Here is a 61,740-nt window from a genome sequence, read left to right on the forward strand (position 1 = left end):
AGCCTGGCGAGACATTTACTAGTTATATAGAGGACGTGGTGGATCTTTGCAAGCGCGTGAACAGCGATATGACCGAGGCTGATAAGATCCAAAATATCATGAAGGGTATCGATGAAGATGCGTTCCAAATGCTTCTAGCCAAGCAGCCCGCCACCGTGGCCCCCGTCATCAGCTTGTGCCAGAGCTACGAGGAGCTCCGCAAGCAACGCGTCCTCACTCGTCGCACCGTACAGCCTGCCGACGTCCTCTCCGCTGATGTCGAGACCGCAGGAGGGCAGCAGCTCAGGCATGACATTCAGAAGTTCATTCGACAGGAGATCGCACGCCAACTAGCGCTCATCTCTGGAGTTCGGAACCACCCGCCAGCGCTGTCTCCCACCCTTCAGCAGACGATCCGAGCCCAAGTCGCGGAGGCCCTGCCACCCCTGCCCCAGCAACCTGTGGCTGCCCCTCTTACGTACGCCGCCGTTCTTGCCAGACCACCATCCCATCCCTTGAGCCCTTTTCAAGACGCCACTCAAGCGCCGCCATCTTCGACGCCCCCGCCTGATTTCTCGTATCGGGCTCAGGTGGCACAACCGTCGCCTCGCTTCACGCTGGCAGTCTCGCACTACGGTCGTTTGTGGCGTACTCGCGACAATAGGCCTATTTGCTTTGCCTGAGGCTTCGCCGGCCATGTAGCCCGCTACTGCCGCAGACGTCCTTCTTCGCCTGCGGACGTCCTGCCACCATCTGCGTATGGGTCTTACATACAGCCGCCCCGCGTGCAAGCGGACCCATTGCCTCCTGCCTTCTCCACCAACCGCCAGGCTGCCACCTCTCATCGTTCCTCTTCTCCGCGGCGCCGTTCCTTATCTCCTATGCGCCGTCGGGCCAGCCCTTCCGCTGCGGAGAACTAATGAGCGCAGTTCCCGAGGCAAGAGCTGCGTCCCCTGAGAACTCTACAAGGCCTCTGCTCTCACCAACAAACGTTATTGATGTTTTTGTCGAAGGTGTTGCAACCTGTGCTCTCGTGGACACCGGAGCTGCTGTCTCAATTATGGACGAGAAATTTTGTCGAAAACTGAAGAAAGCCATGACGCCATTTTAGGGAGTTTCTCTTCGCACTGCTACCGCCGAACAGGTCGAGCCGCTCGCAACCTGCACCGCGCGAGTCGTTATTCAAGACGTCTTGTACATCATTCCATTCCTGATCCTCTCCTCTTGCTCCCATGACGTAATTCTAGGATGGGACTTTCTTTCTGAGCACTCCGCCGTCGTCGATTGTGCCCGCGCCGAAGTTACTTTCTCTGCCCTGCCCAACGCCTACCCGGCCGCACCGTCTCCTGAATATCCGGCCAAAGTACACCTGTCTCAAAATGTCGAGCTCCCGGCAAATTCCTCTGTCCTTGTATCCCTCTCGTGCGCCTCACCACGCAACCAACCTGCTGTAACTGTACTCTTTACCCCCTCCGAGTTATTTCTTCGCCGCAAGAACATGCCGCTACCCTTCGCTGTCCTCACGGTGACCTCCAGAACGACAGCCATGCTCGTCAGCAACCCTCTCTCATCTCCAGTGACCCTGATTCATGGTGAATGCCTTGGGTGCGTCGAACCGGCTGAACTTCTGCAACTTGACGACGACCGAGAAACTGCTCTCCCGCCATCGCTGGACTCTCTTACTCCTGTTCCCCTGTTACCCCCACCGCCCTCTGACATTCTATATAGCGCCATCGATCAAGATCTCACTTCTCCCTACCGTGACCAGCTGTTCCACCTGTTACACCAATTTCGTTCATCGTTTGACGCGTGCCAGTCTCCCCTCGGGCGTTCTTCACATGTCCACCATACCATCGATACCGGCTCCCATCCACCTCTGCGACAGCGCCCATATCGCGTGTCAGCGACAGAGCGTCGAGTCCTCAACGAGCAAGTGGACGACATGCTCGAGAGTGGGATTATACAGCCGTCGCACAGCCCTTGGTCATCCCCGGTCGTGCTGGTTCGAAAGAAAGATGGCTCCATAAGATTCTGTGTGGATTATCGCCGCCTAAACTCAATAACTAGGAAAGACGTTTATCCTCTACCACGCATCGATGACGCCCTCGATTGTCTGCAAGGTGCGGAATTCTTTTCGTCCCTGGATCTGCGTTCTGGATACTGGCAAATCCCCATGTCCAAATGCGATCGTGAAAAAACTGCTTTCGTCACGCCCGACGGACTATACGAATTTAACGTCATGCCATTTGGTCTTTGCAATGCCCCCGCAACATTCGAACGCATGATGGATAACGTCTTGCGCGGCTTGCGCTGGAAGACGTGTCTTTGCTATCTCGACGACATCGTTGTTTTCTCGGTCGACTTCACACATCTGACTCGTCTGCGCCAAGTGTTGACCTGCCTCACTGCCGCCGGCCTGCAACTAAATTTGAAGAAATGCCACTTCGGCGCTCGCCAACTGACCGTACTCGGCCATGTCGTATCCAAAGCGGGCATCCTTCCGGATCCGGCAAAGCTTCGCGCTGTTGCCGACTTTCCAAAGCCCTCTACTCTCAAAGAACTGCGGAGTTTCATTGGCCTCTGTTCCTACTTTCGGCGCTTCATCCGAAATTTCGCTACAATAATTTCGCCTTTGACGCGGCTTCAAGCCCAGAACTCCTTGTCGCCATGGTCCTCTGAGTGCGATGAAGCTTTTGTTACCCTACGTCGACTCCTTACTTCACCTCCCATCCTTCGCCATTACGACCCTAACGTCCCGACAGAAGTACACACGGATGCTAGCGGCGTGGGCATTGGTGTGGTGCTCGCCCAGCGAATACCTGGATTTCCAGAATACGTTGTCGCCTATGCGAGCCGCACGCTGTCCAAGGCCGAGATCAATTACTCCGTCACAGAAAAAGAATGCTTGGCCATTTTGTGGGCGATAACCAAATTCCGACCATACCTCTATGGCCACCCCTTCGACGTAGTCACCGATTATCACGCTTTGTGCTGGCTGTCATCGTTGAAGGATCCATCGGGTCTCCTTGGCCGCTGGGCTCTGCGCCTCCAGGAGTACGACATTCGAGTCGTCTATCGCTCTGGCCGTAAGCACTCTGACGCTGACGCCCTCTCCCGGTCTCCGCTGCCTTCCGACACTGCGACCATCTCGAGCATTGACTCCGAGCTGTCCTCGTTGCGCCCGGTAAACATGCTTGTGGAACAGCGCAATGACCCCTGGATTACATCTCTCGTGCACCATCTGTCTGGGCCCCCTACGGCAGCTGCCTCTCGCTCACTTCGGCGACAAGCCCGCCACTTCACTCTGCATGACGGTCTCCTCTATCGTCGCAATTACATGCCCGACGGTCGAAAATGGCTCCTCGTCATCCCTCGCCAACTACGAGCTGAAGTCTGCGCCTCTGTCCATGCCGACCCCCAGACTGCTCATGCTGGTGTTTTGAAAACCTACACTCGACTTCGGCACCGGTACTACTGGCGTGGCATGTACAGCTTTTTACGCAAGTACATTCACTCATGCATTGCGTGCCAACACCGCAAGTCTCCGTCACAGCACCTTTCTGGCCCATCGCAGCCATTACCTTGCCCTGCCCGTCCCTTTGATCGCGTCGGCATCGACCCTTACGGGCCCCTGCCCTCTACCCCTTCAGGTCACCGTTGGGTTATAGTCGCCATAGACCATCTCACGCGCTATGCTGAAACGGCGGCTCTTCCGGCGGCTACAGCGCGAGACGTGGCCTTCTTCATTCTCCGCCAGCTCATTCTCTGCCACGGCACCCCTCGTGAGCTTCTGAGCGACCGCGGCCGTGTGTTTTTATCCGAGGTTGTCCAGACGCTTCTGCAAGAGTGCCGCATCGTTCACAGAACCTGCACAGCGTACCATGCTCAGACCAACGGCCTCACCGAATGGTTTAACCGGACACTCGGTGACATGCTCACCATGTATATCAGTCCCGACCATTCCAACTGGGACCTCGTTCTTCCGTTCGTCACCTACGCATATAATACCGCCGTCCAGTCCACCACAGGCTATTCTCCGTTCTTTCTTCTTTACGGCCGCGAACCTACAAGCATGCTTGACACCATTCTTCCTACCATCTTGATGCATCTGACTGCGCAACTGCTTCTGAAACTGCCAAGTATGCCGAGGAATGCCGCCAGCTCGCCCGTTCCCTCACGTCCGCTGACCAGAATCGACAAAAAGAGCGTCGGGATTCCGGTAGTCAAACTCACGTACCCCTTTCCCCCGGCTCACTTGTCTGGCTCTGGATCCCTGCTGGCTCTCCTGGCCTGTCGTCCAAATTCCAAGCCAAATATCAAGGTCCTTACCGTGTTCTTTCTCAACCTTCCCCTGTGAACTATGTCGTCGAACCACTGACACCCTCCTTTGACCTTCGCCGTCGTGGCCGTGAAACGGTGCATGTCAGTCGCCTCAAGCCTTACCATGACCCCTTGATCTGCACTACGCCTTGAGTCGCCAGGATGGCTCCTTTCATCCCCGGGGGCCATTGTAAAGACGAAGATGTGACGAGGTAGCGGCAGTGCTATCGCTGAGCGCGTGCTGCTGCCGGGCTCTAGAATAACCGCGGACGTCTAGAAGGCCTCGTTCTGCGCCTGGTTCTGCATTCCTGGTTCTGGCGGTGCCTGAGCTATTAAACCCCCTTTCAATATATATATATACATATATATACGCACACAGTAACATTTATGGTACAATGCAAACGTAGTAAAACAGGCACGCGTGCATAGTCTGCAAGCATACATTTTGTGGCCACTTCCCAAACAAAATGAACCGAAATTCCTACCGCCATGATGGCACCAGCCCTTTTTAAGGAGCAAAATTTTGGTCATTATCTAAATGCCAAGTGGTCGCTTTCATGAGTGTGACCCATCAGTGCAGCACAGTTTAGTGCATCACTCTAGTTTCCCTTTATTACACTTCTTTTTCGTACAGGATTTCACAGAATCTGAGTCGTAATACTCTAGTCCTTGTGCCCTCTGATTGTGGGGTTGAGGGAAGTTTCTGCTCCTGTGTTATCTTGCTGCATGGTTTGAGGCATGCATAGAGGTCATCCTTTAAGTTATTCATCCATTAGCTCTGTTGGAGGTGCCAGCTGTTGCCTGCTTGGTTGTGAAGGTTTGCTCATAGGGCTTTGAAAGTTTGTGAGAATAGCAGCCACAGTGCAGATTTGATCGAGCTCTGACACAAAGCTCACTAAGCCGTTTGGTGAAACACCAGTGAGGCCTTTAAAGGTATTTGAAGTCTTGTAAGCAGAGTAGGAGCTCGACTGGAGAGACAGTGAGGAGAGCACCTCACACTTTATCTCTGTTGCATCCAAAATAACCCTTGTTGTTGGATACGTGCTGAATGCTGCAGGCATTGTTGCGTCTATTACAGCTCTTGATACCCAGAGTGGTAGTTTTCAGAGTCTTAACATGAAGTTGATCCATGACACACATGTACGAAACACTGTTGACTGAGTGATCCCAAATCTGTGTGCCAGGTCATGCTCGAAGAGGCCGAGACGAAGCCTTACAAGTACGAGGAACAGTTCATTTTCTGCCGTCAGCTCCACTGGCTTTGATGCCAGCATTCCTCAAAACATTACTCCCATTCTTTACGGGGTTGATGTAAGCCATCAATGCCAGGAAGTGCTGGTATGATGGTATTCCTGTGTAAGCAAGGAAGTCCTCATTTGAGTGTTTAAAACGGTCAGTGCCGAACCTTGTTCTAATTTCTTTTTCTTCAAGGCGTGCAGTGAGGCGGCGATTTTCTTGGAGTGAAAAGTGCAACTCTTTCTTCGTCTGGAGCGGCTGCTCCTGGAGTACTTCACATTCATATTGACACCGCCAAATCATCGTCGTCGTTCTACTAGAACCACGAGAGCGCGGAATGCGCGCGCGAGCTGGCCTTAAAAAAAGGAAGCCGAAGGGTCTGTCTGCGAAGGCTCCGCTTTTGGGACTGCTACTGACGTCCGCTGCAGTCACCTACTCCAACCGAGCTGTACCACCCGTGACATCTGGTGGAGGGCGCTGGGTAACGCATTCCATGCCTCGGACTCCCCCAGCAAGCAGGGATTCAAGTGCTCGAGGGTCATCTGCCATCGAGGTGTCGCCTGTACACCACGGCAGCCGCCGGCTCCAAGGCCTTCAACCCGAGTTTGGGCTTCTAGAGTCTCGCTCAACCCAAGCGGTTCGTTCAGCGCCATCGTCGACGACCGTCCAGCCCGAAATAGGCATGCAGACGACGATTAGTTCACCTTCTGTTGTGCTGCAGCAGCCTCGGGAGCCACCGATCTTCCAAGGTTCTCCAGGCGAAGACCCGGAAGACTGGCTGGAGAAATTTGAACGCGTGGCCCGGTACAACAGATGGGCGGAAGACTCCAAGCTTCAACACGTGTTTTTTTCGCTGGAGGGCGCAGCTCGTACGTGGTTCGAGAACCGGGAGTCGTCCATAACGACGTGGAACGTATTTAAAGACCAGTTCCTGAAGGATTTCACCACGGTGATTCGAAGAGAACGGGCCGATCTGCTCCTTCAGTCCCGAACCCAGCTACCAAATGAAAACATACTGGTATACTTCGAAGAGATGGCAAAGTTATTTCGTCGAGCTGACCCGGACATGACAGAGCAGAAGAAACTCCGGTACCTTATGCGAGGTGTCAAGGAGCAAATCTTTGCCGGACTGGTTCGCAATCCACCGAGCACGGTCGCAGAGTTTCTGTCGGAGGCAACCACCATGGAAAAGACACTCGATATGCGGTTGCGGCAATACGAGCGTCAACCTTTGGCCATGACTGCGGCAACCACGGACATCAGTAACACCCACATGCTTCGCGAAACCGTACGAGCTATCGTTCGCGAGGAGCTCCAGAAGCTGTTCCCGGCTACGCCGCCTGCGCCAACTGTTACTGCTCTATCCGAGGTTATTCGGGAAGAGGTGCAACAGGCGCTTACAACACCAGCTCCCTTTCAGCCGTCCACAGCCCCACCACAAATGACATACGCCGCTGTTGCTCGTCGCGCACAACTGCCGCCGACTCGTCTTCAGGAAACCCCGGCCTCTTTTCGGCCGCCACCACCTGCTCGTCCTGCTCCATCGTATCCCCGTAAAAGTGACATCTGGCGCACTCCCAACTACCGTCCTCTCTGCTATCACTGCGGTGAGCCGGGCCACCTGTACCGCAACTGCAGGTATCGTCAGATGGGCCTGCCGGGGTTCCCTGCAGATGCACCACGTCCGCAGCCTGGGCAGCGACCCAGAGAAATCAACGATTATCTGGCCGAATCTGCCGGTGGGACCCGCAGGTCGCCATCCCCACGTCGTCGGTCTTACGGTGACTTTCCTCGGGGAAGGTCGCCAAGCCCCCGCCAGGAAAACTAAAAGCAGCAACCTTTGAGGGGGAGGTTGCTCACCGACGAAATGTAACAGACCCTCCTACGCCGCAACTAGGTGTCCACCCGATGCCACTACCGAATGCCGTCCAACACCGTGAAACGCCGACTCGACGGGAATGCCACCTGACGTATCGAAATGAACCCGCGCCGCACCGCAGCCGTGACCGAACACCGCGCCGTACCGCTCACACGCCGTCTACGACAGCAAACCTGAGCATTTCCCTCGACGGAACAGACGTCACTGCACTCGTCGACACAGGGGCGGATTACTCTATCCTCAGTGGAAATTTCGCCGCCACTTTGAAAAAGGTCACCACTCCGTGGATGGGCCCACAGATTCGTACAGCCGGGGGTCACTTAGTTACACCGACCGGGACTTGCACATCAAGAGTAGCAGTTCAAGGCGCAACCTACCTGGCAACGTTCGTTATACTCGAACATTGTTCACGTGACGTCATTCTCGGGATGGATTTCTTGACCGAGAATGGAGCGGTCATCGACCTCCAGTCAAAGGCCGTGTGTTTCTCCACAGAGAACGCAATACACAGAGATCCAGACCATCCGACCGCACTTTGCATCCTGGATGACCACGTCACCATCCCACCTCGTTCGAGTATTATGGTTTCTGTCGGCGCCAAGACTGTGCGGAATTTCGAAGGCGTCGCGGAAGGCAACCAGATCTTGCTTTTTGCCAGGAGCCTTGCTGTCGCCAGAGGAGTCGTTAATCTCGTCGACGGAGAAACAGAAGTGCTGATAACCAATTTCGGTGGTGCACACCAACATCTGAACGTGGGAACCGTTGTGGCTCACGTTGATGCCATCGCCCATGTCAGCAGCACACCCAGTATTTCCACAATGTCGTTGTCGCAAGAGCAGAGCCCAGTCACTGGTTTCACGTTCGACGTCAATCCAGCACTCTTCCCGACGCAGCAACAACAAGTTAAAGATCTTCTTCTGCGCTACGGCGACATCTTCTCGGTATCATCGCGTGTTGGACGAACTCACCTAGCGAAGCATCGTATTATTACGGACGATAACGTGCACCCTCTCCGACAGTCCCCCTACCGAGTGTCTCCCGCTGAACGCGACGCTATTGGCCGCCAAGTCAAGGAAATGCTCCGCGACGACGTAATTCGTCCTTCCCGGAGTCCCTGGGCAGCGCCAGTCGTCCTTGTGAAGAAGAAAGACGGAACATTGCGGTTCTAAGTAGACTACCGTCGCTTAAACAAAATCACCAAAAAGGATGTCTATCCTCTCCCCCGGATCGATGACACTCTGGATCGCCTTTGTAGCGCTAAATACTTTTCTTCGATGGACCTCAAGTCAGGTTACTGGCAAATTGAGGTCGATGAGCGGGACCGTGAAAAAACAGCTTTTATTACTCCAGATGGCCTGTATGAATTTACGGCCATGCCCTTTGGACTGTGCTCTGCACCGGCAACTTTCCAACGCCTCATGGATACCGTCCTTGCCGATTTAAAATGGCAGACGTGTCTCGTCTATCTTGACGATGTTGTCGTCTTCGCCCCGACTTTCCAGGAGCATCTTCACCGCCTCGAATTGGTCCTACAAGCAATAAGGTCTTCTGGACTCACGCTCAAAAATGAGAAATGCCACTTTGCGTATACAGAGCTGAAGTTCTTAAGGCACGTTGTGAATCAAGCCGGTGTTCAGCCTGATCCTGAAAAAACAACAGCTATTGCACATTTTCCGCCGCCGCAAGACCTGAAAGCTGTCCGCCGTTTTCTTGGATTGTGCGCGTATTACCGTCGCTTCGTGAAAGATTTTGCTCACATTGCCGAGCCGCTGACGCGCCTAACAAGGTCGGACACACCTTTCACATGGGAAGCAGCGCAAGAAAATGCATTCCGCAGCCTTCAAAGTTTCCTGCAGGCGCCTCCCGTTCTGGCTCACTTCGACGTAAACGCCGACACGGAGCTCCATACTGATGCCAGCAACATCGGCTTAGGTGCTGTCCTGGTCCAGATCCAAGCAGGTCAAGAACGGGTCATCGCTTACGCAAGTCGATGTTTGTCACCAGCCGAATCAAACTATTCCGCTACCGAGAAAGAATGCCTTGCCATTGTGTGGGCCACTTCGAAATTCCGACCGTACCTTTACGGCAAAAATTTTAAGGTGGTGACCGATCATCATGCCTTATGCTGGCTCGCAAGCCTTAAAGACCCGTCCGCTCGCCTCGTCCGATGGAGTCTGCGGCTCCAGGAATACGACATGACTGTCGTGTACAAATCCGGGCGCAAGCACTCTGACGCCGATTGTCTGTCCCGCGCCCCAGTAGATCCTTCTACCGACGCCTGTAATGATGACGACATCTTACTGACTGCTCTCAGCGCCTCCTGCCTCGCTGACCAACAATGCGCCGACCTCGAACTTCGAGACGTAATGGAATTTCTCAACGGCAGCAACACGACCGCCCCACGCGCTTTCAGGCGCGTGTTGCCATCTTTATGCATCCGCAATGGTCTTCTGGTCAAGAAAAATTTCGCTCCAAACAATACGCAATACCTAATCGTCGTACCGCCTAGCCTGCGCAATGAAGTCCTCCAAGCCTCCCATGACGAACCCACTTCTGGACATTTGGGCGTAGCCCGTACGCTAGCCCGAATCCAAGAGAATTACTACTGGCCTCGTCTCCGTGCTGATGTCACTCACTACGTCAGAACGTGCCGAGCCTGTCAGCGTCGCAAGGTACCGTCAACCAAACAAGCTGGGTTCTTGATGCCCATTAGACCACCCACAAGGCCCTTCCAACGAATAGGAATGGACATGCTGGGTCCGTTCCCACGTTCGAACTCTGGCAACAAATGGATAATTGTCGCGACGGACGACCTTACCCGCTATGCAGAAACGTCAGCTCTACCCAGCGGCACCGCTTTAGAAGTCGCTAAGTTCTTCGTGCATCAGATCGTACTCCGCCATGGGGCACCTGAAGTGCTGATCACTGACAGAGGCCCTGCGTTCATGGCTGAGCTGCTGCAGGAGATCTTGGTTTACAGTCATACCGACCACCGCCGAACAACGTCGTACCACCCTCAAACGAACGGGTTGACTGAAAGACTGAACCGAACCCTTTCTGACATGATTTCCATGTACGTCGATATTGAACACAAAACGTGGGACGAAGTGCTTCCTTATGTCACCTTCGCCTACAATACGGCCATGCAAGAAACAACGCAGATGTCTCCATTCCAACTCGTCTACGGCCGTGCAGTGACGACGATGCTCGACGCAATGTTACCACATCTGGACGACTCTAACCTTCACACTGATACCTACACGTTCCTGGAACGCGCCGAAGCTGCTCGCCAACTGGCCAAAGTTCGAATTCAAGACCAACAACTTCGAGATGCAGATCGCTACAATCGGCGCCGTCACGACGTCCATTATGCGCCTGGCGACCGTGTGTGGGTGTGGTTCCCCATTCGGCGACGAGGACTGAGCGAAAAACTCCTCCATCGCTACTTCGGACCATACCGCGTGGTCAGGTCATTGGGCGACCTCAACTACGAGGTCATTCCCGATGGATTTCAGAAGTCCCGACGGTCCCCGTGCCCTGAAGTGGTTCACGTGGTCCGCCTGAAGCCTTATCACGATCGGTAGCCTCGCCCACTAACCCCGTTCAGTCCTTCCGACCTCTCCACTCACTCCCAGCATCGGGACGATGCTTCTTTTTGCCGGGGAGTAATGACACCGCCAAATCATCGTCGTCGTTCTACTAGAACCACGAGAGCGCGGAATGCGCGCGCGAGCTGGCCTTAAAAAAAGGAAGCCGAAGGGTCTGTCTGCGAAGGCTCCGCTTTTGGGACTGCTACTGACGTCCGCTGCAGTCACCTACTCCAACCGAGCTGTACCACCCGTGACAATATTTATGTCTGTCTATTTCATTTGCCTGTGCGGCAACCACACCCTCGAGACGTTCCACTTCACTGATAGGCTCACCACTACCTAATAAAGGGGTTGTACCAGAAGCAGGTGAACAGGTGGCGGTGTCTCTCTGTTTCAGGTGCTTCGGACTCTAGAGCTGCTGCAGACGATCGATCAGTAGACTGGTCACCAAAAAATTCTGCTGCACTATCTTCTACAGTCAGTGCTTTAGCAACAGCTTGATCTGAAATCTGATGTGCTTGTGGACAGGCGCTCAATGTTCGCTCCTTGGGTGATTTGCGAAGCTGTTGCTTTTTGCTAAAGCTGAACACACTGGGGCAGGCTGTTGGTCGCAGTAAGTTGTTGCCGCATGATACACCTGGAATAAAGTCTGATGGCAGGAAATGCCTTGAACACACTCTTGAGCATTTTGTCACCTTCAAGTACTTCCCTTCTTCGCGCTTGATGGCGATGATCCACTTTTTGTATAATGTGGCATCTCTTGGGAAACGATGATAAGAAACTTACAAGTTTCAAGAGTTGTACATGTAGTTAAAACCTGTATCAACAAATAATTCATCAGTAACCTATATTTGCTATACTTGAATATTTTTACCAACGTGTGACATTTAAAGATAATCCGCCTGATAATAAACATAGCTGAACCGCAACGGTGCAAGTGTTTGTTACCGAGATGTTGTGGTCAATATGCATATTTGTCCAGCGGGCACTTTCGATCGCGATTTTTCGCGATGCGGATTATTAAACAAATTGCGATCGGCCGAAATCGTAGGCGATCGTGTTGTGCGCTAGAGCTCGGCAAACTCAGTGCGGTTCGGTTAGTTGGACCGCGTAAGAGCGATAATTAATCACGATCGTAAGTCCCCGTGTGCCACCGGCACGAGAATGTGCGTCCACCGCTTTATCCGCACTACCCGGCATCTCAATCGCGGCGCGAAGGTTAGCCTGTACCCGAGCAAAGCTAGGCATTAATGCACGCCCTTGTGAACACGGGCTTACATGAGCGAGCGCCATGTCCCTAATATTTACAGCCTTTGCACATTCACAGCATCTGAATTTGCTGTAACGACATGGCTGTTAGGTAAAAAAAAGTCGTGCTGCTGTACACGCAGATAACACGGGCACATCGCGGGGTTGACGCGAGAAGGAAAGGGAGCCTTTCACAACTTTCACTAACATCGGTTAAGGTACAACATGGTACTTCTCTAACCGGTAATGCCATTTGTAGTCAACTCGAGGTTATTTATCTTTTTTTTCACCGAGACGACTAATAATAAGGGGTACCGGGAACGTCCGATGTTTCCCTACCTCTCGGGGACGGATTAACACGGGTGTGAAAGTAAATACCACGCACCTTGTTACTGCCTGGATCCTTGGGTCCTTGCTGTTTACACCAGGGGACACAGCAGTGCGTCGGCATTTTCGCTATACGATGTGGGTCGATCTGCGGCTTGTGAATCCGCGCGGGCCTTGCGCATACAGTCTCCGCTTCCCATAGAGTAATGGCGGTTATGCTGCTTCCTCGCCATTACCAAGATGGCGGACCTAACTCTCAACTTGTGAACGAGATGGCGCTGCGCATTTCGCATATGGTCTATTGCTCCGCCTGAGCAACTGATTTAAATAATTGTGTCAGTACCACTCTTCTATAAGGCTAGTGCCCTCTAAAATCTTCAAGAGTGATTGTGATACTGACCGCCGCTCGCTTCAGGAACCCTCAGGGCACCCATGCGAGAGACGTCAGATGGAACGTCCAATCTCCTAGGGTGCCTCAATGCACGCGCCCCCCTCCGCGGCGGAGGGAGGCGCCCATCACTACAATCTCCTTATCGGTGGCCGAGTAATGTCTCATACTCGGCGCGAAAACGCGGGCACGCTAACACAAAATGGTTCACATCACCAACATCAGAGTTGACGCACATAGATGAGGTGGGACGGTGAGTCTTGTGCATCCATACCGGCGTATAGGCGGAGTTCGTGCAAGAGATAGCTGTGTCGCGTGGCAAGCCTCATGTAACGAAAGGGATCGGCAGAGCAGGCTGAAGTGCAAAAAAGTGATGCCTTGCAAAGTTCTCGTCCTTTGGGGCAGCCACTGAAGCTGGATAAAACGGCTTCTTGGGTAAGAAGGTCTGCCCCCATGAATTACCAGCGGCTCCAACGTGAGATGGTACGCCCTGGAAGCAAACTGTAAGCATTTGAACTGTAGGTTTTAGACCAGGGGTAAAATTTATCAGCGGAAATCCCTCGTAGCAGACCCTCTAGTGCAGACTTGGAGTCTGACAGAATGGCGACTCTCTATGGTTTGCAGAGAGACAGACGTTCAAGTGATTTTGCAATGGCCAGTTATTCAGCCGAAGTTGACGATACAACTCTGAAGGCGCCCAACCCAAGATAAGTCAAGGTCAGGCAGTACAAATGCGGCTGTCGTCGGCTTCCGAGTCATGGTCGCAACTCAGAAGTAAAGTAAGCGGAGAGCTGTATCCTAAGGCGCATCTGTGAATTGTGTTACTGTATAGCTAAATAGGATGATGTTGATTACAAAAACGATCAGCAATGAACTCGGCGATATGAACAAGTTGTATCGCGCATTCATGGCGTACATTCTGTCATCTTCCAACCGACAATGCAGGCCGGACGGTCGTTCCGTGCTCCGCTTCGCGTTCATGCGACGTGTGTAATTATATAGTTGTTAGTGACTATCTATTAATAAAATAACAATGGAAGGAAAAGATGTTGCCAGCCGCGGCATCTGCCATCGAAACCTCAAGCACCTGAGCGGCGACTAGCGGGAATAAAAGAACAGGAAGATTAAAGGAAGAGGGAAAGAAAGGGGGCAGCGATAGTGAGAAAGTATAGACCTCCTTCACCCCGCGACGTCACTTAGATGCGGTGGCGCTGATGCCAGCAGCGACTTTCTCATGGTAGGCCACGGCCGGTCTCGAGAGGTGCGCGAAGCGCGCGCTCCCCTAGAGACCCGCCGTGGGTAGGCAAAACAGGTTCCGCCTGCCCTTGCCTACCGCAGCTGCCTCAGCTACGGGCGGCTCCATCATGCCTGCGCGCTGCAGAAGCAGCACGTATTGATCAGCTGCGTCACTGTTGGATCCGCGTAGTAGCATGAAAAAAAATTTAAATTAGCCCCGATAGGCTTCTCGCGATAAATACCTCATTAGGAAACTGGCTGACAGGTAATGGGCCGCGGTACTAAAACGCGAAGTCTGGGAGTCGATCGGCACTGCCACTCAATTTACTTAATAGCATGTAAGTTACTGAGTTCATTCACCTGAACATCAGCATAGTACGCTTATAACTGCGCAAGGGATAAAAGCACATATGTAGCGGCGCACGCATTTATCACCTTGAGGCGGGGTGCACGGGGCGCCGGCAGGTTCACCCACCCCCAATGAATGCGTTCAATTGTTAATAGCACAGCCTGTTTTAATGGCACATCTTATGGCATTTGACATTTACTTGAAAGTGTTCTTTAATATGCCCGATGTAATTATTTGATACCAGTGGAAAGAAGTCTGGTAAGTTCTTGCGCGGTCACGTTGGCGTGCATAGAATAGCGTCCCTTAAGTGTGCTAAAAGCCCCATGCTTTTTCATTTCATCATGCATATGTCATGTTTCATGATGTAGTCCATGATCGCGAAGCTTGTTTGGAAAGAAGCAGCCGCAGGCGTGCTACTAACCGACACGTGGTGAGATTGAGAGGGGACGCGGCAATGAAAAAAGTTTTCGTTATTTATGCACGCGATATGTATCTAAATTTGGTGCAAATATGAAATTGCTACACTAGTTTCAGTAATGCTCTTTATTTTTCGCTATAACTGGTACAGTTTCTGGGTAATTATAATTAACACACTCGTCAAGTCACCTCAAGGTCTTAAATATGATGATGATTATGGATTTTTATGGCGCAAGGGCAGCTATGGCCAAAGAGCGCCATGTCACAAGGTATTTTTTCTTTTTCTCAAGGTGGGGTCAGAGACCCATTTCCCAAGCATTTCACCCTAAATAAGCCGAGCACCAGACCAGGGGAAAGCTTGTACCCATTGTATCACCGGTGGGTGCCCGGCGGCACTGGGGATCGAGCCCCGCTCCTCCCGCATGCGAGGCGGATGCTCAACCACTTGGCCACCGCTGCGGTCAAGGTCTTAAATAATTGAGTATAAAATACGGAATTTTTTTATGCCACCTTGTTCACAAAGCCCTGTTCTGTATGATGACGCTTTTATTTCTTTTTTTAGATAATCATGTACTTATGCATGCATAGTTACATGAAAACGTTTCTTGCAAAAATAATGAACATAATACTGCATGTGTAGGAAAAAATATCGAGAGATAAATTGCACCCCCAAATGTCTGAGGAATCTTTTGCGACAAATAGAATAAATCTATCTTCATGCGTTACGAAATTCCGAAGGTGTGAGTGATGCCAATTGCAGAAAATATGAAAGGTCAGAAAACGAACCTTAACGTTTATTCCCTCGTTTATGGCCTCCTCGCTTGCGCTTTGGTCAAAGAAATGCGGCATTGAACTCAAAGAAAGTCTCAAAGAAATGAAAGAAATTACCTCACAATTTTCGACGACCACGCATCTAGAAAGCGTAAGTTATAAATTTCTACAGAATATTTTGCTTTAACTTTTCGTCACGAAACGAAACACCCCAGGGCTAAGAAAGAAAATAATTCCAGAAGCCGAAAATTTTCACCAAATTGACGAGTTTAACAAGGGGAGAGAGAAGTCGGCCTGGCTGGTGCGTGATCCTGCGGATAAAAACAACGCTTAAGCGAGACAGAGGAGAATGGGGACACGACGCAGTCCCCACTTTTCGTACAGCGCGACACCTATGTATGTCGGCAGACGGTGAGCGCACGTTTGCTCCGGCGAAGCAACGCCAGCACTTCCCCTCACTACTCTCCCGAAGTAAAATAATTCTGGCTAGAGCAGAGGCTCAAACACTTCCTATTTTTTCAATGCCTAGACTAAAAATCAATGCCAGAAACGTGTTATGTTTACTACTGACCATATATACAATGCACAGGTGCGAACTATTTCTCTGAATACGCCGCACATGGCCAACGCGCGTTTGATTACTTCAAGAAATTACTAAGTTGAAAACAAACCATTGCTGTAATTCGCAGAAACTGAAAACGCGCCTACAAGTCGTGAAAACCCGCGCTCAACACCTCTCCGCGACGACACTCCCTGGCCTTTTGCCTACCGCGAGCCCGCTAGCGACTGCAGCGCCACCTCGTTTGTTTGCAAACATGCAGGAGGTCTATAGGGGTAGGAGGTACTATACACTATGTACAAATAAATGACATGGAAATAAATGCGGGATGCTGCGCCGCGCATGATATGAGTACTTGGTTCAGCGGCATGCGAATGCTTGGGGGGAGGGGGACGGTTGGTCGCGGCCCACGCGATGTCTTCCACGAGGGCACAGATTGGTTGCCCTGCGCCAGGCCGAACGTAGCACGCGACCATTGTCTGCGCGTGGGAGCATCGACTATCGCACCCTTGGCCGTCACGCACCGGCCCCTCAAAAATAAATATTTATATGCCGCGCTCTTGCCGTGTCCTACCATTAAAGAGAAAAATAAATATATGGCAGAAACACACGCTCAAGGCGCACTGCACAAAAAACTGGACTTCGGGCGCCCGGCTGTAAAGCGTCCGAAGGTAGCACACGCGGAGCGTTTTGTCATTGCGGGTAGTTAGCTCGCGCGGAACAGACGGGACATCAAGGCTGTCTGTTCGAAGTTACAGTATCGCACAAAGAACGGCCCTCTACCTAACACACAAACTCACCAACTAGGATGCGGCCCGCGCCGCACGGGCGGCCCTTCCTGACGCTCCCATTACAGACATCGACCAGTGGGTAGCATCACTCATGAACGATGTCTCCACACACACTCGAACCCGTGACACCACACCAGATACGCCCTCCCTCGACACTGGCCTGGCCAACATATGGGAGGCCCACCATAGCATCCTGGAGTGCTGGAAAGGGCAAAAGCTCAATCGGACCCTTAAAAGTGGCTAGCCGCACTGCAAACACAAATTACTGAGCACTCTGAGGAGCTCTGCCGATCCAACTGGAGACAGGTTTGCGATAGTATGGTTGGCAATCTCTCCTCCAAAGGCAGTCGCCAACTCTTTCGTCCCTTAGTTGACCCCACGCAATTTAAAACAGCATCACAACACCACGTCACACGCCTTATACACAGGACCGACCTTTCTTCCGACGCACTCATCAACATACTTAGGAACACACATACAACTCCCGGTACCTCAAACCCCCTGCCCCCTATGCCGGCACCCCGAATGCCTACCTCGACGCGGAGATCACGGAAGCAGAAGTCAGAGTGTCCCTCCTGACTCTCCGCTCTAAATCCACCCCAGGAGTTGACCATATCTCCAACAGCATGCTCCGCAATTTGGGCGATCAGTAGATTGCCCAGCTCATGGAGTACTTCAACACATGCTGGCAGGAGGGCACCCTTCTGCAACCCTGGTGTCACGCCAAAATCTTATTCATACCCAAGCCCCACAAACCCCTTAGGCCTGTAAATCTTCGTCCCATCTCACTAACATCTTGACTGGGCAAGCTTTTGGAGCATGTCGCACTCGCCCGACTCACCCAACACATGACGGAGCGAGACCTCTACCCGCACATCATGGTGGGCTTCCGTCCCCACCTGTCGGCACAGGACGCCATGCTCCAGCTCACGCAGGATATTTTCGGCCGCCTCATACCGGGCCACACAATAGCTGTCCTAGCCTTGAATCTCCCCAAGGCCTTTGATCGCCTAGACCATTGTGCGATCATGGCGGCGCTCTCCCCCTTGAACATAGGTGAATGTATGTATACACCTGAAGAGGCCGCCGTTGTCCTAGCCATCACGCATACGGAGGCCCGGTATATACTATCGGACTCTAAAAGTGCCATACTAAATTTTGCTCGCGTGAGAGTTTACGTCCCTGCATTTCGCATACTGAACTCCCTCGCCGCACACCCGCCCCGCCACATGGAGCTCATTGTTACGAGGTGGCAAGCGAAGGAACGGGACGACATGATGACAGATGAAAATATGATTTATTATTATTATTAGCCCATCAAATATGATTTAATAGCTGCGGGCCTAGCGCGAGCGCTCTGTCCCGCGCCACTGTCCTCTTCTTCGCCTTCGTAACACTACCCGGGTCCTTCGAGCGATAGCCCCGATCGATTGCTTGAATTCTTAATTGTGAGGTGACGATGAGCATGATCAGAAAGGTTAGAAGAAAATGAAAGGCTTGCCACCAAGATGAACGAGATGATCTGATGAACGGTAGTCCCCAGAGCTTCAGGTCCAGCGGTAGGTCGCCCACAGCCGAAGGTGAAGGTTGAAGGACTCGCCGGACAGCTTGGGCGGGGGTGCCGTCTCGGTTCGGGTCGTCGTCGGGTCATAGTGCGTCTGGTCCTGGTCGCCGTGTCTTGTGGTCGGGGCTGGGGACGGGGCGGGGGGAAACCGGCTGGTCGGTTCTGGTCAGGTCGAGCTGATGTTGAGCCGGGCGGCGGAGTCCTGGTCCCCTCGGCCGACGACGAAGGCGGGCAGAAGGCGGCGATGCTCCGGGGACTAGGATGACGATGGGGAACCCGCACCTCGCACCAAATGTTACGAGGTGGCAAGCGAAGGAACGGGACGACATGATGACAGATGAAAATATGATTTATTATTATTATTATTATTATTATTATTATTATTATTATTATTATTATTATTATTATTATTATTATTATTATTATTATTATTAGCCCATCAAATATGATATAATAGCTGCGCGCCTAACGCGAGCGCTCTGTCCCGCGCCACTGCCCTCTTCTTCGCCTTCGTAACAATATGGGTGCCTACCCACCCCGGCAATCCCGGAAACTAGGCTGCCAACGCTTCAGCCCGAGGTTCTCTCAACCGGGCACCGGCGGCCTGCGATCTGGGGTTCTCACGGGAGCGCATGCATTCATTCAGTGAACTGACGCTCTATTCCACACCCCATCGCTCCCTCGACAATTATCACCAGACACTTGGGAGGCGGCTCCAAACACGCACCTTACCCTCCCCTTATATACGCTTGCGCTATCACCAAGTCCACACAAACCCCTACTGTACCCTCTGTCACCCCCCCCCCCCCAAAGCCACTCTCGGTCGTATCCTTTTCCTCTGCTCGGTGGATCCTCCCCCGCGGGGTCTGGGGCACCTTACCACTTGGGAGGCTTGGGAGACCCTACTGCGCTCCGAGGACCCGGCCAAGCAAACCATCGCCACAGGCCGGGCTGCCAGCGTCATGAGCCTCCAGGACATGAGCGTTTGAGTGCAGTGGGGCCGTGCGGGGGCCCAAGGACCGGCATGTGCTAAACTCTCCTGTGTCTAATAAAGTTTCCACCACCACCACCACACAGAAGCTCACCAGTTCGCTCACGGGTGCGCGCACTTAGTGTTCCTGGCGCATAAACAGGAACACTAGGCGCACTGCCGTGCGGCCACAGGAGCGCCGATACACTATCCGGGATGAGACCCTGCGCCCTGTAGGCCGCAAGCATGTCGCGACGCGGTTGGGCGAACGCGGTAGAGCGGAGCTCCAGTGTTTCAACTGCACAACAATCACCACACGCGTCGCTTGTAGCCAGCCCGTGCCGCACCCGTGCACCAATAAAACCGCGGTGCATAGATCAGCAAGCATATGTGTTGCACTAAGTAAGCCTTTACTACCTTCTTGTCTTGTAGAACCGAAGCCTCGGCTTGGCGTGATTTTTTTTTTGGAGGAGGGTGGTTTGAAATTCTACGAAGCGAATTTCAGGGCATGAACGCTTACGCAGGATCAAATCTATCCATTTTCCTGGAGGAAAACTGAAGTCCTCTGAAAGTGTTTGCTCCCAAAATTGGGCAGCGGCACCTCAGAAAATCATTGAGGATCGTACGTACCGGTGCACGGGATGCAGATCGGAACTGACCTGTAATGCAGTTCAGGCACCTCCTTGCAAAGCTCCACTCAAGCCGGATGTCACGAGTAATCCCGAGTCGAAATCCTCACGAATATATCGCAAGGCATGCCGTATGGGCCACTCTGGTTTCCGTTTTCCATTATTGTGTTCTGAGTTTTCTGAAAGAAACTCCGGTGACCACAGAGCTCTCTTTTTCCCCCTCCCCCGCTCTTCCACAACAGCAACAAAGGACTCGCGCTGACTGGTTCATACTTTCTATACTTATCCTTATTCCAAGTGCCGTACGAAGTAATTAAAGGCGCCTGTTAACCGAGCACCCGCATCACAAGAACTATAATTAACCATAATTTCATGTGTAGCATATGAGCACGCTCGAGAAGCCCGACCTTAAGCTTACTCTCTTCTTTTTTGCATCACACCAAAGGATATAATGCTTATGAAAACGAAATATATGAGTTGGCACACATTAGGGAATTGTACACTCTGCAATAACTGCGACTAAAATGCCACATATGATCCTTGCAAGTTAAAGGTCAGTTCCCCGTTTATTCCAACTCGATTCAGCTCAACTGCAAATCGTCCCTTAAACCACTTTAGGCACTTCTCCCGAGTTGAATTCCTAGTCTGGCGTTGACACGTTGTGCACAACCGCAAACATTTCTCCTTTCATCAAAGGCATCATCGCATAGAGAGGAAGCTAGTGCTGGTCACCAATTCGCCACAAAAATATTTACTGAAGGCACGTAGGTTCCCACACTTGGCGTAAACAAACAGAAAAAGACTTACGAGGCTCAAGTGACAGCCGCCATGCACATCGACGTTTTCACACAGGTTACACAGTGCCTCCGCCTCCGGCGCACCATCGCAATCCGAGCACACACAGTCACAAAAACGTGACCAACGTGACCTTTCCGAAACCGTGTCTTGGGCAATTACGAAACAATCTTGGCTACACCGCCGTTGCACTGCTTTATAGAAGCATTGTGTGTGTCCCTTATTATGTCTGCGTCCTTGTTTCTGCACTGTTTTTTTAAGAAGCAAGATATTTTTGGGGAAAGAAATGGCACAGTATCTGTCTCGCATATCGGCGGACGCCTGAACCGCGCCGAAACGGAAGGGATAAAGGAAGGAGTGAAGGAAGAAAGAGGTGCCGTAGTGGAAGGCTCCGGAATAATGTCGACCACCTGGGGATCCTTAACGTGCACTGACATCGCACAGCACACGGGCGCCTTAGCGTTTTTCCTCCATAAAAACGCAGCCGCCGCGGTCGGGTTCGAACCCGGGAACTCCGGATCAGTAGTCGAGCGCCCTAACCACTGAGCCACCGCGGCGGGGTTCCATTATGGGCGCGATTCCGATGTCGGTCTCCACGGCAGGCGTCGCATCGGTCACACCTAGTGTTCCGCTGAACGCATCAAAGAGCACCGGCGTTCTATGCAGAACCCACTTTCATTACCTGCGCATGCGATGCCGGCAGACGCTTTCCCGCGTGACCGGAGGCCAGGGTCAAAGGTCAAGGCTCAAGGTCGAAGTCGAGACATTTGGTGTAACAGCCGCTGGTGTCGCTGCTGTAGCTGACATCATGTGTCGAACCTGACTACCACCAATTATGTTCATGGTTAAAGTTTCACTCACATTCAAGGTGAACCTTGCGGCCACCGATACCTCTAGCTATATTCAAGGTCAAACTTGCGGCCCGCATACGGCTCGAAAAGCTGGCGTAGTGAAGCTTTTCGCTTCAAAACTTTGTTTGCGACAAATTTAAAGTGTTCTTGACCCTTACTGGTCATTGAGCGCCGTGGTCGATCCTTGGTTCAGGATGCCGCACTTGACAGCTGCCATCGTGGCTCGGCGTACAAGAAATCGTTGCGCTTCCTCGTCCTGGCTGCCCAGCAAGTGCTCCCACTGCATCACACTCGGGTTTTCTATTCTAGGCTCTAAGTCTGTCTTAGGGCAGGTCCATGTGACATGCTCCAGTTTAGGTTTACCATGGCACCACGGACATTCGTCTACGTATTGTGCAGGGAAAATCTTGTGTAGTTTGTGTAGGTGCGGGTAGGTAACGGATTGTAGTCTACAACAGTCTACCGCTTCCTCATTGGTAAGCCCTTTGTGTGGGGCTGGGTAGCGTTTCCGCTGACCCCTGTATTGATCGAGTATGCCTGAGTACGTAGGGTTAAACGTGCCGTGGTGCAAAGTACTGATGATGATGGTGATAAACCTTATAAACCTTTATTTGCCATCAGAATGGAGGCCCCCTACTGAGTCTGCTCGGTTGACGTACCCTCGAGCTAACTCGTCTGCTGCCACGTTGCCCCCATCCACTCATGTCCCGGAACCCATACTATGTTCAGTGTTTATGCGTCTTCTCTTCGTATGTATATCATTGGCGATGCTGTCGATTCTGCCTCTGCGTAGTTTCTTGATTCTTTTTTGGAGTCCGTCACTATAGTGAGGTTTTGTCCTGTTGCGTTGCCGTGCGATATTGCCAAAGCAATGGCGGTTTTTTCAGATACCTCTATGTTTGGGTTCTTTATCGTTGAGCTGGTTATTTCGTTTATCGTATGGTTTATCGTTGCGCTCGACGTGCCTAAAAGCGCGACTCATGCGTTCACTGCCCCAGGGAGCCAGTTATGCGCCTTCCGTTCCTCCAAACTATCGGAGTCTAGAACGTTGCCAACAGCGATAACGCAATGAACGCCAACTGTCGATAGCTTCAGTGCCACGTTCCTGCTACAATGTTGTGAATGCCAGCGCATGCAGAGCACATCTATCACTACCGCCACGTAGGTTAAAGCGCGACTGATGTGCCCGCTGCCCAACGGGCCCAGATATTAAGGCGAAAGCATTTCTAGGCTATGTCGACGGGGTCGTGTCACCAAAATGTGTCCTCAGCTGTTATGGCGTTCTCAGAAAAGATAGCATCAAGCGAATGGTTGTAATCAATAGAGGACGATGTGAGGAAGAAGCGCAAAAAATTTGATGTCTTTTGGATGGTTACTTATTATTAGAGCCAAAAGCATGGAAGAAGAAAAAAAAACTAGGAGGGAGCATGGCGTCACGCGCTCAGCCTCTGCAAGCCATCCTTCTCTGACGCCGCTGCTGGCTCTTCGGAAATAGGCCCTCCACAGTTGCCAGACTGCCAACCGGCTTGGATCGCGGTGCTTTTTAGTAAACGTCCGTGCTCCGCAACACAGCGAGAGAGCGAAACCGAAACAGAAATTCGGCTAAGAGCTACCGATTCCTTGTCACGTGAGGGCCTATTTGCCATGATGCTTACCATTATATTTCTAATGACTAGGCTGCAAGATTATGACGTCAAGCTCCCTCCTAGTTTTTTTTCCTCCATGACCAAAAGTGTCACAGATGTAGAGAATTGTTGCGAACATAATGAATCGTTGTGAAAACAAGTAGGTGGGCAGGAACGAACCTTGGCGCCAAATTTCAAAATCAATCGTGGCGCTAAAGTGGGAAATTGAAATGAGTGTATAATCAGAGTAAATGTGATTAAGGCGATGAGTACAGAAATTGGGGGAATTGATAAATTAACGTCGAACCTAACAATCAATGGAGGCAATCAACCAATCGATAACTAATCAATCAGTCGATAAGGCAAAGAAGGGCAAAGAGAACAGGAGCAAAGAGTGTGGAGGAGGCGTCAATGCTTTCGCATTCCTCCAATGCGGGTTGCCGCAGTGATCTCTAACGTTTCTTGCTTTCGAAGAGAATTGGTTAAAGCGCGAATGAGGTGTACACTGTCCCAGGGGGCCAGTTTTGTACCTTTCCTCTGCTTTCGATGAAAATTTGATTGGTTTTGAAAATTGGCTTGGTTTGGTTTATGGAGGTTTAACGTCCCAAAGCAACTCAGGCTATGAGAGACGCCGTAGTGAAGGGCTCCGGAAATTTCGACCACCAGAGGTTCTTTAACGTGCACTGACATCGCACAGTACACGGGCCTCTAGAATTTCGCCTCCATCGAAATTCGACCGCCGCGGCCGGGATCGAACCCGCGTCTTTCGGGCCAGCAGCCGAGCACCATAACCACTCAGCCACCGCGGCGGCTGGTTTTGAAAATTGGTTTTGAGGAAAAGAAATAGCGCAGTAACTGTCTCACATATATTGGCGGACATCCAAGCCGCGCCGTAAGGAAGGGAGAGTGAGTGAACAAACTTTATTGCTCTAATAAAGGAGTCTTGCTGCTTGCCCGAAGATTGCCGATGTCTTCCAGGCTGAGCGTGGTTGGCGCCCCTAGTCCAAGGCACCACTGTCCCTGGCCATCCGGCATGCGTGGCTCACTAGGTCTCTGGACCTTGAGCTGGCTGCTGGTTAGCCTGTCCTCCCACTGCTCCGCATTTGGCTCTTTGTTACCTCGGAAAGCTACATTGTGTATGCATTCCCATGTGATATGATACAGCGGGGGGGTTGCCCCGGGCCGTCCGAGGCGTTTGACGCACCAGCACGGATAGTAAGCTCGCGAGTTAGCTTGTCCGCCTTCAGATTGCCTTCGACTCCGGCGTGTCCTGGTACCCAGTAGATCCTACGTTGGATCTTTTCGTTGGTTCGCTGCGTTTTCAAGAGAATCCTTAGTGCTTTCTTGTTGATTCTTCTTACCATGTAGCGTCTGCACGCTTCTTGGGAATCTGTTATGATTGTGAGAGATTTGTTGGTGCGATAACCCTCGGCTGCCGCTAGAGGAAGGGATAAACGTGGTTGGGCTGAAGGTCGTACAAGGTAATTTTCTGGCCTACTCGATGACTGCTTTACCTAGCGTAGTGAAGCTTTTCGCTTCAAAAAATTCGGTGTGGTTTAACTAGTGTTGAACCTGGCTAGACAGCGAAAGCTGTGGTGTATCGGGCAAGTAGACGCGGCTTGGTGTTTTTAACGTTGAGTGCGTTCCGCACACTGGATAGTTACCCCCCGCGGTGGCTCAGTGGTTAAGGCGCTCGTCTACTGAGCCGGAGTACGCGAGTTCGAGCCCGGTCGCGGCGGCCGCGTTTCGATGGAGGCGAAACGCAATCGAGGGCACTTGGGTCTGCTTACGTGGAGGAATGCGAAAGCATGTGTTTTGAAGAAAAGAAAGAGCGCAGTAGCTCTCAGACCTCGACATCTCGATGGACACCTCAACACCGCGAAAGCATCACCTCTGGCTCTGGGAAGGTCAAATTCAGTGGCATGCGAAGAGCGGTTTTACCTAGCATAGTGAAGCTTTCGCTTAGAAGGGAAACGTAACGAGAGGAGACTCGGCTGAATCTGGCTTCAGGAAGTACGTCACAACCATGCAAGCCACTTGGTATTTTCTCCAAAAGCCAGAAGACGAAAGAGTGAAAATAAATGTTCTTATTCAAGCGTACAAACTTCTTGGTGCTGCAGATGATCGATGTGCGCAAAACATTAGACAATACACGCACACGAGAGAAACACACGGACACGTGTACGTGGTTTGTCTGATGTTTTGCGCATATTGATCATCTGTGGTATCATCGTGCACTACTAGGCCCAAAAGGTGTGTTATTGAAGTTCTTGGTGCTAACAACGCCACTGTTTTAACTTATTTATGAATGTGTAAGGTATTGGGAAACGTTTCCGGTGTTTTTTTTTCTATCGACGAGCCTTTCGAAGCCGTAGAATATGCCATGGCTATGGCCAGGCCAGACCACCAGTCGTCTGCACTGTTGCACCAAAACACTTTTCGCGCGTTGGACAACAGGTGAGACACGTTTTTAAAGCAATGCTGTTTGAAAAAACTGACAAAGAGTCAGCACAGGCTATTGTTGTTTTCGAATCGCAGTGAGCTGTTCACATCCGGCGTATAGCTAGACGAAGCGTTCATTGTTGACTACGCTGACCTTGCAGCTGGGCTGGTTTCAGAAAGCGAGACGAGCGCGGAGCATCAAAGATTGCACGGAAGGATCAGCTCGTGAGGTTCGGCGCCGTGGCACCCTCAGCACAACGCGGAGCTTCCGGCAGAAGGACCGTTGGGAAAAAGCTCCTGGAGGAGCAGACAGCCCGAGACAGCCGCCGCATCGGCACACTCATCAACAGCGGATGCAATTACCGTGGAGAATGGTTGACACGAGTCTGTTGGCTTTGGCCCACCGTTTACTGGAACGCTGAAATACAGGGTGTAGGCGCAGACCTGGCAGAGCGCGCTCCGCGCGTACAAAAAGAATTTCGTTTTTTTGCGCGTTTTTCTTCGGCCACAGCGTCCTGTGTAATCGCGTCTTCGAAATTCTGAAAAATGATATGGCTTTTACTAACAACTGGCTAGCAATCTCTATTTCAACCGAATACCCAGCTATAATAGCTAAAAGTTATATTACCAGGAATTAGTTATAACCGGCTACAGCTGACATTATTCTCCCGTGTTATGATGTCCTCCAACACAGGTAATATTCTGTAGAGGAACTGCAGATTGGGCTAGTTGGTGTTGATGCATAGTTGTGGTTCAACAGCGCAAACACACACAGACCAAGTAAGAGACGAGACACACAAACCAGCGCTGGTTTGTGTGTCTCGTCTCTTACTTGGTCTCTGTGTTTGCGCTGTTGAACCACCATTATACAGGTAATATTCTGCTGCAGAAACCATCGTGATGTCTCTAAAGCCTATATTTAAACATTTTTATTAGCCTTCAGTGAAAGAGGCAATATTTAGTTCGTGTATAAATCGGCATAGGTGTGTGACTAAATGGTTGGTGAAATAAATAAATAAAATAGATCAATGGATAAGTAGTTAATAGGCAATAGGAGTTAAAAAGGATTAAACAAGACGGATCGTAAAATAAAAAGAAAAGAGAGCCTTTAACAAGAGAAAGGGAACAGAAGAAAGCGTTGTACTTCAGGATACCCTACTGTACCTGGCTCATAAGGTTTCCATTCAGTAACGAAGGTTACGTTACCGAGGGCTGGCTGCTGAGATTGGGGGAGTTCGGCTTGGTCAGTGATCTGGATTATCTTTACGAGTTCTTCAAGGGCTTGATATGTGCCCTGGTGTTTGAATATGAATATATTCAAACACCAGGTGTTTGTCTTTCGTGGTGTTTGGATATTTGCGTTTCAGGAGTAGTCTTTCCTTTCTTGTTAGGGGGTAGTCTACAAGTTAGCCACGAATGTTTTGTGCAGGTTTTCCGCATTTGCAAAAGTTGCGGTCAGTTTTGTTGGATCTTAAGAAGTAGTGCCGAAATATCCAGTGATTGCCTCGCTTGTGTATTATTTTGTAGGGTAGCGCGGTGGTATGAGGGCAATATTTCTCATCTATTTTTGTGTGGTTGTTCCCTCTCCATGTGTAAGTGAATAGTCCGCCAATTTTTGTGCAACTGTTTAAGTAGTTGTGATTAAATGAAGAGTTTGGCTGCTGGTATGCTGAGTGGCGTGCCTTAATTTATGGTTTCTTAACCGGCCATCGTGCCATCGTTGTAAGCCCAGTTGATCATCAGTTTTGGAAAGCACTGGACCACACAACCACCAGTTTAAAAGTTTAACTATAGCTCTTGTCAAAAATATGCTTTCAGCGTAAACGGCCGGAAAGTGAGGGTGGAGGGGTGGGGGGAGCCTCTGAAAAAATATTTGGGGAGGGGGGCGACCCCCCCCCCTGCCCCCTGCCCTCTGCCACCTCCTCTCCAGTTCCGGAGTCTCTGCTCACATGGATGGCACAGTACACAGTCTTGCTATCTTCATCATAGCTGGCAGGAACACCGGAGCGCGACAACTCGCGTACTGTCACTGCATTCTAAAGTAGCCTGCTAAAACCCAGCCTATATGCGCAGTGCGTGTCTGACATGCACTGCGCACATAGGCGGTTTCCTCGCGCCACTACTCGTTTCAGATGGAATCGCCCTGCGGTGACAACGCTTGTGAGTTACATTTTCGAAACTGAGCGACATATATTAGGGTGGGCAGAGAAAAAGCAAAGAAAAATAATGTTGCCCAGCCCACACCGCCAATGGCACAACGGGAGCAGCAAGAAGCAGTAAAATTTTTGTGCGACAGTAGAAAGCGAACAGACAGATGGTAGGAATAGTGCAACAGGGTGCAACAAAGGCGCACCCTTCACCTCGTCTATCGCCGAATCTGCTTACCCGGCTGCGTCTGTATGCACTGTCGTGCCGCGGTGTTTGTCTAGTTACTTGTTCACATAATCGTAGCTACACGGCTGCACCCGTAGTTCTTGGTCGCTCTTGCGTCATTTCAGGCTAGCTTGTCAAAGACCGCAATTACATAATTAAGCTCCAGATGGTTCTTTGCTTCGTATTCTGCTGCAGGTGCTTCGCAGGGACAAGTGACGAGCCTCATGTTGCAGCTGCTGCCAAACTCAACACAAAGCCATTTGAAAATAGCCGAGCCGATGCAATGCGATTCACTTGGATGTAAGTCGACTTGAAATGAGTCGTGCCGGCGTCTGTCGAGCGACCGGCGTTATTTCGACCAGGTGAAAATAACGGAAAGCCAAGCCAAATCGTTATTTCGACCTGGCCGTAATAACGAAAGCTTTATTTTCACCCATGGCCTATAGATTGGCTTGGCGTCATTTGTGATTTGTGGATCGCGGTCATGCGGGCGTTTTGCATCGCTTGCTTGTTCGGTCGGCCTTTGGATGCTCTGGACGTGTGGTGTGGCACATTCGTTGTGAAAGGACGCTTTTGTGGTTTGTGTGCTCGCACTTGTGTAGTGCATGTGCCTTCGAAGGCGCTCCAGAAAAATGAAAGTCTTTTCGAAGCTTTCTAAGGAAAATCTTGTCGTTATTGACCGTATGAAAATGCGCTTTCATTTCGCGTAATTTATGGGTTGTTCGAGTGGCCATATGTACGCTCATTCGTTCCGAACTTTCGTCCTGATTTGAACAGAGTTAGTAATGTGAATTCTTTACAACGTGTGGCAATGGTCAGAAATAGGATCAGGCACGGTACGTGGTTCTGCATCCGTCGGTCGAAGCGAGCAGTGGTCCCATACGTACAGGGTCGTCCACGCTGAACACGCGAGTGCGTGGCTGCACTCACTGGAGAGCCCCTGCGTCCGACACGGCCACTCATCGCAGCCGAGTGGCGCAGGAGAAGTTGGACCAGGGCGTGGCGCTTCGCGTCATCTGCCACTTCGCTTCGATGTGCGGCCGTGTCGGACGCAGTGGCTCTCCAGTGAGTGCAGCCACGCACTCGCGTTACGACAAGAAGGTTGCTAGTGGCACGTCGACAGGACCAGACGGTATTCCAATTATATTAATAAAGAAGCTTGGACAAAAATCCAAGCAAACATTAATAGAGGTAGTGAACAAAATGGTAGTGGAAGGCAAAGCCCCCAATGAATGGCGATCAAGTAGAATGAACATGATATATAAGGGAAAGGGGGACAAAGCTGACATAAGCAAATACCGTCCTTAGGAAACGCAATGCGATGAGTCTCGGTTAGCCTGAGCAGCTGTCTGTGGAAGGGATTTAGCAATGAAGAGGGAGTATTCCTGGAGCGTGCGAAGATGCCGTACGTGTGCGCTTCTTCGCTGCTATCGCGGTGGCCGCATTAATTCCATATAATCATCGCTATATTGGAATCTAGAAATTGTGTATTTTAAAGTGCAGGCGACAAGAATAAAGCGGATGGCAAAAACAAAATTGTCGGAGCGAACCCACGCAAACGCATTTCGTACAGCGCTGTTTGTGCCGTCTGCCGCAGCATAGTTCCGTTTTTGTGCTGTCGTTCGCGCTAGCGTCGCAGCGTTGCTGTAACTGTGCCAACAGACGCACAAAAAATCACATGGTCTGTAAGTGTGTTGGCGTTGGCCTGGGTGCTTCCAGAAGTCGCTGAACGCAGCGGCGAACAAGTGCCTGTATAGAATACGTGTATACTCTCGCTTTTTCTGGCCGGCGTCGCCATTACGCGCGCATTGAACGAATTCCGGGACGGTGTAAACTACTATCCTGAGATGACTTTCGCGACGTACGGCAAGAGAATTATGCAACAATTGCATTATGTAACAGATATAGGCGATCGAGTTTCAGTTCTAGGGGCTTCTGTGGCAGCTGGACTATCTGGCTCATATGAAAAAAAAAACGTACCGGGAAAAACGCAGCAACCGCGAACGTAACGGCGGGTTGTACTGGATGTTTGTTTTGCAAAGGGAAAATTAATGCTGCCTCTTTTCATCGCGAGGGCTAGAAGCACCAGATGCGGAATTCCATCTCGTATCGATATCACCGTTTCGCTGTGCCGCATGCAAGCACTATGATCAGTGCGTTTAGTGGTAAAACCTTTTATGCGCGATCCTTCCTCAAACACACGCTCACACAGTGAATTCTCGTTGTTTTGTGCTCACTTTTATAGCTCAAACTTTCGGTCAATCTATTGGAACTGAATTAAGAGCGCCAAGAGTGAACGCGTGTGTGCGGCGGTGGTTTTGTAGCCCTGCTCCCTTTGAGCAGTCTTCTATATAAATTTGTCGCTATAATAAACATTTGAGATTTTCGATAAGTCTTTTGAAGATGAAGACAATATATTCAACGGACATTACGTTTAGGGACAAATTGTGCGCGCGCCATGGGTTGGAAATATATATATGGCCACGTACCAATGGTCAGGCATTCGACGCCTCGATACTTCAAACTATTAAGTGACCGAAAATTTGTTCACACTATGCTGATTAGAAACAAAGGGTAAGGGGACCGAAAAATAGTTCTTTACGCAGAGTTCGGAATAAAGAGAGCCCGACCAGAGGGGTTGGTACGGGTCTTTTCATTCTTATGCGACCGCTCATCAGCACTGTCAGCGGCGCCTCATAGATTCCACTCGATAGGCTCCGCATACGCTAAAATAAACTGGTCCCACGGCATGGCAGGAACAGGAGCGCAGCTTGGGAGAGAAACTGCACTTCGAAAGCACCGTGTGAAAGGGGTAGTAGACGAGTGGTTCTCCACGATGGCCGCATGCAGCACGCTGCATTGCCATGCTTCATCGGTCAGGACAGGTAAGCTGTACGGCCGTTGCGTAGGCTTATATTACCGGCAGCTTGGTTGCACTGAAATATGCGATTTTGGCGGGAGCCAAGTGCCAGTTTGCAAATACCGCCGGTTAGAATTAAGCGATTTCCCTGTCTGTCTACAGTACACACCTTACATACACCTCTGGCAATAATGGCCCTCAGCAGCTCAGAAAAGAAAAAAAATAAACTGACATTAACAGGTGATGCGAATTCACTCAGCCACCTAGCTCAGGCCACCGTTGTGCTTGAGGAAAGATAGGTTACAACAGTAAGAAAAGACTATAAATCAAATTTAGCAAATATTTAGGGCCTCTTGTTAGCAGTTAAAGCCTGATATTACCCAGTTTGTGCACCCGAAACAAAAATCACGAAAATCAGGGTAAACCCAATCCCTGCTCAAAAAGTGCCTTCAAGAGAAATGTAATTTTGCAGTGCAACAGTCGCAACAGTCTGAAGCTACCATATAGAAATTGGCAGATGTCTTGAACCTGAAGGCAATGGATAAACTGGCCATGCGATGGTTTCCATGTTAGGTTGCATGGCATGAATTACTGAGGAAGACATCGTTTTCTTTATGCTCTTTTACAGTGCAGTTTCGGGTAATGCGAATTTCAAAAACTGCCAGCAAGAGCCCAGTGCTACTGAATCCGCCTCGTTTGCAGTGAGTCGCAATGCCTGTAGCACTGCTAGGACTGTTATCTTGCCTTTGTAAAATACCTACAAAGAACATTCAATTCAAAGGGCCTCAATTACAATGCTCAGTGGGCTTCAGCACCCATTCAGCAGTTTTCTCAAAGCAGTATGTTGGCAAAATTTCTCTTTTTCATTAGCTTTGCGGAGCATTTTCAGCTGCAATGGCATAAACAGGAAGGCAATACGCGGTTCTGCAGCAGCACTTCAGACTGTGATGCGACACACGGCAAGCACTTACCTCAAAGATGAGTAGGTTACTCAGAGGAAACAATGTGGTGGTTGGGTATGGCCTTAAAAACAAAAACTGCTTTGTAACACGGTTTTTCTATACGGCCAACGAAGTTGTTACTCATTTATTCATACGCTTCATCAATTACTGACAAGGCGTGTACGTAGGAATACTTTATTTGGCAAGGAAGTCCTGACCAACGTGGGCCTAATGCGACTCTGCCTATAGGCCAAGGCGCAGACTGGTGGACCCAACCTTGAGCCAGTAACCTGGAACGGGGAATAGGTGCATTGGACCAGAGAATGCCGCGCCATGCAAGGTCGGCTGCTGCAGTCCCTCCACTAGTGTCAGTCAGACATAGGGTTGGATGCCATGAAAAGAGAAAAGTATGCAAGCTCAGAACAATAAAATGCAACTAATAATCCACTAAGAGAAACCAACAAACAAATACACAACAAATTAATGCATATGAGGGAAAAAGATAAGGACATCTCCCAACAGGCTACAGCAGCAGCTAACGCACTCCTGTAGTGGCTTTGCGTATGGGCATTAGAAAGATACTCAAAAAAGGATAAAAGGAACATTGTTCAAGATGTGCCAGAGAAACCACACACAAAATGAAGTATGTACAAGGCAGAGACCAAGAATGAATAAATAGTCAAGACAAACAAAGAAAGGGTTTCTGAAAGGCTTCTGACGCTGGCACACAGGAGGTCACAAGCTCCATATGCTAAACCCAAGACCTTAAAGGGGCGGAGACATCAAATTTTTGGTTGGAGTGTTCTTAGTTTCAAACATTGCATATTCCCACCTGGTGCGTCATACGTGCTCCGCAATTCAAATATGCACATTAAATATTACCGCATTATTTATACGGAGCGATTTCGGTTCCTGAGTGTCGAGGTGCATTATGGCGTCACTCCCGAGGAAGAGTAGCAACCCCGGTCATGTGGGCTCCAAAAGTAGTGACACAGGGACCACTTCATCGTCTGCTCTCAAACACATGCTGTGCGTATCAGGGCCTTTCGAAATTCTGGCCAGTACTGCGATATGCTTTATTTTCGAGTAGTTCAAATTATAAAACATATTTGAAATTACAATAAATACAAATAAATAAATGTGTGATGAAAAGAAACATTTCACACAAATATTTCATTCCTTTTCATAATTTATCGCATCCTAAAGCTTATTGAGCACCTCATTGATTGATGCAAAATCATGTAGAAAGGTACAATTAGTCTGAGCCATAACTGTGTTCAGGAAAAAAACATGACAGCTTGACTTTGTAAGCTGCCGAACGACAATCTTACGGCTTTTCACTTCTCGGCCTTTTGGCGAAGATTATAGAACCGAAGCGCGGCATTGTGGTAGAGCATCCGCCTCACATTCGGGAGGTGCTGTGTTCGATTCCCAGTGCCGCCGGGTACTGATATGCTTGGGTATCGGGACCGAGGTCTTCATCGCATGACGATGAACTCTGCAGACGACGGAGGGAAGCCTTCAGGAGGGTTGGTAAACTTGAAGGTTAATTTACATATTTACAAGAGAAGCAGGGAGACCAAAAGTCGATGAAGTGCCGTGAAACCAGCCAAATCGCGGCTTAAATACAGTGGATATTCCCTAGGCACCTAGCTAGGGAAACCGGTGGCTGATCAAGCGTCCAATGGGCAGACACACTCTTCATAGTCTCTTCCCTAACCCCGTGACCGCTCCGCCCCCAAAAACACGTGCACAGGCGATAAGGAATCCTGGCGCATTGAGGTCCTGGAATGCTGTTTCCGACCGGTTGACCAGGTGCATAAGGTCGTTGGCTTAGCGGGCGGTGATCTCCTCCGTGGGAAAGAGGCGTCCTGGAATGTGGTTTCCGACGGGTTGACCATGTGTGTGCATAAGGTCGTTGGCTTTGTAGGCGGTGATCCCCTCCGTGGAAAGATGCGTCCTGACGGCCCCGGGCATTCCAGAGGGTAAGATGAATCAGCCGTGTCCGCCCCCGCTTTGTCTGGCTGCGCAAGTGCAAGCGAGCGAGGCGGGTCCGGCGCTTTTGTTCGGGTCTTTCTGCTGGTCCACGTGAGGGCGCAGTTCGGGAGAAACACCGCATTCCATACTCCGGACGAAGGGATGAGAGGCCTTTCGTCCTAGCTCCCCGTCGCCAGGAGCCGTTCCTAATCCTCTTCTCCGGACGACAGCACCTTTGGTCAAACATAGTTCGATGGCGCCTGCCGGGCTCGTCTGTTCCCGCTGTCGGGGCCTCCGACCACAACAATCCGTCCGCCGCCAAGAAGACGCCACGAAGTGGTTGCAGCTGGTCGGTGCACCACGAATGGGCGTCAGAGTCCCAGTCGGCCTCGTAGTAGTCAGTCCACTTGACCTGCACAGCTGGCAAGGGTCCTCAACGGAACATTAGCGATCAGATCTGAGCTCAGCTCCTACCTCCGGCTAGGCAGCACGCGGCCAGCCTCCGAACATTGCCAGGTCTTTAATACGGAGCAGTATTGCTGCAAATTTTGGATGACTTAACCCTCGCCAACAGCTCACGCCCGGAAGTCTGCTGAACCAAAACTAGTTCCTCTTTGTTTTTCCTTTTTCCGCAAAAGACATGCGTCTGAAATTTGGTAAGAAACACTTTTTTTTCGGCAATGAGGTGGGTACGGAGAAGCAAAAAAAAACAAAAAATGATACGGTAGCTTTTCTCGAGCATTAGGGCATTTTACGCCAGATTATGCAGGAAAGCTACTACTGAGACCGTCGGCATTCCCGTTTTCCCGCCCTTATCGGTAACGGTAGCCCGACTGAGTCACTGGTAGAGGACCGACTACGTCCCCCACCAAACGACGGAAGGGTTCGCTAATCACGGGCACTAGCTTCATCGGAGCCTTCCTTAAATCCCCTGGCTTTCCGACGCGCTGACAGGTGTCACAGGACTTTACAAACTGCTTGACATCCCTGACGCAGCCAGGCCAATAAAACTCCTGTAGAAGCCTAGCTTTAGTTTTCTTCACTCCAAGGTGGCAAGACCAACCCCCACCATGGTACAATTTAAGGATGCCTGCGCGGTATTTCTGCAGCACCACGAGCTGATCGAACTGGACCCCTTTTGAGTCCTTGTACTCGGCGTCGCATCTGTTCCTGCCGCGAGCCTCTCCGCTCGTCTCAGAAGCATCGCCTCCTGGGTTTGCCCCTGCCCGACCCGTCGTGGGAGAGCCTTCGTTCTTCCTACGATTTACTTCAGCTGCAATCTCGCGAGCCTTCGCACGAGTGAGCGCCTGGACGGTTCGATCGCCGAAACTACGACCCTCTTCCTGGAGAATCTGCTCCGACCGATTTGAAAAGAGATACGGAAATTTTTCCGGCAGATTCGGTGATACCGCTGCCTCCGTTTCCAGAACGCCAAATGGGCCCTCTATTCTAACTCGTGCGATCGGCAAGCATGCGCTATTCTCTTCGGCCACCTGCCTAATCCCTGCACATTCCCCAGTAAAATCAGCTGCGTTCACATACGTGGGGTGGATTACGTCCATGGTGGCCGCGGAGTCCCTCAGAACCCGGCATGGTTTTCCATTAACCTGCATGTCTTTCAGGTATGGCTCTAGCAGGCGCATGTTCTCATCGCCCGCCTCCACCAAGGAGAGAACGATTTCCTGCTTCCTGCAAGCGTGGGCGAAGTGACCGGGCTCGTGACAACGGAAACACACTGGTTTCTTTCTGGCTTCAAAAGCCTTATCCCTCTCTTTTTCGGTCGCCCCCTTTGTGGGGTTGCTTGATTCTGCTTTGTGGCCCTCGTTCCGCTCCCAGTTGCGGCTTGCTGCCCCTCCTGTCTGGATCCGTGGAAATTTTTTTTTCTACTTTGGGGCTTACGGGGGCACGCGCACCCTCTGCTACGCGCTTGGCATGGAGCTCTTCGGCCAGCTCTGCTGCACTTTCTAGGGTTTTATTTCCCGGCCTGTCCTGCACCCACACGCGCATTTCTTCCCTCAAAGAGCCAAAAAACTGCTCCAGGCAGATCACCTCTATTACTTTACCGTGAGTTCCGTAAGCCTGTTCTCCCTTTAGACATTCCTTCAGGTCTGCCTTAAAGTTATACGCAAAATCCGGAAATGACTGATTAGGCTGTTTTCTGGCTTCCCTGAAGCGGCGCCGAAAGGCCTCTGCGGACAGACGATATTTTTTAGGAGTGCTGCCTTTACTTTAGTATAGTCTGCGCCTCTTCTTTTGCCAGACGAGCGAGTACTTGGGCCGCCTCACATGGAAGAATGGTCAGAAGTTTCTGCGGCCAAGACTCGGTCGGGAACTCGCAACTTTCACATGCCCGCTCAAAGTTCACGAGAAAGAGCCCTATGTCCTCTCCAAGTTCGTACGGTTGCAAGAGGTCCTTTATTTTTATTTTTGATGCTGCCTGGCTTGCCACTGTGTTCGGCACCTCTAGCCTAGTGCGTTCTGCCTGTGCAGCCTGAGCTATCTGTAGATCGAGCCGTTTTTTCTCGATCTCTCTTTCATGCTCTCTTTCCTGCTCTTCGCGGTTTTTTGTTCATCCTCTCGCTTCTTTAGTTCTTTTGTTCCCTTTCCTTCTCCAACTCCTCCTTAATTAGCTCCCAACATTCTACTATCTCCTCCTCGTCCGCACCGAAATCCTCAATTGTTCGAATCAATTCAGGTTTTCTACGGATCGACCCACAATCAATGCCCAATTCCCCGCATACGAGAACTAGGTCTGGTTTGCGCAGCTTCTTCCAGTCCATGACTATTTAAGCAACGGCAAGTCTCTACTCACGTGGTCAGAGGAGCCCCGGCTGCCTCTTATACCAACCTTCGATTACCTAGGCTAACAAATTTCCAAAGTTGTAAAACCTGGCAATGCTCCAAGAGAAAGACCGCGCACTTACCATACCAGAGTCAGGACCAGGCGCAGACCATCCCACCGCTGCCAACCAGTTGATATGCTTGGGTATCGGGATCGAGGTCTTCACCGCATGACGATGAACTCTGCAGACGACGGAGGGAAGCCTTCAGGAGGGTTGGTAAACTTGAAGGTTTATTTACATATTTACAAGAGAAGCAGGGAGACCAAAAGTCAGAGATGAAGTGCCGTGAAACCAGCCAAATCGCGGCTTAAATACAGTGGATATTCCCTAGGCACCTAGCTAGGGAAACCGGTGGCTGATCAAGCGTCCAATGGGCAGACACACTCTTCATAGTCTCTTCCCTAACCCCGTGACCGCTCCGCCCCCACAAACACGTGCACAGGCGATAAGGAATCCTGGCGCCTTGCGGTCCCTGAATGCTGTTTCCGACCGGTTGACCAGGTGCATAAGGTCGTTGGCTTAGCAGGCGGTGATCTCCTCCGTGGGAAAGCGGCGTCCTGGAATGTGGTTTCCGACGGGTTGACCATGTGCATAAGGTCGTTGGCTTTGTAGGCGGTGATCCCCTCCGTGGAAAGATGCGTCCTGACGGCCCCGGGCATTCCAGAGTGTAAGATGAATCAGCCGTGTCCGCCCCCGCTTTGTCTGGCCGCGCAAGTGCAAGCGAGCGAGGCGGGTCCGGCGCCTTTGTTCGGGTCTTTCTGCCGGTCCACGTGAGGGCGCAGTTCGGGAGAAACGCCGCATTCCATACTTCGGACGAAGGGATGAGAGGCCTTTCGTCATAGCTCCCCGTCGCCAGGAGCCGTTCCTAATCCTCTTCTCAGGACGACAGCACCTTTCGTCAAACATAGTTCGATGGCGCCCGCCGGGCTCGTCTGTTCCCGCTGTCGCGGCTTCCGATCACAACAGTACCCACCGGTTTTAAGATTTACCCGCCATGGTGCTCGGCTCATCTAGGGTGAGATTGTTGGGAGAAGGGTCTTCGACCAAACCGTTGCCTTGACGGATCAGAGATAAGTTTCGCCGTGAAACAACCCTAAATCCACCTCGTGCGGTAGAAGCCCCCCCCCCCTCCCTTTTAACCCGTCATGCACACCTGCCGATGCGTGTGAGCCAGCCACAACGGTAGCAAGCAAATACCGCTGCACTTTGCTCAAAGGGGGTTTGTGAGCGGAGAGGGCTATGGCACATCTCTCTTGAGGCTAGAGAAGCGAACGGTTCATGAACGTTGTAAGTTTTGTAACTGGCACAAGGCGAGAGTTTTGGACTGCGGGTTTTAACCACGTGGAGTCGTTTTTGTGCCCGCATTTGACGGGAATCTTGAGGCGCTGACTATCCTTCCCACGCAGTGCACCCCTGGAGAGCCGAGCACTAGGCCGGGGGACCGCCTGTTCCCATTGGATTGATTTGCTGGTGGACCGGAGGCCGCGGGAATCGTACCCATGACCTCCCGTAGCCGAGTCGAGCACTCAAGCACGAGGCCACGGCTGCGGTGGAGATGCTCTTGTCACAGTTCAGACACTGAAAAGGCGTATGACGTGATGTGGCATTGTTGAGATACATTAATGACACAAAAAATCGATGAACAGCAGCTTAAGCTACAACAAGAGTGAGAGCATTAACAAGACGACCTCTTCCACACTCCCTTGTGACACCTCCAGCTGTGAAATGCTGCCCCAGATGCAGCATTCTTGACGGGACATGGCCCGCTTAACTCTTGTGTATGGGTTTCACCCCACTGGAATCCCTGGCCGTAACGGACCCACAGATGCTGGCGCATTTCAACTAGGAAAATGTGCAGGAATTTCAGCAGCTGTTTACCTTCTCACTTGATGAAAAGTGCCTGGGTGATCCGGAGTCTTAGATTTGGAAGTTTGTTAAAATTATGCTCACAAGTTTTTGCTTTCTTTTAATGGTTCATAAGAGTGGTGGCCATATGTGGTGACATTGCATGTGCTTTCACAAAAGAAACAAACAACTCCACTTTGAGAAAATTCTGGAAAATTTCTAAACGGAACACTCTGCATGGTTTCAGGGGCTCCATTACACTGCTCATTGTACTGCAAAAGAATATTTCAGGCTTTCAAGAAGTAACCCTTGAACAAGAGGGCTGAAAAAGGTTGGTTTGCTCATCACTGAGAAGCACTGCCTTTTACTGCCTTTCCAATGAAGGCACACTCTGGCATCCCTTTTGATAGCAGCAATGCCACAGGAAAAGCACCAAGCGATTTCCACAAAAAGTAACAGCTTTTTATGACCTCGTCATCACTGTTAGAACCGCAGAGAAACTAACCTCTGTTTGTTTGTTTCTGCAATAGCCTACAAGATTGACGAGGCCTGAGAGCAAGAATTACAGATCGATTTTGATGTCACACTAGGGTGGCGTGGCACCTCGCATCAGTATGCTGAAAGTGCATGAATTCTGCACATTACTATGACTACGGCTTATTCCACAGAAAATACTTTTGAACGTAGCTGTGTCTATTCATATGCACCAGACCAAATTTAATGAGGAGCGTGGCAACCTGTACAGAACCAACCAGTATATACAATGCTCACTTAATTGATGACGAGAAAAAGACAGCTAAAACAGACAGGCTACCATGCCTGATACTCATTAGAAGCAAAAATATGTCATGCCAATAAGAACGGACCGTGTGCTGGACACTCACAGTATCGTTAAAACTCGCAGCAGACCTCTGCGTTAATTTCAGTACGTCCTTTTACGAGACTTGACCACTTTCTTTGCGGTATCCCTCACAATTCCCCGATTTTTCCAGGTAAACAAAATTCCTCTTGACAATTCTAGGTTGCTAGACACCCTTTAAAACCGTCACAGCCCTTCAAAGAAACACAGTAGAACCTTACTGTTCTGTTCTTGGTTCATGTAATCTGCAGTATCACAAAACCAAAAATTATGCGTGTTGTGCTATTTTTATTCACAATACAAATCCTGGATAACTTTTTGAAACGATTCCCTGGTATACATGTTCATAATTTTGCCAAATTCTGACCATATAATGCATTCAGAGACCAAGACAAAATGCCAGCCAAGGTAGTCAACATTTTTGGGTGCTTTGCCCACATGCACTTCAGCACTGCGGAGAAGACGCCGCTGCTGCCCTGAACAAAGGCAAGGACACAAAGCATCTTAAAGGGACTATGCAATAAATTAATTGAGATTACGTAAAGCAGACGAGAGATAGGCATTTCATCACTCCTCACCCCAGTGCAAGAATTTTTAAGCTAGCATCAATAACACCGAAGATATAGACGACTAAAAATTATGCTCTACCTCTCCCCCTCAACTCGTACACGCGGGGCACCAGACAAAAATGAAGAAAACAGTTCTGGGACTGGGCCCCACCTATGAATACGTCATCCGCTGATGTTCCTTTTGCAACTTCCGGTTGTCGCTCCTAGCACCCCAGCAGCAGCGCCGTGGGCGTGATTGCTGCGCGCGTCGGGTTTCTTTGCTTGTCATCTGTTGTAGTTACCAGTAATAAACCGGGACCTCGAGGCGCGACTGCTCGCTCTTACGGCCGCGATGGGCATCGAGCCCTATGCGTGCGCATGAAGAGCCGTGCGAGTGGCTCCGGAACTCCCGACAGGAGGCTGCAGAGGAAAATTGAAACCATATGCGCGAAGGCAATGCCCTGGCTCGCGCTTGCCCGAGAGGGTCGCGCGGCGGCACGAGCATACGATTTTCACGGCTACCGGAAGTGTGCCCGTGGCGTCGTGGCTGCCGTGGCTCAGCGAATGACAGCGTGTGGTGGCCTGCTGACGTCATGGGTATAGTGACGTCTATTCTCACAATTTAGTTTCAAAATCGGTAACTACGAGCACACCAGTCGGCCCGCGAAATTTAAAAAACACGGTTTTTAAGAATTCATAATAAATTGCCGGCTCAGTTCCAAAGACTCATACTTGGCGTGAACGCTTCTTAGCATCATTTCTAAGCATTGAAAACATTTACAAGCGACTTTTTATTCGTTGCATAGTCACTTTGAGAGCAGCTGCGGCTCTTCCAAAATGCACAAGTGTAACGGGACAAAGTATCTGAGAACGGTAAGAAATAGTTGACGGACTGGACATGCCATGAAACTTCACCCCTATAGAAAACAAAAATATGGAAACAACTTGCAAGCACTAGAAAAGGAGCTTTTAAAAATTTGTTCCAGCACATTCACAAAAGTTTTAATGAAGTGAAAGTGCCAGTAAATGCCAGGGACTAGGAAATTGCGCAAAACCTGGACATAGAGACAGTCACGTGCAGACCAGCAAAAAAAAAATTTTCATAGGGGCTAATTCAAGCATGTTGCTAAAACATTGCATTCATAACATCAAAAAATATGAAGGAGAAAGAAGGGGAAGGGGGCGAGACAAAAAAAAATAAAAGGGAAGGTGGCACAAACTTTTGCTTTAAAAATGCAAAAAGGCCTTGTTTCGTGCCATTTGCCGAAGCTATCATGTCAGGATTTCGCATTCATTGAAAAGCTGTGCAATCACCTTGAAATCAGTGTGTGGCAGACTAGCCAGCAAATAAATTACTGTGATATGACTACTGTAATTAAATCACTTTTGTGGACTGATAATTTAGTAATGTAATGAACTATTTTCAAGCAGTAATTTCACGGAAAGTAATTAATTACTAGCAGCATTACATTTGTTGTATACCGAGTCCATGCTTCTCGTATCTGCCATGCTTTGGCCTCGCGTTTGTGGAGATGAGCACATACAAAGCAAAGATGCAGTTTATGGGGCTTTAACGTCCCAAAGCAATCGACTATGGCTATTAGGGACACCATAGTGAAGGGCTCCGGGAATTTCGACCACCTGGCGTTCTTTAACGTGCACTGACATCGCACTGTACATGGGCCTATAGCATTTCGCCTCCACTGAAATGAGACTGCCGCCGCCGGGATCAAACCAGAGTCTTTCGGGTCAGCAGCCGAGCACCATATAACCAATGAGCCACCGCGGCGACTCCCAAAGCAAGAATAAATTACGGAGGGCACTAGAGACGACTGCCATGCTTTGAAGGCGAAAAACATTGACTTTTTAATATATACTGTTTCCTTCCTTTCTAGTGACACACCTACTCATTAGCTTATAGTCATAGGGCAACACACACATTAAATGAATCATTACTTCCCAAGGAGGAGCAACGCGGTTTTGTGGCCCATGGGTTGAGTGATCAGCTCGCAATCTGAAGGCCCTTGGTTCAATTCTCTGCACCCTTGGAAGAAATTTTTCTCTTTGCTGATGATGTCACTGGGGTAGTAGACCACTTTTCCTGGGCATCGACAACGACGCCAGGTATCGACGTTAATGTGCCACTTAAGGCACTTGCCTTAAAAGCACGCAACCAGAAATAGCCAGCATCCCAGGGAAGCGGCGCACGCGGACGAGAGAGAGGTGATGTGCGCGCAGGCGTCAGCACTACCTTTGTGAAGAGTCTGCATATTAGTCACAGGACTGCTACGCATCTTCCTGCACTGCATATGGTCGCGCACAAACGCACTGCATGGCCACCAGAAGAGCTCCATGACCAAGGCATGCCATAAGGCACCTTCACGCAGACGCACTGCGAGTGCTCTAGCAGGTACTTAGACGTCGCCGTACAGACAAGAAGTCTCAACTGACACGTCTAAGAAAGTTGGTCGTGAGTTGTCGGTTTTTGTGGCCTCATTTGAGGCCCTATTTCTAACTAAAGGGCAGCACAGGCAACAACGTCCCAGCGACATGCAATTTACTTCCACCAACTTGCCTACAGAACAAATCAATTGAACATCAGCAGAATTGGCAGCTTCTCTGCGCCCCTGTGCACTTCTGGGATGATGCGTGGATAAGCAGTCAATGTACTCCAGCTGTTTACGCGGATGACAAATTCTTCAAAATCAGGATGGTGGGACCATATTACACATTGAATGATGTACTTCTGCTTAAAGAGTGATATGAGAAAGACCATCTACATCAGCAAAGTGGCTGTTCAAATTGAGTAAAGAGGGTAAAAATTTCCAACGCCCATTTTCAAGCTCAGTGGCGGTGCAAACAAAAAGCTAGAAATTTTGCACAAACTATGACCAATGCACAACATTTTAGCATCAAAACTAAGAAGTAATTTTCATTACTTAAGGCAGGTAATTGTAATGTCATGTCATTACTTTTTGATAGCAGTAATTTGTAATGTAATTTAATTACTGCTGTGGGATTTCTAGGAAAGTAATTAGTAATGAAATTTAATTACTTTTCAAAAGTAATTTTGCCATGTATGGTGTGTGGTCAGTGGCTGCCTACTTGTCAGTGTCCTTAAGTTGTTACGCAAACGATGATACACACCCAGTTTCCTACACGTGACAATGTTCATGAGAAAAAGGAATATTGTGACAAAGACGACAAAGCTGGCAGTGGTGTGGTACAGAGCACTCGCTACAGAGCACTCGACCATTCCCTGCATGCAAATCATATCTCTGCCATCGTTCATCGCGCCTCACTCTTTGGTCGGCCACCACGTAACAATATTATACACCACACAGCATTTGCATGGAGGGAATGGCCAAGAGCATTTTCCATTTGGTTTTCATGTTAAAGGAGTATAGGCACATAATTGTGGTGGCATGTTTTCTTCTCTACAATGATGTGGAAAATGCTACTACACATGAATCACCATGTAATATTTGCCCACGGCCGCTAAATAATTTATAATTTTTTCTGTCATGCTGTTTCGGTTTCAACAGTCGAACAATGGCGGCGACATCCAAGAGTGATTTGTGTCACGTGAGGCATAGAAAAACGCCCATATAATCACTGCTTCATCGTTATAATTTACTGCAGTGCTGAAGCCAGCCTTCCTCAAGAGCCGGAATGACAACTAATGTGGAAGCAGCGATTATATTGCAGTTTTTTCATGCCTCACGTGACCTGTAGGCACACATTGGCGTCACAGTCCTCATTCGGCTGTTGAAACTGAGACCGAAACAGCACGAGAAAGAAATGCGATTATAAATTATTCAGTGGTTTTAGAAGAATACCAGGTGGTAATCCATGTTTAAAAATGCCTTACGCATCATTACAAACAAAAAACAAGCACCCGAAAGTTAGGTGTCTATACTCCTTTAATTCTTTAGACCCACCATTCTGCTCACTGATTTTGCTTTGTAGTTAATCTCCTGAGTGACTTAGCAATATCACCTGTGAATCGCAGATTACTAAGGTGTTCTCCATTAACTCTTATCCCCAACTGTTCCCAATCCAGGCCTCGTAATAGGGCAGGTATTCCTAAAAACCTGCTGTTTACAGGAGGCACTTTGTTGCAGAGGAGGCATTATGGAGACTAATTTTTTGCATGATTGGTGATGTATTAGACACCGCAGTCCAAGACTTCTTTAGCACAGTTTGACATTGACACTGTTGCTTCCATCATTGGCAAAACGCCATCCAATGAAAGTAATGCCTACATGGAAGCTGAAGACAGCTAAACCTGTACTGTTGGAAAAAACTGCATGCGTGCTAGACACTTGCTTGTTCACTCAAATACGGCCTAATAAAGCAGCTGGGACACGGGACCTGGCTTACATGCCTTCAAGGCTGCGTTAGTAGCCATGTGATTAAAAGGTTTCACCTGCGCATTCTTTGAAATGCCCCAGGTATCATCTTTTACCAGGTCAATGGATATACTCAGGCTGGTTTCAGTTTTGGCATATTATTACGTAGCGACCAGCCGAATAATAAGCGGCGATGAATGATGGCAGTGAGATGATTTTAATGGCCACTCGCCTATAACGCGACCTTTCCGTTCCCACACCACTGCCAGCTTCGTCGTCTTCGTGACAATGTTGCCGCTTTGCACATAGTTTTTCCGCAGTGCCACGAGGTACGCCTTAACGAGGTTTTACTGTACCTGTGAGTACTAAGGTTGCTGAATTTGATGCGTCTCAATGCGAAATCTGAACCGATTCATACACCTCCTGCATTCATACGCCCATGAGCCAACTATAAAATTGAAGTTCTGATCTATTGCTATGCGATGCGTTCAGAACAGGTGCTGCCCTTGATGGTCTCACAGATAACTTTGACCACAATGACAACACAGGCATCAAAGGTTGCCTCCAAACTATAGCTCCCCACCATTCATGGCATGTTTTCCGCTGCTCTACTGTATTTTCCCACAGTGGCCCACTCATAACTCACCCCAGTTCTGACTTCGGGGCCAATCCAGCAAACAAGTCTTACGCAGTGCTGTTCGGATGGACCTTATGGCCATGCCACTGCTCTAATTACACCCCACCACTTTCGCTCGGCCCCATGGCGAATGGGAAGGAGGAAGTTGGAGCACCATGAAAGCCAAATGTACAACAAGGACGTAGTAGAGTGGCCTCACTCAAAGCTCTTGCCCTGAGCTCAAACAGCACAGGTACTTCTGGTTGAGCTTACAACTTTGTCATGCCCGAGCTGACAGCCCACCAGCCACACATACCGTAACAAATTTTAATTACACATGCCAACAATGCCAGATTTATTAAGATATGAAAAAAGACGTTAAGCCAGCTATGCTCTAACCAACCCAAAATTCTTACCACTGTCAAGTAGATGACCTCGATTCTCTTCGGCAATACATCCAGCTCATTACTGTTCACAGCTATGGTAAATTGTCATTTTTACCTCTCAGATTTTTTCATCAAGAGGCACAAGGGCAATTGGTTAACTTTCTGGTTCTTGGGACCAAGTGACATTAAGCAATCACTACAAGTTCTGGGCAAACACTCCCTGAAGAGGCCACCGAAAATCTTGCACCAAAGTTGCAAATTATACTGTTTGAAAGGGCACTACTTTTTTATTTATTAACACTGCATAAGGCTTGTTAGCTGGATTGGCCCCGCAGTCAGAACTGAGGTGAGTTATGAGTGGGCCACTGTGGATAAAGACAGTAGACATGTATTAAAACCTCCTGCAACAGAGTTTTTTCAGAAAAGGCAAACTGAAGAGTTAAAAACATAACAAAGCGGAAAACGAGGACTTCAAGGGTAGAAAACACAGGACAAGCGTTTGTCCTGTGTTTTCTAGCTTTGAAGTTCCTGTTTTCCGCGCTGTTAATTTTTTAAACATGCATCATCAACTCGCCCGCGCTTGTCCTCTGTTTTCTACCCTTGAAGTCCCCGTTTTCTGTGCTGTTAATTTTTTGAATATGTATCACCAACTCGCCCGCCTTGCTATCGTGTTGAAGAGCTATACTATTCATCCACATCCTTGAGGTTTTTTTTCCTCCCATAATTCCTACTGCACTAGAAGCAGTGTGATGGTGCTTGAATCTGAATGCCACACACCCATATGCATGCAGCACACATCCTTTACCAGCATAGCATCACGTAAGATCATGTCAATGCCCCATTTGGGGGCAAGGGGTGCAAGCACATAGAACAGTAGGAACAAAACGCACACACTAATGTTGCGTGAGTCACTCCTGTGCTCTGTCTTTTGGGCTGCATGTCTCAAGATGAACAACCCCTTCCCCATTTTCCTCAAAAAGTGAAACTACAACAAATATCTACTCCTAACTTGTGAAAACAAAACGACAAACATAGAAGGAAGAACATAAACATGTATTGTCCTTGTCTTTCCTTGTATTCTTCAATTATGGGAACTGTTTATGGGGGTTTAACGTCCCAAAGCAACTCAGGCTATGAGAGACGCCGTAGTGAAGGGCTCCGGGAATTTCGACACCTGGGGTTCTTTAGCGTGAATTATGGGAACTACTTCCTCGTTTAGCTACCTGTCCTACCTACGTTCGTCTGTGACTTCTCGCCTCTCGCCACTGCTTGTCTCTAGGGGCACAAACGCTGCCAGTTTCACAGCAGGAGGCCTACTTTCAAAATTATAATTTGCTAGATCCATGACAGCCTAGTTGCTTTGTTCAGCATACAGGAAGGCTTTGTTCATTGGGGGTCTAAAGGTGAAAGCTGTTGTCTTAATAGTGAATGTTCCCACATTTCCTTTTTTTTCTTTTTCTATGTAATGGTTAGGACAAAAAACTGTTGCCAACCCAATGCAAAGGAAGTAGCCACATAATCATAAGGTCTCTTCCATTTGGCTGCACTTTCTGCACTAGTTCAAGAAGTGCAGCACAAGTTCTAGGCTGGCTTGCACTCGCCGAAATGGAAGCGCAGCTGCGGTGCAGCAATACGGCGGTGCCCATGTGTAGGTCGAAGAAGCGGAGAAGGTGACACTAGTTATTTAAAGAAATGATGACAGTTCTTTGCTGAAAGGTTTATGGCTTATGGGGGTTTAACGTCCCAAAGTGACTCAGGCTATGAGGGATGCCATAGTGAACGGCTCTGGAAATTTCGACCACCTGGAGTTCTTTACCATGCACTGACATCATAGTACACGGGCCTCTAGAATTTTGATGGAGGCAAAACTCTAGGGGCCCGTGTACTGTGCGATGTCAGTGCACGTTAAGGGAGCATAGAGACCTAATTTTGGTGGCATATTTTATTCTTTATAATGAAGCGGAAGACACTACAATGCATGAATCACGATGTGGTATTCGCCTACGACCGCCAAATAATTTATAATAGTATTTTTCTGTTATGCTGTTTCAATTTAAACAGCCGAATGAGAGCTGTGACGACAAAGAGAGGTTTTAGGTCATTAGAGGCATAGAAAAACTGTGATATAATTGCTGCTTTATCGTTTTAATTTACTGCACTGCTGAAGGCAGCCTTCCTCAAGAGGAGGAATGACAACAAATATAGAAGCACCAATTATATTGCAGTATTTCACGCCTCACATGACCTACAACCTCTCTTTAAGGTCACATTCATCATTCAGCTGTTGAAACTGAATCCGCACGAGAAGGAAATTCAGTTATAAATTATTTAGCAGCCGTAGGAGCATACCACGTGATAATCCGTGTATAATAATGCCTTACACCTCATTTCAAAAAAGGTTGGTTTGGTATGGTGGTTTAACTTCCCAAAGCGACTCAGGCTATGAGGAACACTGTATTGAAGGCCTCCGGAAATTTCGACCACCTGGGGTTCCTTAACGTGCACTGACATCGCACAGTACACGGTCCTCTAGAACTTCACCTTCCATCAAAATTCGACCCCCGCCGCCGGGATCGAACCCATGTCCTTCGGGTCAGCAGCTTCCTTAAAGAACACCAGGTGGTCAAAATTTCCGGAGCCCTTCACTACGGCGCCCCTCATAGCCTGAGTCGCTTTAGGGCTTTAAACCTCCATAAACCATAACCTAGCTTTCAGCAAATAACTCTCAACATTTCATTAAATAACACGTGCCATACCTTCTCTGCTTCTTCGACCTATACATGGAGGAGCTGAGTGAGACGACATAATGAAAACCTAAGCGGTCAAGTCGAGTCGCATGGGCAGTATTTCAGCGCTAATTCGTAAGCCGCCTGTGTGTATACATGCAACAATTTTTTTTCTGTGAAACGACGATTTCCTTGAGCAGGTTCATGGTAAGACTTCTTTGCGATTTGCTGCTTGAAAATTATTCCAAGTGTTTCAGGATTTTGGTGGTCGTATTTGTCGGCAGCATGTAGTTGGCAGCAATTTCGTGACGACAGCAAGGCTGTCAGACAATCGGGCCTGCACTCGACCATTCGTTTTGGAAGCGGCCAGTGCCAAGCTGCATTTGTAACTGTCTGAACTGATGCTGCATGCTGCCGGCACCACCGCGGAACTTCACAGAACTAGTGCAGAGAGTGCAGCCAAATCAAAGAAACCTATCATGACCACAATCTTAACAAAGTGGTAGTTTGGGCTTGTTGGTATAGCATATTAGAAGGCATAGCGCAGCACAACGGGACAAAGAAAAAGAGCACACAGGAGGAGCGCTTATCCTGCGTGCTCCTTTTATCTGCCCCATTGTGCTGTACTGTCTTTTTCTAATATCACCACAATGACCTGTCACACACTATAACAGTGCCTTGTGAACTTTATGCACCTCACAAGCTTCCAAAAAGTCAAATGACATCATGCACATTGTCCAGTGTTCATCTCTTTAAGGCCTCTTTGCAGCATGAGCTGTAAAAAGGTCTTAAGATTAGAGGCCTTAAAAAGGAAGCTTGCTTTTCCAGTTGCCTCGTGCGCTCTATGCTTGTTGGCCACCTAAGTCCAAACACCTTCCCCACGTAAAACCGATGTTTGGTGCAGGTGGCACAGCACTCATTTCAAAATTATCACAGAAGGTGGAGGGCTCACCTTGTGGCGCCTTAAAGCCTTTGCTGCCTCAGCATTTTAACGTCCCATTTGTTCAGCCTCTGCGCCAACAAGTGAACGCCGGACTCGAAGCAGGTATCGAGAAGGCTCGTGCATACCAGAAAACTGCCTGCCAGTTTTTCAAGAGCTGTTTTCTGAAATAAATATGAATGTAAAAGAAGAACATGTTTCGCTCTGCAGACACCAAAGCGTAATCGCTTATCTCGCCGCAATTTTTGCACCTGTTTTAAAAAGCGAATTGTAACAAGAGCACACAATTGTGAAGTGCAATTAAGTCAACATTCAACAAACTTTCCAGCCACGGGGTCACAAAAAATCGGACCGCGTACAAAACTCATCGCACAAACGGTTAGTTAAACTCACGACCGGCTTTATTAGTGGTTCAACTGGACTGCTGTAAAAAGTTTCCCGCCTATTTTCGGGAGCACGCAAAAGCTGGTAATGCGTGTTTTACATGACCATGAGTTACGTTGGGCTGGGTTGACAAAAAATATAAAAACACGCTCAGCGCTTGCTCTTTTCCGTAGACCCGCACAGAGCTTTTGAGCAGAACTTACGATAAAACAGATGAGTCTTTCCCTCCGGGCCTTTGGGTTCACTGGCGGGCAAGCGGGCTCCGTGCTAGTCCTGGGTTATCTGCTAACACAAAATATTCGGGCGCAAGGAAGTTGACAACGGAATGCTGAGTGTCAGATAACTGGCAATCACTCAGTATGTGCATGCCAAAAGATAGAAAGAACAAATTACTCACGTGCAACACGATCGCACGCCCATCCCGCCGACCGGCCTTAGTGCTACTGAAAAGCAATGTTCGGCTCGGCTCTAACAGCAAAAAAATTGCCAGGCGTGACGTCTTCTCTTCAAACCGGATGCGACGTCATGGGTTGAAATAACGCTTTCGTTATTTCGACCTGGTTGTAGCAGTCACTGCCCAGTCGAGCTGACTGTCCGGCTGGAAGCCGGCCGACACCACTGCAGTAGATGCCGATCGAGCCGAGGGCAACCGATTATTCTACCCGGAGTCGAGCCGAATGCATAGCCGAGCACCAAACTTCCCAGACTGCTCTGCCTGCTACACAAGTAGCTCCCGAGGCTCTCCACCCACACCAAAGGCCAGCCCGGAGGGTCCAGTGTTCACAGCACGAAGTCGCCGCAGAGCAGCAAGGTACACGGGAGTCGGTATCGACCACGGGTCACTTTATTCGAAACTTACTGGTGAACGCCTGTTTAAATGATTTCCCACAGCATGTGCCGGTCGCAGCGAAGCTTGCTAGAGGCCAATAAACCCTACAGACGTGGCAGCTTTTGGGACATTATACCACCTTGTTCATACGGGTATGCGGCCTAATGTAACGATTCCATCCCAGTTCTATTCGCTTTTCACCTTTGTTACTGGATTAAGCCCTTCCTCTCACAGTGATCGGCGTTTCGGAGCTGACGGCACCTAACGAAAAAGGTCGTCCCTCTCTACCGGCCCAAGGCTTTGCGAAGTTTGTTGCCCCACAGAAAAAAAATAAAAGAATCCAAAACTGTGCATCCTTTAATCGCGAACCGGAAAAAAGTCGCCTTGTTCACAAAGGTGAGATGTTATTCCCTTAGATGTTGGTGCGCGAAATGGTCTTCTTTGCTCGAAAATTGTTGTGCGTAATCAGCCCCCTTTTTTATGACTGGGACGCACGTACATAAGCTTGCCGGGCGCTGAGAAGTACCGTCTTTGCCAAAAGTGATCAGGCAATGACGGTTTGTTTTTTAGCCGCGTCGCGAAACAGTTATGTCAGCCCTTGTGCTCTGAATCTGCGTAAAGTAAGGCGAACCGTTGTCCTCACGTTATGACGCCTTTCGGTCTTTAGGGGTGCCGTAAAGGCTCCGTTGTACGGTTGAGAGGCAAAAACCTATTGCTCGTCTACACTTTTGACAAAGGGGATACGTAGTTGTTGACTTGTCGCGGTTCTGCATCACGTACGCCGTCAGAAGTACGCGATATAATGCGTGCACACTTTCATTAACTGAAGTCAAGAAGTTGCCCCCACCTGCACCACAGAAATGTCCTGGTAAAAGGCACCAATAAAAATGTACACAGATGGAATAGGTGTCTCAGGTATCATGCGGTACAAGTTTTTTGAAGGGTTAAGAAGTATTTTGCCGACACCTTGCACAGGTTTAAAAGTATAAAGAATTACTCTAAAGTACGAAGAATTAATTTAATTTCACAAAGTAAATGCGCAAGTACTGCTGCAGATCCTCCGTCTAAACCGTGCTCCACGCGCGCAGTGGCATGCAGGCACGCGCCCCACCTTGCTCCAAATCGTGCAACTGCGCGCGTGCAGCAGGCATGCGTTAATCCGCTATATACATACGTCTACGCTAACACGTCTCCTCTGTGCTAAAGCTATCTAAGATTGATATTCTTTTCACCTTAAAGCCCCACCACTTGTACAGAAGGCTTATCGTGCTGTAGTCTATATTTAAACTCTCAAAACAAACGTATGCGCGAAAAAAAAAACTGCCTTCATCCTGGTACACCGCGATGGGATGGCAGCGCCATTACAGAAGGATTCTCACTGTGCCTGCCGAGTGGTCTTGCTGCAACTCTGCAGTCTCCACGTCGTCCTCATCCCAACAAGGAAGACGCTGAGCACTCGTAACGGCCGCGAAAATGCCGGTGGCGCCTTCCGCCCTTGAGTGATAAACACCACGCCGTTTGATATGGCGCGCTGTTTCTAATTCTCGATACGGTATCCGTTACAGCACTTCTCTTTGCGCTGTGTAGTGTTGCGGCGAAATCACTGGACCAGCAAAGAAGCAGCGCAATTATTTCTTGACGGAGACGCTTATTTCTGTGACAATGTGACCTCACATCACGAGGGGGAGCGGACGCCGGCGTCGAGGAGAGTGGACGCATCCTATGTGCGCTCCGCAAATTTTCGATGTTTTCGTCGGTTTTGTCGTTTGTGCTCGCAAACTACTGAGCTATTTCAACGCCGGAAGTCTTCGCGACCACCGGGATACCACTCTTTCGGCAAGTGCAGCCCTCTTTTGCAATTTCTACAGACTTTTGGACTCACGCCACCCGGCCAGGCTGCTAAGCCTAACCTGGTGAGCGGCTCTTCGAGCCGCCCGCCGAGCGGACGCACAGGCTGGCTTGTCGCGGTGTAACTCAGCTGCGCCATGTCTCGCATGGAAGTAACTGTGGAAGGAGAGAGTATCCAGCCTGAAGAGCTCCACTCTCAAGTAGGTTGGTTTAAGGTTAATTATTCCAAAGTCAAGGCCCTCTCGAAGACAGGGGAGGGAGAGCAAGCTGGCGACCCGACCCGAGATGGGAGGCAAGACAAAGCTTCAGCGCACATAATGGCGATAAAGAGAGAGGGAAGGAAGCTGGCGAGGCAATCTGTTGGCACGCAGCAGACGCGCCTCTCCCCCGACCTTCATAAAATAGTGCTCAAACCGAAAGGGGGTCTCAAACTGATCATGGAACGCACTGACGCAACAGTGGCGGACGCGGTGAAGATAGCGGCAGGTTTTAAACCGGCGGAAGTTAAGGAAGATATCGTGCTCGTCAACCACAAGCAAAACTCGATTCTCATAGGCCCCCTCATAGATTCTCATAGGTTTGCTGTCTCTCTTACATTTTCATTGTCGGGTGATTGATGCTAGATGCATGCGCTGAGCATGCCCTGTTAGCCTTGCCGGGCAACGTATTTTCACCAATAAAAAAAAGCGCAGTTAACAGTCCAGTCGTCGTGTCTGTGCATTATTTCCTCATCCTTCGTCAACTCGACCGGCTCTGCTCTTAAATTTATATATGTTCTGTTGGAGCATAATCACAGTGTAGCAGCCCATTGAGTATGCCTTACGCGACACTAAAATGCCATGCTGTTAAATGAGTTGTCATTTTAGAAAAAAACATTGCTGAGCGGTAGACATTAAATATGGAATAAACTAGCCTTTTACGCTCGTGTCGTTCGAGACCTTCGCGGTTATTTTCAAGGGCTGTATTTGTAAGCTGCCTATTTTGCGTTGTTCATCTCGCGTCCGTATGGTCCGGTGTCTTTGGTCACTCAGATATACCCGTAGCTTTGAAGCGTCTGTGGAAAGCGACACGGCCATTGGGCGGTTGGCGACCGGACCGAACCATTGGCTGGCATTGACTGCGATATGCGACCACTGGTGAGGTGTATCGCAGCGCTCCGTCAACAGCAGGCGGCAGGACGTGCCCGCTGGCTGCCATTGGTTCTGATATGCATGCAGCCAACGGTGAGGCTTGGTCGCCTTCTACCCAATGCCGGGGTCGCTTTCCTCAGACGCTCGGAAGACGCGGGTATATGAGTGACCAATAACAGAGGACGACAGACGGATGCGAAATGGACATTTTAGAATGGACAGCTTATACAATACTGCCCCTGATGCTGAAACGCGGGCGCGGAATGCTTGGCCGTTTTGGCTTTCATGGCTGCGCAGGAGAGGCGGGCCACCGGTACGTTCCACGTAGCATCTACCTCCGTGTGCGCTAACGACTGATTTGACAGCCGCAATCGGCACGCAACCCCTGCCTAAGCGATTGCTGGACGAGGAAAAACAGTCGCCCGCAAGCACTAGGGAGTCGGAACTAATCGTCTTCGGCGGGCCAGAAACCAATGCGCGCAACAAGCGAGAACGGAGAGCGGTAGCTCCCTAGGAAATGATATGCGACGCGCAAGCTTGACTGAGGCGCAACGTAAAGCAGACGGACAGAATGTTGCTGGCACGAGAACCACCACAAGAAATCTCCAACCGCTGAATTTCGTCTTTGGAAAGTACCTTCGCAGTGTTCATTGTCTAGACTTGGTGGCACCGTTCAGCTCCATGAGCCTACGGCTCCACGAGTCGTAAATATTGGTATGCTGGAGGCTGTGTTCGGGCAGCGTGATTGTGTGAATGCAGCGTAACGTGTAAGCTGAGCGTGCATCGCTTCGACTGTCACTTTTGTTCCTTTGCAGAGTATAGACAAGGAACCGGGAGTTTCTATTGCTGTCATGCTGCATCAGTTATCTTCATCACTGGGGCAGCCCAGGTAGCCAAACCATTAACTCCTAGCTCGAAGAGACCTTCAAGCACTCGTGTATAACTGCAATGCAAAAGTACCCGAGGTCACACAAGAGAAACGATCCTCGGTTTAGACAGGAGGAGAGATATCCGTCCTTTTTTCTGTGATGAACCAGAATCCGAAAACATTCAAGAGCAGGGCTTCTCAAAACTTCCCAGTGCAGTTCGTGTGGAACAGCAGCGGTCGCCTAGTCCCCCATTAGGGTTCTTGTAGCAGTTCTGGTGGTCTAAAGATCTGAACAAGCAAGCCGAACAGTGATCTCTGTGTAAACAGTCAAGAAACTCAACAGCGCACATACAGACTTCAATGCCAAGGTAGGTGTATAGTGGTCTCCTCGATTTGGCTGCACTTTCCGCACTAGTTCACAAAAGTGCCGTGTCAGTGTAGTGCCAGTTCTTGCGGCGCGAGTGTAGCCCGACACTAGTGCTGTCGGTGCAGCGCCCAAATCGAGTGCAAAAGTGCAGAAACTTTCGTCTGCTGCGGCCATGTACGTGTTGGTGTTTGTCGCGTGTTTTCACATATGCGCGAGATTGTGCTAGCTGCATTGCACGCTGTGTATTTGCTCCAAGTGGCACATCTCGTGGAGCGGCTATGAACTTTGTTAATTCCAAAAGTGGTGAAGAATTTGACACCGTTCATTCCGTTGCGTTGTTTAAAGGGGCGCAGGCCGGTCGACCGTCACTGATTCAACGGGTACTTCGAAGAGGCAACAATTAATTAGACAGGTTATTCAGACTACCGCTCGAGACGATCTTTTACAGTCCATACGCGTGATTCAGGCTGCTTCCGTCCTATCGAAAAGTGACTACGGTTGTCCGCCAAGAGTTGCCTGATCTATATTTGAACTCAATCGCGTTCACTTTCGGCGGACGGTGACGGCGACGTGACTGTCAGAGGCTAAGTGGCAGGCGAAGGTGTGGGCTAATGGCGACCTCAAGCCCAGTCGCTCTCGTAAGCGGAGGTACTGATGTCGCAGCGAGCCACAAACGTTGCGATCGCCCACGTATTATAAAACATCTCACAATCTGCCTCTTATGGAAGCGCTCCGTCGTGCTACGTCTATAATAATAATTGCACACAAAAGAGAAATGGTGTAAGCAACGTGCGAGGCTGGACAGAAAGATGCGAACCCATACTCAGTACGTACTTCCGTACGTGCGCCATGCCAGCCAGCCGCTTACGCGCGTACACAGACACGCGCACACGCGCGCGCATACACACACGTATACGCACACTGTCATTTCAGCTGTTTGGTGAGGGCCCGGCGCAGATGCCGCGTCTGTCACGGGTACGCGGCCGTCTCAAACATGGTCTCAACGCCGCTCACAAATCAAGCGGCCGCGGAGCTGTCTGCTACGGAGCGCGCCAAGCACCTTGCGCTATACTTGCACGAGAAGAGAACTCGCCGGGAGGCTAGTGCAGCAGTGCAGAAGAACTCGTGCAGCACGAGGCCAAATCGAGTGCCGAAGTGCAGGTGGCACTAGCTGCACTGTCAAATCGAGTGCGAGAGTGCCGCACTTCCTGAACTGGTGCAGAAAGTGCAGCCAAATCGAGGAGACCTAAGGGCAGCAGGTTTCTGGCGCACACGCAGGCAGCTTTCTAATGGCGTCTTCGGCTGGTCGCTTTGAGGCTCCAAATCAGAGCAACCCAGGAGCAAACCAATCTGCGGGCGGGTCGTGATCCGAGCCGGAGGTACGGCGCCCCAGCCGAACACAAGGGTGCATTTCGGAGCGGCCGGAAGCGCTCGACAGCAGCGCCAACATTTCGCGGTTTCGCCATGGTTTCGCCGCTCAGCAACAAACAACATGGCGTCCGTTTACGGCGGCGGGGATTCGAGTCCGTCTACGGCAGAACAGCTACTGTACGCAATGCTGGACGGTAAGTTTACAGCGACTGCAATGCATTCATTTTAAACTCAGCACCAGTTGCTTTGATGTAAACGTGCAAACACGAGTGCTGGCACCAAATTTCTTACGTGTAGCAACAACTCGCTGTGGTGTTGGCGCCTAAATGGTGGGCTATTTTCAAGAAAGATGTTCTGCGCAAGCGACATACGGAAGGTTAATTTGCATCTAAACCCCAGTCGCATATGTTTGCGTTTGGATGAATCATTTTCGCTCTCTTCCTACTTTGCCGCTGTTCGCCTGCGCTTCCACTTGCGTGCTCCGTAGCACGTTATATGCAGGCGCATTTCGTCAAGCTCTCTGCTTTTCAGTTTTTGTTGACACTCCTCAATGACGTGGCATATTAGGGCCTCCACAACGAACTGGTCGATGATAGATACAGTTGTCAGCGTTAAACATAAATTACGAAATAATACTTATCTAGCGGTTACAGTGACAAGAGCGCTGCGTGGGAAAGCTAATGACCCCGCTTGTATTTCCTCGTCAGCATCTAATTTTCGTTTGTTTTCGCTTTATTTTTTCTTAACTGCTCACCCAGTTTCTTTACGCGCATGAAAATATATTTGGAAATAAAAAAAAAATCGTGCTATTGCCTTAAAAAGTGGCCACTTTGTGTCGTTCACATCGCTAAAAAAATGTATCAGATTTGTTTTCTTCAGCTGTATTGATATCAACTTATAGGCATATTTATAGGTCGGGACCAATTAATGCTGCTCTTCCTCACACACTGATGTTGGTAAACATAGAACACGGTGTGGGTGAGGGTCGTCGCATTGAGCGATCATATGATGACTCTCCTGCCTTCTTTATGTTCTCTCAGGTAGCCAGCCAAGCATATCTGATGAGCCTCAGTACTCAAGCCCAGAGCATGGACAGCCAAGTAGCATGGATGCTCCACCAAATGGTATGCTGAAGCGTCTGCATGGTCTAGCCTGTTTCCACGGACTTCATTTGCTAATATGGAGATTGTGGAATATTTCAAATGCAAGCACTAGTGCGCCCTTCCCCACGTTTACTTCTTCGTCTATTTGTGTTATCTATCGTATTAGGCATCTACTTCCACTAAAGGTTAGAAGAATATTATACTTTGCCCTTGTTCATTCCCATCTTGTATACTGCAACCTAGTGTGGGGAACTTGCAACAAGACTGATTCGTATAAATTTCTTTCTCTTCAGAAAAGAGCTCTATGCTCATTATGTTCAAGCCCAGTTGTCGAAAATAATCTTTTCGAAACATTTCATGTTCGCACTTTCTTTCATTCCTACAATTTGAGTTTGGCTGTTCACATTTTTTATAAAGTAAAGCATAATTTCAGGTCTTTCCAAAATGCTTATAATTCAAGAAATGTTACGTATGGTTTACGTGCGGTCGCCTTATCCACTGAAAGACCTAGAACAAACTATGGAAAACAAACTATAGATAACCTTGTAACATTGTGTAATGCTTATCAGTCTCTAATAAAAATCGCCGTAGAAAGTCATAGTGTATCTGGTTTTAAGAAAAAACTGAAGATTCTTTTTCCTCTATAAATTCAGCTAACTTTGTATATTTTGTCTTTTGCATTACTTCCTTTACTGCCGAGTGTGCGTATCATGTTTTCTGCCAATTGCTGTTTATTATCTTTGCATCGTTTTTTCAGTGTTTGCTATTTCTATCGTATAACTTTTGTTGCTTGTTTTGAAAGTGTTTTTTTTTTCATGCGGCCACTGTTCGATGCATTATTCGGGGTGTAGGCCTCGTCAGGAGGTTTTCCTCGTCTTCCTCCTTTTGCCTTACCTCGAGGGCATATTGTATTATATGGCCAAATAAAAATACTACTACTACTATCTATTTAATATTTTCCATGGCCATTTTATAGCAGTTGGGCATTGTGCGCTTAAAAAGTTGTGCATTGCAGGGAGTAATGTGAAGCTGCTGTGCATAAAATCGATTTTATTGTACTGCAGTAGCATTAAGCATGTACTGCAGTAGCTGGCATTAAGTAGCTGTTCAATTTCTGCGTCACTGTTTTGCCGAGGCCCGCAAGTACACCCAAATGTATTAGTATTCTCTTTGTTTTCCACACAGCGCCCTGGACCTCTGGGGAAACGAAGTACCTCCTTGACAAATATGCGCTGTATACGCCAAAAGTGGGTCCACTGATGAGGTTCCGGACAAAGCGCGCCATGTACGAGCAGATTGCTCGTGAGATAGAGGAGGTCCTTGGAACCAAGCGCACTGCAATACAGTGTGAAACTCGATTTAAAACCGTAGCTAAAAGAAAGAAGAGCGAAGAGAAGGTCAACAAAACGTCGGGACAAGCTCCCTGTCGGCCAACTTTTGAAGAGGAATTTTCCGCTATAAGGGCCATTGATGATAGCTTGGAGCCCGAGGTGCTACGAGGCATTGGAAATGTCCATTACAAAAACACAGCAACACATGTGCGAAGTTCATCCCATAGTAGTCAGGGCTCTGCAGAGCTTGATACTGCATCTGAGGGTTTGTTAGCCGAGGATCTGTGTCAAAGTAATTTGGAGGAACCAGATACAGTCAGGCCGTGCAAAAAGCGCAAAGCAGATAGAAGCATGCGGCCAAGTACTTCACGAGCAAAGCACATGGACTTATTTTTTGAGAAAATGAGAGAAATTGTCCAAGAAAATGAAGCCAAAAAAGAAGAAAGAGAGAAGAAGAGAGAAGAACGTCATAAGGAATTGCTTAGGGCACATGCAGAGCACATGGAAACGTTGAAGAAAATTTTGCATCACGAAGACTGAGAAGACATCGTCACATCTTGGCAATGTTTACACTACTAGTCTACTATTACAATAGTCAGCATATTTATCAATATTTTATTTATTGCTGTTAAGCTGCAGCTGTGTTACTTTATCATTTTCTTGTTTACACAGAGTTGTGGAGCAGTTCACAGCTGTTTTTAACTTTTCCATCCACAACCATATGTTACGGATTCCTACTTTATTTTTTACAGCTTGTTTTGTTTGTGTTTGGAGCACAATGGAATATTGTCATTTCACCTCTTTGCAATAAAGTACTGTGAAGCAGAAAGTGAGTTGAATAATACACTGCAACTGCATTGCTAAGAATGAAACAGCCAGGTGCAATTTTATTGACTGCAATTTCTAAGCTCACAGTGTGAAGTCAAATGTAAGGAGCAGAATATAACAGCTTGCACAAAATAAGATAACATTTAACTCAAAAATAAAAGTGATAAAGTAATGCCTTAATGAATGTAAAGAGAAAGCCACAGCTCTGTACACGGTTGCAAACAAGGGGAGCATTGCCTAGTTTGCATCATGCTGCACCCTCATTCTAGCACGTCTTAGGAAGAGGTCGGCTAGCTTCTCTCGTTTCAGCTCCCCCAGATGACGTAGCACACTTTCACGTGTCGTCTGACCCGCTCTACATTGCTCAGGGTCCACTTCATTTTGCCATGAGTGCTGGGCAAAGTGTAGTGCTCTTTCTACCACCTCCTCCTCTGTTAACAGATCATCTGTAGAGTCTCCAGCATCAATGCAAACATTGTGAAGGACACAGCATGCTATTATAAGCTGTGTTATCTTGTCAATCGTGGTTAGCTCAATGTATCTGAGTTGCCGAAACCTCTGTTTTAGCAGCCCAAACGCATTTTCTATTTTCACTCTCGTGGCTGTGTGGCGGTTATTGTAAGCAATTTTTGCTGCAGTAAGGTTGCCATAGTCTCTATATGGGGTGAGCAAATGCTCCCTGACAGGGTAAGCCGCATCACCGAGCAGATGATATTTGTTTACTTCACAAATTTTTGGAAGATCACTACTGATAGAGGATAGCCTTAGCACTCTAGCATCGTGAATTTTTCCAGACGTGCCAGTAAACACATCTTCAAATCTTGCATTTGCATCACATATGCCTTGCATAGTGAGAGACACCTGGTCGTGCCGGTTTCCATATGTGGACCGCACTTTGTTCTTTGGGCAGCGCATGGGTATGTAGGTGCCGTCTACACATCCTATCACATTGGGGAAGCCAGCAACCTGGAAAAGGTGAGAAAATCAAGAAGATAAAAACGATACCTTGTGCTATTACGCATGCAAATATTTTTCATCCATAATGTAATTGCGGTACCTTCAAATGAAGCGTTGAAGGCGTTTGCATATCAGTGCTGCTCTAGAAAGTGATTTTTGCGCAAGATAGGTCGTTGACTACACTAGATACTTTGAGCTACCTCAACCTTCACCAGGCTGTCGTCTACTGCCTGCGCTTGCATAGTGCTACTCAATAGAACAGTAAGTGTACATACTTTTTCAAAATCCTTAGCGATGGCATCCTTGTCGGTTCCGAAGTTGATGACTTCTGGTGCTATATGACAGAGAAACTGAAGAACTCTGTCTATCACTGCCATCTGTGTTGATTCTGCCATGTTAAAGAGTACTGCAACCTCTCGCATGGATGCTTTGTTACTTGCATACCTGAAAAACAAGAGTAAAGCCATTATTATACCGCATTCTTGAGTATGTTGATGCATTGCAAGTGCTACATAGAATTAAGATTGCTTTGATGCGATTACAATTATAAAGCAATGTTACTCATGCATGTTGCACGTTTTATGAATTGTCAATGTAAAAGTAACCCCTTTAGTGTCGATGTGTGGGCTGTTTAACTGGGTTGGATTCAGGAAAGCAGTGCGCTAGCGACGAAAAATTCTAAACACTGCAGTACCAACTAGTCAGCTGTAGATTGACCACTTTTAAACATAGCCAACCGAGCAAATGACACAGTCCAAGAAATTAGCTACAGACAAAGAATGCTTTAAAGATGTTTTCAGGCGGCAATTCAGCTCGAACCCTGCAAGAATGCCTAGTTGTAAATTCAAATCGCGTGGAGCAAGAACACTGTTTCACTACTTATCATGCTGGGGAAATTTCAGAAAACTTGCCAAAGAGACGAAAGAAGATGCTCCTCTGCCGTCTTGGCGGGTGAGCCACCGTGATTTCTGCTTGAAGGATAGAAATTGGAGCCCTCGAACTTGGAGACAAGCTCGTAGCAAGCCTTGCGCGGAAGGCGAAAATTCCTGCGGAACTGTTGAACATGTAAATTAGAGCTAGCAATATTGACCGCACCTTGGCGCTTACCTCTGATTCAGAATATTGTCGCACCGTCGTGTCCACGTAACTTGTCACTTTGGGTATTTTAGCCGGCACAGTGAACAACTCTGTGAACATCGCTGTATACACCTGAGTGTCATCTTCGTCGGAACTGCTGTCGGTGCTGTCATTTGCAGCTAACAAAAGAACTGATGGCTTCGCTAACGCCACTAGGCGCTTCCGCTTCGACATGATGCTGCGAAACTGCGTGCACTCAGCAGAGCTAAAACAACCAAAAAGTTTAGCACAGCGGTACCCGGTATACAACTTCGGTGCAGAGGCAACTCGATCTGTTCGTGCGTTGGCGCCAAATTTTTCAGCAGGTTACGGAACTGGCTTGGCCTGGCTTGGCGCGGATCCCAACACCGGAAAA

General features: G+C 49.2%; 1 protein-coding gene and 2 long non-coding RNA genes across 3 annotated transcripts in view; 2 read left to right on the forward strand and 1 right to left on the reverse strand.

The window, feature by feature from the left end:
- LOC144123912 (uncharacterized) overlaps window positions 1–899 on the forward strand; it is a 1,382-nt gene extending 483 nt beyond the window's left edge. Inside the window, exons 1-2 of the mRNA XM_077656628.1 lie at window positions 1–404; window positions 756–899. The exon at window positions 1–404 is cut by the window's left edge and continues 483 nt beyond it. Of these exons, the coding sequence (XP_077512754.1) occupies window positions 1–404; window positions 756–899 (548 nt within the window). The remainder of the gene's footprint in view (window positions 405–755) is intronic.
- A 31,533-nt stretch (window positions 900–32,432) lies between these two features.
- LOC144102422 (uncharacterized) lies at window positions 32,433–49,918 on the reverse strand. The gene is made up of 3 exons (XR_013308206.1): window positions 49,820–49,918; window positions 49,245–49,396; window positions 32,433–32,502 (listed from the first exon to the last, which is right to left on the reverse strand). It is a non-coding gene; the product is annotated as an uncharacterized LOC144102422 (long non-coding RNA).
- Window positions 49,919–57,085: 7,167 nt separating this feature from the next.
- LOC144115755 (uncharacterized) lies at window positions 57,086–60,693 on the forward strand. The gene is made up of 2 exons (XR_013311532.1): window positions 57,086–57,153; window positions 58,318–60,693. It is a non-coding gene; the product is annotated as an uncharacterized LOC144115755 (long non-coding RNA).
- The last annotated feature ends 1,047 nt before the right edge of the window (window positions 60,694–61,740 follow it).

The sequence above is a fragment of the Amblyomma americanum genome, chromosome 1, assembly GCF_052857255.1.
Source record: "Amblyomma americanum isolate KBUSLIRL-KWMA chromosome 1, ASM5285725v1, whole genome shotgun sequence".
In the NCBI taxonomy this organism is placed as follows: Eukaryota; Metazoa; Arthropoda; class Arachnida; order Ixodida; family Ixodidae; genus Amblyomma; species Amblyomma americanum.